Genomic DNA, 72089 nt, shown 5'->3' with positions numbered 1-72089 from the left:
GCACAAGGAAGTTGAAAGTGCATTACATATGGTATTATTAGTACTCTACGATGATGAAATCTACAAAAGTTGCAAACAACTAAGATTGGCATCTGGCGTAGGAAACTGGTTGTCTACCCAGTTTAAGATAAATGATCTAAGAGAAACTAATTACATTCTTAGCATCTAAGTCCTTTTAAGATGCTAGAAAAAATGTTGACATTCTCTTAGGAATCCTATATCTACACATTGCTTGGAACATTTAAGCATTAGAAATTCCATGAAAAGGCTTATACCTCTCAAGATGGAATTGTCTTGTCTCTAGTCAAGTGTCGTTTGACGCTTAGTGAGATCAAGAATTATGAGACTAGTTTCGGAGATAGTTATCTCATGTATGCTATAATGTGTACTAAGTTTGATATTAGTTGTGCTTATGCATAGCAAGTATATATCATATTAACCATGGCAAAGGATTTTGATTGAGGTAATGAATATACCCTAGTGCTTGAGAGAGACTAATAGTTATATTCTAGTTTACCAGTCATTCATGTAATGTCCTTGGGGTTACACTGTCTTAGTTTTATGACTAATCAGTGATCGAGTAAGTCATCCTCTGAATATGTGTTTACCTTAGGAATATCTTCCTAATAGCTTTAATCGTAAGTTTGAGTACGCCTACGAGTATTATTTTTGGATTACTCTAGTAAAGGCTAACTCAAGGGACACACGAGTTTATTAAGCTAAGCAATCACATATGGGGATGAAATTAATTAAAGATCAAGTACGCAGCAAAGACATTATGGTGAAAAAGATATTATCAGAGAACAACCAAGCAGATTTTTCTTTCACCTTGTGAAATGAATGGTAGTTCGATATATCTAGTATCAATACCTATAAGTGGGAGAGTTTTTGGCAGTGGGTATACTCGAAAGCATGTTTTGAGTATAAGTGGGAGATTGTTAGGTTTGGTATACTGAAAAGCATGTTTCGAGCAAGTTTCGCGCGAATAGAATCTTGCTTGTATACGTAAAACTCTACAATCCACTTTTAACCCGATTCAGTATTATTCGAGCAGTCTCGCACGAATAGAATCACTATTATTATTACATTGTGTTTGTTTGTGCATTTATAAGATGTTTTATAAACATTTAAATGTATAAGAAGCAAACAAAGTCTAAGTCTTTTGCTTAGTAGACCGGTTGTGGGCGTCGTCCACTTTAAGGTAACACAGTCAGATCTATGCAATGCTTTGCAAAAGAAAAAGAAGAATTTCACAATCTAGATAGGCTTTGGCTACCTATTGTGAAAGGTTGCAATGTCAGTCCGCATATTTCTAAGCCTTACTGAAATAAGATGACATTGGTGTGGTATAGCACTGAACGGATCTAACAGCAAGACGTGTCTTTATGCTATCTACTGAAAGACTAGGTCTTGATAAAATACTATTTCTTAATCTACATATGTTAGCATTGAGCATACGGTATTGATTATGCACTACTTTGACTTATCAAATGGTGCGGGTTTTTCGCAACCCAATAATCCTGATATATTGGGTAGTGGTGATTAATATCTAGCGGTGCTAGGATTGCTATTATGTTGAATCGTGCACGAGGTGAGTCTCGTTTGATAATGTCCTCAAGAGGAGCTCGAACAAGGTTTTATTATTCGGAAAACTGGCCAGTTGGAGTTTTATTACTCTATGAATAATAAATAAATGTTTCTTGCTAAGTCCACTCTTGGAATTAATAAGATATTAATTAATTAAGTCCATAGCAGACATTAATTAATTAATGGACATTTATATCTTAAGTGCGGGAAATAAATAATACACAAAGTGGAAACCCGGATTACTTGTAATTTCGGATTTGGATGGGGAGAGTTCAATATTACTTCTGTAGTGGCTGCTCGTAGTATTCCAATATAAGCTTGTATTAAATTGTGGGTTCAATTTAATTAGTAAAAAGCTAATTGGGGGAGCCCATATCCAAAACCTTCCATAGATCCCTGTCTGGGCCCAAAATGAACTTAATATAAATAGGAGAATAAAGGAGACAGAATTAACACAATTTTATTTCTTAAAATTTTCGAAAATTTCGAAAATCTCCAGCTGTGGAGAATTTCGAATTCTTCACCTATTCTCAAAAGGATTTCTTCTGTCTTCTTTATTCGAGTCCTAGTATTTTGATAAGATCAGCCCACCCTGATATCGAGATACAGTTCGGGAACCAGAGAGAAGATCCGTGGTCTAGTATTGAAGATCATCACGTGGAGAAGGCGCGAGCAATCGACGATTATTTGGAGAATCAAATCGGTAACTCTAAACCGTAGAAATCATGTTTAGGATTTATTTTTTTAAGCATGAATTATTTGCGTTTTAGCATGCAATTATCTATTTAACATGTAAATTGATTAATCGCATGATCGGTCAAATAGATCCTTATCTGATTTATTTGTTTTGTACAAGTCTTCCGCTGTGCAAGGGGCTCCAAACCCCATCAATTGGTATCAGAGCCAATTTTTGGCTCTGATTATGTGGATTAATTTCATGTTATGTGAATTGCTTGAATGTATGATTCTATTCGCTGCTTGGTTGTTATTTTGTCGGATGCCTATTCCGTAAGAACGAAATAACGCGTCGGTATTAGGACGCCGAATCATGTTTATTAGTTGTCATTTTATGTTGATTTATTATTTGAATAATCATTACATATAATGATGACAATTTGATTGGGATTGTTGTTTACGTATTTTATGTACGTGAATTTGTTTCAATTGTTTCCTAATGGAGAATCAAATCGTTCTCTTCATGATTTTGCGGAGATTTCCGCAAGGAATCTGACCAGCGCGTCGTGGCTGAGACTGGGTGAACTCCAGCAGCTATGGCGAGGGCAACTAACGACGCAGCTGCACAGATAGCAGCGGCGATCTGCCATCGAGACAACAGGTTTCCGGCGGCGACAGTTTTACGAGTGGGAGCCCTTCATGGGCAGTTTCCGGGCTTGGAGGAAGCTGTTGTCACAGCAGCTGCGAAGGCGACGTCGCAGCAGCGACGAGCAGAAACGCAGTAGCGCCGGAGAGGAAGCAGCAGCGGTGTGCAGCGGGTGCGACGACGCAGCGTCGGCATCGTGCAGTGCAGCACCGGCAGAGCGACGACGATGCATCAGCGTCGGAGGCGTCAGGCTCGTCGAGCTCGCGAGACGAGTGGGAGCCCAGCAGCGGCTGCGGTTCAGTGGGAGTACGACAACTCAAGATTAGGGTTTTCCTATGCGTAACGTCGTTTTGTCTCGTCTCGTGACATCACTTTCCAAAATTAAATTAGGGTTTCTTAACCCTTGGAATTAATTTTGGAAATAATTCAAGATTATTTTGGAAATTAGATTTGAATATATCTTGTGGATTTTATATATTATATATGATTTGATTTTGTATTAAATCATGGATTATTTATAGATTTTATCCTTATTTTATGGATTTGTAGGGATTTAATTCCTAGATGAATCCTAGTTAAATTTGGATAATGACAATTTAATTTTTATTTATATCCTATGGATTAATGTGGATATATCCTAGATAAATCCTAGTTGGATTTAGATAATGATAATATTATTTTATTCTTATTCTATGAGTTTATATGAATTTATTCATAGATAAATCTAGATGGATTTGGATAGTGATAATGTAATATCTTATTCTTATCTTATAGATTTATATGGATTTGTTCCTAGATAAATCTTGGATAGATTTGAATAATTATAATATAATATTATCTTATTCTATGGATTTACTCTAAGATAAATCCTAGATGAATTAGGATAAGCATTTATATTAATTTATTTTATCCTATGGATTTGAATAGATTTTATTCTATTAAGACAAATCTTAGATGGATTAAAATTAGTATTAATCCAATTTATCCTTATCTTTTGGATTTATATCCTAGATAGATTAGGATAAAGATGATATATAAGAAATCCTTAATTAATTGGATTTAGATAAATTTATTTATCTAAGAAATCCTAAATAATGTTTGATATATTCTAAATGTCTATTCTAAATAGAATTAAGATCTGTACAAATCTTTATTGATTGGATTTTATTTTTATCTTATGGATTATGATGGAAGTGTTTCTATCTTGAATTGTAGGATTTGATTTTATGAAAATAAATCTAGAATAATCCTAAGTGGATTTAGATAAGTTAACTCTATCTTGATAAATCCTAAATAAATTTGGATAATTATTATCCAATATAAAACTTAATTATTTAATTGATTCTCCTTTGACTAGATTAAATAATTGTCGATAATTATCATGTGTTTTTAAATGCCATGCATTAAATGGATTTATCTGTTTATTTGGTGTTTATCTATTTTAAGTGGATTATCTGCTTTATCTGCTTATGTGATAATTATGCAAAAACCATACAAAATATCTAAGTGATGATCACAACAAGTGCGTTGTATATGGTCTCCATCGGTTGGACTGCCAAATTTTGTGAAGCTGATTTTCTAATATTATCACCACCTACAGAGTAGGGACAATAATCCTACGAAAACAGCAAGTTCATAAGGGCGGACTTCTCACATAATAAATAGAATGAACTAGAAAGTGGTTCCCAATATTATTGCCACCTGCAGAGTGGGGACAATAATCCTAAGGAACTGCGAGTTTCGGGGTTCAATCAGAATTTATGAGATAGCTTGGTTTTGTTGTCAGCACATGAACATTGTTATGATAGTGTGTTTTAGAAATAAAATTCTATAATTCTAAATCTGATGGCCGTGCTTAGGCAGCATTAGGCGTATCAACCTCCAGAGGAGGAAGCAATTGATGCGTCGGTGTTGTGACCAGTAAAATTGTCAAAATTTTAATGCGTATTAACCTCCAGAGGAGGATACAATTTATTAATTTTGCAATTGTAAGATACATAATTGTTTTGTGGTTATTTGTGATTATGTATTGAGCATAAGTATGTGATAATAAGTTTCTTTGCCAAATCTTCATTATGTCATTTAATATTTGTCTGCGATCCTTAAAGAAAGAAAACTCGAATGCCTAAATTATGTAGACCGGAAACGAAAATGGAAAATTCTCATCGCTGAAAGCTTGGAGTTTATACTCAATGATTCATGTCCTCCATTTCCTCGGCATAATTACACGAAGAATGTTCGAGAATGCATTATGCATGTACTTGACAAGTTCTTTGAGGAATAAGGTCAAGCTATTTTCCTTTAAGTACCTTGACAAGTCTTGGTTAATGACGATGAAAGATGGATATCAATAGAATCTGTCAAGATGATTCGATTGGAATATCCTAGAGTGACAGAATGTTTTGAGGATCTTTTGATCACTCAAATAGTTTCTGACACAAGTCATCGCCTAAAGTAACAAGAAATGACTATAAGAAGGTTTAACTGAAAAGTAGAAAATCTTCAAAATAATAGTCGTTGTGTTACTATTAGAGGAAAGTAACATGATAGATGACGAATTCATAAAGGCTGCATTTTTTTTAAGTCCTAGTTCATTTGAACAAAAGACTAGATATGGAAATGTGAGAGCCTGGATTGTCATCGAAGTTTGTTTAAAGCGAGAAAAGATGCTTTGTGAGTTGGATTGACCTATTTTATAGAAGGACAATGACTTACATGACAATGCAACTTCTAAGTAAGAGATCTTGATCCAGTTAGGTTTTTGTTGCAGTGGGAGCTATTAATACTCAACTATTGTTTTATGGTTGATGCTTAAGGCATCATAGTATTAAAATAATATAAGTGCGACAAGGTTGAGTATTCAACAACACATCAACTTCTTAAATCATTGAATGATAAAGTATTTATGGCTCTTAGCCTTAAGGCCAAGAAAATACTTAGAAATTGTTCGAACTTATCTAGACTATCAAGATTTTAACATATCGTTAAATAGTTTGAGAGTTGAGAAAGTTTATTTGATGCACTATGAGTTAGAATCATTTGATTTTTCAAGAGATTCAGAATACTTATAGAAGTGCAACATAGAAAGACTAGCAAGTCTTAATGGTTTACACCATAAGGAGACGAGCAAAGGGTTATGGTCAGTAGTGGGAGTCTAATCTCCATTAACGAATCCAAGCATTCATCTAATGAATGAGATAGTTATGTAAGAAGGAATCGAAGTCTTTCTAAGACAAGTTTGATTATGTGATGAGTTGTACTCATTAAAATCTTATCATTGATGGGATAAACATTAAATAAACTACTAACATCAGTACCTTCTACAAAACACGAGTTGTGGACTAGAGCGTCTCTAGTCTAGCACATCTCAAGGTGTAATGTTGTTCCAACACGTGTTGGAAAAGTGTCCAAGAAATTGGAGTTGAGTACTGAGGCATGTTTTAAGGTTTGTCCCAAATGATGTATGGTTATAAGTTCTGTAATCTTCGAAGATATAATTCTTGTATGAAGATCAAGAGATGAACTACAAGCCTAACAGCGTGATAACTCTCAAAATAAAGAGATCAGATTTTCCACATTACCAAGAACTCATACCATTAGAAACTTTTGCACTAATAAAATCAACTTCAGTACCTAAGATTGTAAGAACCATATCGTAGTGGGAGCGTTCCACTGGAACACAACAAGTTCATGGGTCTAAGAGTGTCGTAAGACTCAGGCTTAGATTAACTTGAACATAATCCCTTTAACTACAATGTAGTATTGGTTAATTTGGATAATCATCTTTGAAAAGGTGATAGATTCCATATTACAATCTAAGATAGACAACATGTTTTACAAGACTTGCAATACTACCTACAAACTGTGTCAGTCAGTGGGATCAAGTATCTTTGCAAGTGTAAATGTGGCTCTCAAATGGCTAGACAATGACAATGGGTTATGCCCAAAGAGAATGATCTTCTCGCTATCGTTGTGCCAGGATTTATTCGATCATATTGTCTATTAGAACTTACATAAATTAGAATGTATGTATTATGATTGTCAAGACAGCCTTCTATAAATAGAAGTCTTGAGGAAATCATCTACTAGAACATTCTAATGGGATATGTAATTAAGGGCAAGAAACGCATGATTGGAAGCTTATATAGACCTTCGTGGTCTTAGGCAAGCATCTACATCAGAGTATATGTGTTTTATCAAAATTGTCAAATATTTGGAATTTGACTTGTGTCCTTAACAGTGCTGTAAGCACAAGGAAGTTGAAAGTGCATTACATATGGTATTATTAGTACTCTACGATGATGAAATCTACAAAAGTTGCAAACAACTAAGATTGGCATCTGGCGTAGGAAACTGGTTGTCTACCCAGTTTAAGATAAATGATCTAAGAGAAACTAATTACATTCTTAGCATCTAAGTCCTTTTAAGATGCTAGAAAAAATGTTGACATTCTCTTAGGAATCCTATATCTACACATTGCTTGGAACATTTAAGCATTAGAAATTCCATGAAAAGGCTTATACCTCTCAAGATGGAATTGTCTTGTCTCTAGTCAAGTGTCGTTTGACGCTTAGTGAGATCAAGAATTATGAGACTAGTTTCGGAGATAGTTATCTCATGTATGCTATAATGTGTACTAAGTTTGATATTAGTTGTGCTTATGCATAGCAAGTATATATCATATTAACCATGGCAAAGGATTTTGATTGAGGTAATGAATATACCCTAGTGCTTGAGAGAGACTAATAGTTATATTCTAGTTTACCAGTCATTCATGTAATGTCCTTGGGGTTACACTGTCTTAGTTTTATGACTAATCAGTGATCGAGTAAGTCATCCTCTGAATATGTGTTTACCTTAGGAATATCTTCCTAATAGCTTTAATCGTAAGTTTGAGTACGCCTACGAGTATTATTTTTGGATTACTCTAGTAAAGGCTAACTCAAGGGACACACGAGTTTATTAAGCTAAGCAATCACATATGGGGATGAAATTAATTAAAGATCAAGTACGCAGCAAAGACATTATGGTGAAAAAGATATTATCAGAGAACAACCAAGCAGATTTTTCTTTCACCTTGTGAAATGAATGGTAGTTCGATATATCTAGTATCAATACCTGCTTTGTGTATAAGTGGGAGAGTTTTTGGCAGTGGGTATACTCGAAAGCATGTTTTGAGTATAAGTGGGAGATTGTTAGGTTTGGTATACTGAAAAGCATGTTTCGAGCAAGTTTCGCGCGAATAGAATCTTGCTTGTATACGTAAAACTCTACAATCCACTTTTAACCCGATTCAGTATTATTCGAGCAGTCTCGCACGAATAGAATCACTATTATTATTACATTGTGTTTGTTTGTGCATTTATAAGATGTTTTATAAACATTTAAATGTATAAGAAGCAAACAAAGTCTAAGTCTTTTGCTTAGTAGACCGGTTGTGGGCGTCGTCCACTTTAAGGTAACACAGTCAGATCTATGCAATGCTTTGCAAAAGAAAAAGAAGAATTTCACAATCTAGATAGGCTTTGGCTACCTATTGTGAAAGGTTGCAATGTCAGTCCGCATATTTCTAAGCCTTACTGAAATAAGATGACATTGGTGTGGTATAGCACTGAACGGATCTAACAGCAAGACGTGTCTTTATGCTATCTACTGAAAGACTAGGTCTTGATAAAATACTATTTCTTAATCTACATATGTTAGCATTGAGCATACGGTATTGATTATGCACTACTTTGACTTATCAAATGGTGCGGGTTTTTCGCAACCCAATAATCCTGATATATTGGGTAGTGGTGATTAATATCTAGCGGTGCTAGGATTGCTATAATTTTGAATCGTGCACGAGGTGAGTCTCGTTTGATAATGTCCTCAAGAGGAGCTCGAACAAGGTTTTATTATTCGGAAAACTGGCCAGTTGGAGTTTTATTACTCTATGAATAATAAATAAATGTTTCTTGCTAAGTCCACTCTTGGAATTAATAAGATATTAATTAATTAAGTCCATAGCAGACATTAATTAATTAATGGACATTTAAATCTTAAGCGCGGGAAATAAATAATAAACAAAGTGGAAACCCGGATACTTGTAATTTCAGATTTGGATGGGGAGGGTTCAATATTACTTCTGTAGTGGCTGCTCGTAATATTCCAATATAAGCTTGTATTAAATTGTGGGTTCAATTTAATTAGTAAAAAGCTAATTGGGGGAGCCCATATCCAAAACCTTCCATAGATCCCTGTCTGGGCCCAAAAGGAACTTAATATAAATAGGAGAATAAAGGAGACAGAATTAACACAATTTTATTTCTTAAAATTTTTGAAAATTTTGAAAATCTCCAGCTGTGGAGAATTTCGAATTCTTCACCTATTCTCAAAAGGATTTATTCTGTCTTCTTTATTCGAGTCCTAGTATTTTGATAAGATCAGCCCACCCTGATATCGAGATACAGTTCGGGAACCAGAGAGAAGATCCGTGGTCTAGTATTGAAGATCATCACGTGGAGAAGGCGCGAGCAATCGACGATTCTTTGGAGAATCAAATCGGTAACTCTAAACCGTAGAAATCATGTTTAGGATTTATTTTTTTAAGCATGAATTATTTGCGTTCTAGCATGCAATTATCTATTTAACATGTGAATTGATTAATCGCATGATCGGTCAAATAGATCCTTATCTGATTTATTTGTTTTGTACAAGTCTTCCGCTGTGCAAGGGGCTCCAAACCCCATCAAGGAGTTCCTGTCCCCTATATCGTTTACTCGCCGCACACGCCCGGTTGGTCAAAAGAGGGTGCAACGGGCAGCTAGGGGAGTCGCCGTCGGGTCCCAGGAGGTCCAGTCAGCATCCCCCCTTCTGGCCAGTCTGCAGCCGAGCTCGCCCGCCTCGCGTGTCAACTCTTGAAGCCGTTGGTGCACTGGCGCCTTTCCTAAAATAAAGCTAAAAATAATTTTGCTATAATAGTAAATATTAGTAGAGTTATATTTTTTTAATTAAAATAAATACTCCATAATTTTTATCATTTACTTTTTCATTTTCTTTTCATTTCTTTATCTTTTCTATGTTCTACGTTATTATTACATAACTTGCTTAATATAATATTTTTAAATAAAGAAACATCTCCACTGTAGTAGAATGACAGAAGTATCAATTATTTTATATAACGAATAAATACATTAAATAATACTCCTAGCACTCATTTTAGCTAGTATGTACTGTATAGTAGTGCTTAATTCTCATATTTCACTTGTTTTGTGAAAAATAACAAGAATGCTACTATAATTAAATTTAAATTTATATAATAAGTTTTGATCATTTTTATGTTAAAATAGTGATAATTACGAAAAATAAAAAGCCAAAGGGATATAATCATTATTATGTGTGTGTAAATTGACTATTGCTCTTTCCACTAATGAATGGTTATAAAACGCATTGTCGTACATCGTAGAACATGAATTGAAAAATGCTTTTTTTTCGTTTTAGACATCACCGATTTATGTAAAAAAATACGTTTGTTAAGCAAGTTTATGTGATATTTGATTCATGCACCAGGACGATTGTGCATAAAGTTAAAAGTGAACTTTTAATAAAATTCTAACTCAAAGAGTTTTGAAGTAAAAATAGTGTTATTATAAATTTTTTAATAAAATTGAAAAAGTGAAAAAAGATTTCATCTATTTTAATAATAATTAGAGGAAATATATAGAAACGAAAATGTATTTTAATATTAAATTAAATAATGAAGTCGAAGGAAAGGTTGACAAAGCCCGACTTAGGATCTAGCATCAATCTCATGCCACTAAAGTACTATGAGAAGCTCGACATCGGGCCTCTCAAAACCTCAGATGTAACTCTAAGGTTGGCCGACAACACGGCCATCAAGACAGTGGGCATGATTGAGGATGTTTTGGTGAAGGTAGATGATTTCATTTTTCACTGCTGATTTTGTTGTTCTTGACATGAAGGTAGATAAAAACGTCCCTCTAATCTTAGGCAGAGATTTTCTAGCCACTTGCAAAGTTTTGATTGATGTAGGTCGATGTGAGATGACCATTAGTGACAATTACATTCGCTTCACCTACAAGATCAAGAGCGAGATGCTTAAGTTTAAGGAGACGAAGAGAGCCAAGATGGAACAACAGTGCAGGGCGGTCATGATGACTGATTTGACTAAACCTCATGATCCATTTGAAGTGGAGGATCCTTCTGCCTCTACTATCTTTATTGTCAACAAGGTAAGCAGTTTTCCTCAAAGAAACAAACCTAATTCCTCCAATCCTGATTTGCTGAAAAAGGAGAAGAACAAGAGGAAAAAGAAGAAGAATCCACCTAAGGAAGACCCCGAGATTTATATGGTCAAAACCGCAAAGGGAAGGTAAAAATGATGGAAGAAGATAGGGTCCAAGATGGTCTATATGCCGATATTCAGCACTAGGGTCGTTGATCACCCACGTAGGGGGCCACATCAAGTCGAGCCAACGACTTAAAACAAAGGCGCTTGTTGGGAAGCAACCCCAATTTTTATTTGTATTTTCTTCATTTTTCTTTCATTTTTATTCTTTTGTTTCGAAAAAAAATAAAAATTGATGAGTGACGGTCGCCGCACAATCCAAGGCGGTCGCCACATGTGTGTCTAGTGCACAAGAACAGGGTCGGGCTTAGGGCAGGCCTAGGGCGGGCCGGAGAAACCGCCGCACGGGCCGCAGCGACCCGCCAAACGGGTGTCGTTTTTGCATCGCGTGTGGCGGCCCGCCACACAACTTGCGGCGGTCGCCACGGAGAGACCAGAATGCGGGAATGGCTTTATAAGGTAAGTTTTTCATTCTTTTTTCCATTCCTTCTCTATTTCCTTCTTTGCACACAATCCCTACCATTATAAATCACCAAATTCTCACACCCACACTCTCATTCTCTCATTTCATTCAAAGATTAGAACAATCTTCCTTCAATTCTTTCCAACACAAGGTATGAATCATACACTCAATTTTTGAATTTTGCTTCAATTCTTTCATGGATTTTGGTCTTCTATTGATGAATTGTTCGGTAGAAAGCTTGTTCTAGTATGGGGGATGATTTTGTGATGCTTATTCTTGAATTTTCATGGCCTATTTTTTACAAAGGGTGGTGATTTGTTGGTTTTTGCATAGTGATTCCCTCTTGTTCTTGAATGCTTATATTTTGCAATCATGTTCATAGCATTGTGAGGCTATTGTTACTTCCATGAATTGCATTACTTGTGAAATTTTAGAGATTGTTGTTTGCTATTGATTTATTGTTGATACGTCTCTGCATGGGGAATAAATTCACGTTGGGAGGATGGATTGTTGTATCCTAATTTGTTGGTTTTGCTCTACATGTTCACATGCTACAATTTAGGATGCTCTTTTGTACAAACTTGCACTAATTTGTTGATATTGAATTATGATTAGTTGAGTGCAAGTTTGGGGGAACCCTTATATGCCTATTTGTTGGTGCTCTTTTAAGAGTTTGTATTTCTTTTGTAGGATAATGGCATCAAAAGGAAAGCCGGAAAATGCTAAGAACTATGGCATTAGCCTTGCCACGGAGGAGCAAAAGGCTATGTGGAAGAAGGTGTCGGCAAGAGAGACGGCACCCTCGAGATATCCCATTGATCTCTCTCTTCAAACTTTGGGGATCATGGAGGATTTTTGGGGGTTGTGCGACGTGGGCAACGGAAATGACCTAGTTTACATGTTCCAAAGGAAGTGGCCATCATATAGGAAGCTCACCCTTAAGTTTCTTAGTTTTCTAAAGGTCACCAAAGATCGCCGTTACCGTGTCCCTCAAAGCATCGACTTCCGCCAAGGAAATTATTGGCATTCTCTCACAATGGAAGAGCTTAGTGGGGTGTTCCACTGTTTCGACCCCAACCCCGAAGAGGACAATGAATATGATTACTCCGAGGTTTGGGGCCCGATGACCACGGAGGAGGAGCACGCCTCGGGTTATGCTAAGTCTTCATCCATTCGTAACCCCGTCTTGAGATACCTCCACCGAGCTATGACCCAACTTATGTTTACCAGGTCGATGGTGGAAGTGTCTCCCAAACGGAGATCAATGTTATATGGTGTCTCCTCAACAAGAACGGATTCGACTATGAAACCCTTTTCACTCTCTATGTGGATAGGATCACGAAGAAAGACAGAGGAGTCATTTGTTGTGGGGGATTGATCACGGCAATTGTCTAGCATGTGGGCGTTTCTACCGCCAGTTTGGTAGAAGATATGGGGGAGAAGTTCATCACTTATGAGGTGCTCTTCTCGGTGGGCCTATTGAAGACCGATTATTGGGGTCAAGGTTACTTTTTAAGTGGAGGAGGATCACTTTTCCGTTCCCATTCCTCATTTGACCAAGGTCGATGTTTGGGCGAACAAGACGAATTGGAAGCTCAACACTCTCGCCCACTGAATAGCCATTGAAGCCAACCCCGTCAATGGAGAGTTTAGGAAGGGGAACATTCTTGCTCGCATCTCCGTCTTTGAACCCGAAGATAACTCCACCTTCGATTCCATTCACAACTATGATGAAGAGGTCACATGCTCAAGAGAGTGGAGTGCCGCAACCGCCGCCACCCCAAGAAGAAGAAGAAGAAGAAGAAGTGGAGGACCATCGCCGCCGAGCTAGAGCAAACCGCCCCCGCGGGAGGCTAAATCCGAATGAGGAGTTCCAAGCCAACACCTCCGCCCAACTAGGCTATATGTTCTCCTATATGCAAAACATGTCCAACACTTGGAACAATCAATGGGCAGAGCAATAAGGGGAGTACGCCCACAACCGCCAAGGGTGGACGGCGCAAGGCGATTGGCGAACGGCGGAGCAACAATTTTGGGAGTAACAACAGTTAGAAGACGTTCATTGATAGTCGGCTTAGTTCGTTTGCGTTGTGTTAAATTAGAGGTGCGTCCAACTGATCAGGATAAAATCCCAACCTAGCTGAGTCGTTGGCACGACGACCAGAACCTAGTATATCAAACAAATTCCTCAACCCACTTCTACTGGCTAGTATAGTGGAGGTAAGGGTCGAATCCCACATAAATGGGCACGTTCGGATAATCGCGGTGATAATCTGGAAGGGTTTTGGTTAGCTACCACGCTTTTGGGTTGAGATTCTATGCTAGACGGGAATTAAAGATGGTACTTGATAAGTCGTATTCTAAGCCTTGGTTATTGGTCAGTATGTCATGATTTGCTTGTATTATCCGCAAAATAGTTGCTTAAGTGTGTAGGATAAATGGGTCCAAGTCAGTAGGAGACGGTTCGGACGACGCAGGTGAAAAGAGCGCTAGAAGGGTGCAATACTTACCAGGATGCATGGCAGAGAAAAGGCTCGAGATGGAGAAGAAGGATAGCTGGGATGATCATAAACAAGGGCAGATAAGTCAATTTGGGAAGGAATTCTACCCTAAAAGCAAGGGCAAGCCTCCCTATAAAAGAAGCCACTTGGAGAAAGAGTTCCGAGTTCCAAGTTCCGAGTTCCAAGTTCCAAGTTCCAAGTTCCATGTTCCGAGTTCCGAGTTCCGAGTTCAAAAGCCAAACCACCCCACTTAGTTAGAGTTCTCTGGAAGATCAGTTCCTTCAGCATTTTCCACAATCTTCTCGTTCCTCGCCACAGCTATGGTCACCTGAAGTCCAGTAGTCCACCGGAGAGTCATCATCCTATCGTTCCAGCCAGTTTGTCGTCGTAGTATAGCAGTTTCATCGCCCGGAGTGGCACAAACAATCTTCAATCGCTTTCCTAGTTTAAAGTTTACTTGCTTTCTTCGTTGGATCTGTTGCAAACATTAAATCTTGTTGCCTTTTGAAGTATTTCGTTGAGATATCCGAACGTTTAAATTATGAAGTTTTTATTTCGCATCTCTCTTTGGTTTGAAATTGCTTCATTCTGCCTAGGAAAGTTAGATCTAGTTGTCGCTTTTAATTTCTAAGTGTTTGCGCATGTTCTCGTTTAAGTAGGCTAATCTGGAGTTGTTGATCGAGAATTTAAGTCCATGTTTCAGTTTAAGTTTTCGTGCATGAGTTTCCTGTTTGCGTTGTCATCACCACCTTGTATGTTAGCTAGTAGGAGTAAAACTGCAGTTTAGCCGTTAATCTTTAAGTTTAAGCTTTTTAATCGATGGATCTTGTGTCTCAATTTGTTGATCTGAGTTCATCCATGGAGTTTGAGTTCATGTAGTTTCTGTTAATACTTGTTGAAGAAGAAAACATCACAATCTACTTTTGCTTTGGACCACTTTTGCTTTTTAGTTACTTTTTGCTTTTGCCTTTTACTTTTCAATTGTACCCTCAAGACCAATTAGAGTAGCCACCCAGCCACCAAATATACCATGTTGTTCTAAGTTTCCTCATTTAGTAACTGTTTACTTTCCACATGTCTCTGGGATACTTTGTCCCCTATTTCCACGAACACAACCACATGTCGGTCACTTTCACGCCCACTAGTCAGTAGAGTACCATTTTTAAATTCTGTCTAGGTAGAAACTCAACCCAAGCGTGGTAGCTAACCAAAACCCTTCCAGATTATCACTGCAATTATCCGAACGTGTCCATCTCTTTGGGATTCGACCCTTACCTCCACTATACTAGCCAGTAGAAGTGGGTTGAGGAAATTTGTTTGATATACCAGGTTCTGGTCTTCGTGCCAACGACTCAGCTGGGTTGGGACTTTCATCCTGATCAGTTGGACGCACCTCTCTTAAATTAACACAGACGGCATGAGCTAGGTCCTAACAAAATGGCACCGTTGCCGGGGATGGATGGCGTCATATCTGTTATTGTGTGTGATATTTTGGTGTATATATTGTTTATAATTTTTCCTTTACTTTTTATTACTCCCTCCGTCCACAAACAATAGATCTATTGTTGTTCGGCACGGGTTTTAATGTAGAATTAGTAAAGTAAGAGAGATGAGGAGAAAAAGTAGGTAAAGTAAGAGAGATAGGGAGAAAAAGTGAGTAAAGTATAGAGAGGGAAGAAAAACTGGGAAAAGTATGAGAGATAAACTTTCCATGTTTAGAAAGTGATCTATTTTTTGTGAACGTCCCAAAATGGCAAAAGTGATCTATTTTTTGTGAACGGAGGGAGTACAGTTTATGAGAAGTAGCTCGGCTCTTGGCCAGTGGAGACCAAGGATACTTCCCCGAGGAACGATACTCGTAACCAGTCATTCTGGCCTGTCGACAACACTGTCTGACCTAGGCACGAGTAGCGACGAGGAGAAAGAAGACGTAGATTACCAACTCCCGGAGCTTCCACTCCAACCAGTAAGAGCACCAGTGAGAATGGATGACCAAGTTGAGGACGACCCAGAGCTCGCAACGCTTACTGCCCATGCCGACGGAGATCCCCCACAAGCCATAGTGGTCACTCCAGGCCAAACAGCCTGTGATGTAAAACCCCACGTTATTGCAATTGTGCTAACATACTGTGGGAAGAGTTACGAGGGACCCTATGAGTTCCTCAATGAGTTCTGCAAAATCTGTAAGGCGCAGAGGAGACCAGCAGGAGCAAACGAGGATGACTACAGATTGAACGGCCTGCCGTTTGTCCTAAAGGGAGAGACCAACACCGGTTCATGCGCCTACCAGCCGACTCCATCAACATATAGGCCGATTTCAAGTCAGCTTTCCTAGCTGAGTTATTCCATTCTTCAAAGACCAGCGCATTGAAGAGGTAGATATCATGTATAAAGCAAGAGTACGATGAGACCCTGAGCGAGTATTGGGAGAAATACATGAGTCTTCCGGTGTCATGCCCGAACCACCGCATGAAAGAGATAGAGGTGCACCACACCTTTTATGAGGGGATGAACAAAGAAACGAAGGATCTGGCAAATTCATCATCCGGATGTGACTTCACACAGTTGAGGGTTAGTGAAGCGAAGAAGGTCTAACGCAAACTGCTGAATGCGAAAAAGACGTACGACCACGCAATGGACGGGTACAGCAGAGAAAGAGTAGCAAGTGCTTCGGCTACTGACCAGGAGGAAAGAATGGATCTGAAAATGAAGGAAATGAAGAAGGAATTGCTGAGCGCAATCAAACAGAACACTCCACCACCTTCTCTAACTGGTGGCAAGGAGGCTCCAGAGCTACCATATGATCAACCAAATGACCTGCCTGATGCGGAGCAAGCCAATGCCGCAGGGTACTACAATTCTAATGAGAATTGGATTCCGGGGAAGCAGAGGGACGCACCATGGAGGGATCACCAAAATTTCCGATGGAGAGATGGAAATCAAAATCAGAACCAAAATCAAGGTCAGAATCAACCCAACCCCCACCAGAACCAAAATTTCGACTGTGGCCCGAGGAATCCTGACTACCAGCCTAACTTGCCAGGAAGGAACCAGCAACCTCAGAACCAAAACCCTCAAAACCCGAACCCGAACCCTGTCTATGTGCCACCCCATCAGAGGAATTACCAAAACAATCAGAACCAAAACCAGTCCCATAACCAAAACCAAAATCAGTTTCAAGGCCAAAATCAATTCCAAACCCAGAACCAGAACCAACACAACCAAGACCAGTACAACCCTCCTACCCAGTTGATGCACTTTTTATTTGCACTATAAATACTTGCAAGTATACAGAGTAGGTATAGTATAGCAAAAGGTTAGTACCGGGTATCGAACACGGGGAAGATGTACACAAAGTGTCTATCTTCTACTAGAACTCAATTACTATCTGGAGAAACAAGAATTTTTGGAAACTTTTGAAAACAGTAAATATTAAAAACAGTAAACAACTAAATGCAAGCAAATCACGGAGAGAAAAGTATAGAGATAAGGGGAATTCCAGGGATGTGCTTTCACTTTTATGGTTATACAAATTCCAAACTACAATAACCTAGCACAGTTAATACTTTGAAAGGACGAGTCACCTAGCTTATGCTCATGCGATACAAACGTTGATTACTAACATTAGGGTTGTCAATCCTAACACGTAACTCCAAAAAGCTCCTAAGACCCTTGAAAAGTCCTCACTCTCAATTAACAGTGCCGTTTTAAAGGAAGCTAACTGTAGTGTCTACTAAGTGGATCTAACTCGCTAGAACTCTGCCACAGTTATGAAGCAAGTTGTATTGAATCATACATAATTGTGTCACTCAATTATGAAGCATCATGATTAACTTAGGGAAGAAACAAAGTAAAAACAAAACGGATATTAAATAGAAAATGGAATTGTATAACCAAAGTTGCTACTAACACATCCCTAGAATCCTATGAGTTTAGTTACACATGACTGAATAAACTAAAAACATAGATTGAAGGGAAAGCAATTTGAACATAAAACTAAAGCAAATAAAACCCGTAGGTTGAATCCTTGTCGTTCTTGATGTTCTTGAAATCCTTCTTCAACTCCTTGCACAATTGAAGTACTCTAGCTTTTGATCTCTATGAATGTGTTCTTGTTGTGTGTCCAAAAAAAAACTCCTCTTTTGATGAAGCTTGAGGTCCTATTTATAGGGGAAGATTATTCCTCATCATAGAAGGAAAAGATCTTCAAAATTTGGTAAATCTTGGAGCAAATCTAGGGCTGGTCGGATTCGCCGCCTTTCTCCGGCGGGCCGCCGCACCTTGGCCGGCGGTCGCCGCGTTGGAGTCCAGAGATTCTGACCCTTCGGTGGCGGACCGCCACATGTCCTCCGGCGGTCGCCGGGCGAGACTCTTCTCCTAGCGTAAATTTCCGAGGCGGGCCGCCACATAGCTCTGACCGCCGGGCGCCGGCGGTCGCCGTACAACTTCGCGGCGGTCGCTGGTCACCGTCTGACTCCAGATTTCCAGACTATGCGTTTTTACTCCCCTTTTCGGCTCAAATATGCACATTTCTCACAAAACACGTCAAAATACCAAAATGTATAGAATATGCAAATAATAGACATGTAGAGTGATTTTGATAACAAAAACGGACCAAATAATGGCCTTAAAACAGTGCAAAATCCGGGCCTATCAACTCCCCCAAACTTACATTTTTGTTTGTTCTCGAACAAAACACTAAAGACACAAGAATAGACGCACGGAATGCACAAGGACTAGACGTTATAATTGCCTCAAAAGATGAAAGAATAGATTAAGCATGGATTAACACAATCAAATCAAGCAAGGCTTAATAGTGCACTTTCATTACAAACTCGTGGAACACCTTGAATTCAAGCACTCACATGTGGCAAACTTCCAAAGATGGGAAGTGTTCTTTCTCTCACTCTCAAAGTGTATAAAGGTAAAGTGTAAATCACTCAAATCATGCATCATGCAAAGTTTACCATAGGCTTGCTCAAAGTCTAATCCCTCCTCTACTCAATGTGATTAAGCATCAAAAGTCCGAAAGGTCTTTCTTTTCGGTTGTAACGTAGGCTCTTTGGTAGGTGAGGAATATTTGGCTAAAAAGTGACTCAAATATAAAAATATCCCAAGTAGAGTTAAGATGACTCCACTTTTCTAAAACTTAAGGCACTTCTAACACTTTATTTTTCTCCTTCAATTTACTTTCAATCCTTTGATTTTATTTTCTTTTCACAACCTTTCACACTTTTTTTTTTTTTTTTTTTACACATCCTTTCTTTTTTTTTTTCTAAGATCAAGCACATATTTGGAATTTTTCTCAATATCACAACTTGTACTTTCTTAATATTAAGCACACTACTTTTTATACTTTCCTCCTTATCTCTCCAATTCCTTTACAAAAGAAGATAACAAAAACTATACTAACCCAAGGAATTGTCCCCTCATTTATTTTGGCTTCCAAAGAAAAGGCTTAAAGGCTCAAAATTGGCTCCAAAGGAAAAATTTGAGAGGGTCTAAAATTTTGGATATAAAAGTAGCTAAGAAAAGACGGCCTAACATCCTCCTAAATCAACTTAAACACTATGTAAACTTAGGCAGACTAGGAGCAAGTTCTAGAAACATATACATGCGTACAGATAAATCACACAAGAAAGAATTTAAGGCTCAAATCTCACAAGGTAGAAGCACGATTCAAGGCGAACAAGCAATTCACTAATTATGCACCTTTTCACCCAACCATCATATCAAAACGTTAAGCCACACTTAAACATGGATGGAATATAATATCATTGGCAACTCGGTCTAACGTGTCCCTAAGCATGCGTGTTTCTAAGTTCTTCATGTTATGTTCATGACATGGATTCAAGAAAACATTTTTAGAACACAAAAATCTCCTACAGGATTTTGGAAAATTAAAGCAAAAACAAACAAAAAGAAAACCCTAAACTCACGGTCCACCACTTCATCCCCCCAAACTTATTTACAACAAAGTGTAAAATAAGTTTGTAGAGTCGGTAGGGACGTGAGTATACTACTGAAAAAAAAAAACGTACCCTGAAAAATTTCGCGTAGAGGTTGAGCGGGGCGAAAATTCAAAGAATTTTGAAAAATCGCGCTGGAAAATTGTGCCCAGGTGGCGGTCCGCCGCAGCTGTTCGGCGGTCGCCGCACGTCAAAGATGCTTTCCAGCGTTCAGGTGGCGGACCGCCGCAGAGCTTGCGGCGGTCGCCACGGAGAGGTCAGAACCTGCGAAAATTTTTGCAAAGCACAAAATTAAACCAAAACCAAAAATACTTAAAATTAAAGCAAAAATTTTCAAAAATGGTTGGGTTGCCTCCCAAAAAGCGCTTATTTTTCGTCTTTAGCTTGACGTTCTTTGAAGCTCATGTGTTATCCCCCATCGTGAGGATTCCTTTGGGATGCCCTTGTACCAACAATCTTAGTCTCTGCCACCGCGAATGGAACCAACTTGTTGAGAACTTTCTGATGGAGCTGGCAGCGGAAGCGGGTGCATAAAACAAATCACATAATTATCAGATCTATTTAGCAGATTATTTAGACAAAAGCTATTCGCGCAAATTTCACATGTATCATGCTCATAACTTGAATCAATCATGCTTTAAGAATATTGAAAACCTAAAACATGCTTTTCTACGGAGCAGGAAAAATACCTTGTTTAATTCTCCAAAGAATTGAAGATGGCTAGCGACTTCTCCACGTGATGCTTTGAGTACTAGACCACAAATCTTCTCTCTGGTTCCCGAACTGTACTCTAATATCAGTGTGGGCTGATCTTACTAGAATACTAGGACTTAAATAAAGAAGACAGAAGAAATCCTTTTTGAAACAGGAGAGGAATTCGAAAATTCCTACAGCTTGTGAGAGCTGAAATTTTCGAAAATTTTAGCAAATAAAATTGTGTTATTTCTGTCTCCTTTATTCTCCTATTTATATTAAGTTCCTTTTGGGCCCAGACAGGGATCTATGGAAGGCTTTGGATATGGGCTCATCCAATTTACTTTTACTAATTAAATTGAACCCACAATTTAATATAAGTTATAATTGGAATATTACGAGCAGCCACTACAGAAGTAATATTGAACTCTCCCCATCCAAATCCGAAATTACAAGTAATCCGGGTTTCCGTTTATCTTTCATTTCCCGCGCTTAAGATTAAAATGTCCATTAATTAATTAATGTCTGCTATTGACTTAATTAATTAACTTCTTATTAATTCCAAGAGTGGACTCAGCATGAAACACTTATTTATTATTCATAGAGTAATCAAACTCCAACTAGCTAGGTTCCGAATAATAAAACCTTGTTTCGCGCTCCTCTTGAGGACATTATCAAACGAGACTCAGCTCGTGCACGATTCAATATAATAGCAATCCTAGCACCGCTAGATATCGATCACCACTGCCCAATATATCAGGATAATTGGGTTACGAAAAACCCGCACCATTTGATAAGTCAAAGCAATGCATAATCAATACCGTATGCTCAATGCTAACCTACATTGATTAAGAAATAAATATTTATCAAGACCTCGCCTTTCAGTAGATAGCCCAAGGCAAGTCTTGCTGTTAGATCCGTTCAGTGCTATACCACACCAATGTCATCTTATTTCAGTAAGGCTTAGAAATATACGGACTGACATTGCAACCTTTCTCGATGGGTAGTCTAATTCCATCTAGGTTGTGAAATTCATATTTTTCTTTGTTTAGAACTGACCGTATTACCTTAAAGTGGACGACGCCCACAACCGGTCTACTAAAACAAAGACTTAGACTTTGTTAAGTTAACTTATACATTTAAACATGCATTAACATCCATTAAATGTAAAACATAACAACATTATGACAAAAATAATCTGTTTTATTCATTGGAAAATAAAATAAGAGTTTTACAGTATTCAATCACTCGAAACGTGATTTCTAGTATACAAACTCTAACAATCTCCCACTTATACTCAAAACACTTTCGAGTATACAAAAAAAATGTGCTAACGTCTAAATCTCCCACTTATACTGAAAGCGGATTGAGGTCTTGAATTAGTCTAACTCCCATTCCTTCAACATGGCTTTCATACGGCTTTACCGCTAACGCCTTCGTGAAAGGATCTGCCAGGTTGTTTTCTGACTCAATCTTGACCACTTGTATGTCTCCTCTCTGCACTATATCTCGAATGATATGATACTTCCTCTCTATGTGCTTGCTCGCCTTATGAGCCCGTGGTTCCCTCGAATTTGCCACAGCACCAGAATTATCGCAATAAATGGTGATGCTCTTGGGCATATTCGCGACCACTCCTAAGTCCAGAAGGAAGTTCTTAAGCCATACAGCCTCCTTTGCAGCCTCCGAAGCGGCTACATACTCGGCTTCCATGGTAGAGTCTGCAATGCATTTCTGCTTTACACTCTTCCAAATTACGGCTCCACCTCCTAAGGTAAACACATATCCGGAAGTTGATTTTCTCGAATCTAGATCAGCCTGAAAGTCTGAATCTGTATATCCTAAAGAACAGAGCTCGGCTGCATTGTAAACTAGAACATAGTCCTTAGTCCGATTAAGGTACTTGAGTATGTTCTTTACGGCAGTCCAATGTCCTTGGCCGGGATTTGATTGATATCTTGCTACCATGCCAACAGCAAAGCAGATATCGGGTCTAGTACAAAGCATAGCATACATGAGACTACCAACTGCCGAGGCATATGGTATTCTTCTCATCTCTGCTATCTCAGATGCTGTCTTAGGACACATCTCTTGAGACAACTGGATGCCATGTCTAAAAGGTAGGAAACCTTTCTTGGCATCTTGCATGCTAAAGCGTCTAAGTACCGTTTCGATGTAAGATTCTTGGGATAAGCACAACATTTTCTTACCTCGGTTCCTAAGAACCTTGATACCGAGAATGTGTCCCGCATCACCCATATCTTTCATCTCGAACTGGCTGGACAACCAAGTTCGCACTGATGACAACATCTTTTTATTGTTTCCAATTAGAAGAATGTCATCTACATACAAAACTAAGAACACAACATTTCCTTTTTCAACCTTCTTATACACGCAGCTTTCATTAGGGCATTTTTCGAATCCAAACTTTTGAACAGTTTGATCGAAACACTGGTTCCATGATCTAGATGCTTGCTTGAGACCATAAATGGCCTTCTTAAGCTTCCAAACCATGTGTTCCTTGCCCTTCACTACATAGCCTTCGGGTTGTTCCATGTAGATGGTCTCCTCAAGACTCCCGTTTAGAAACGCAGTCTTAACGTCCATCTGCCATACTTCCCAATCCATGTAAGCTGCTATAGACAAAAGTATACGGATCGATTTGAGCATGGCCACTGGGGAGAAGGTCTCATCGTAATCGATACCTTCCTTTTGGGTATACCCCTTAGCCACTAGTCTTGCCTTGAAGACTTTAACTCGTCCATCGGGTCCACGTTTACGTTTGTATATCCACTTGCTCCCAATGGCAGTACAGCCTTCGGGTAGGACAGACAAATCGTAGACGTCTTTGTCTAACATAGATTGTAGTTCCGAATCCATTGCTTTCACCCATTCGCAATGATCGACATCAGCCTGCGCCTCTGCAAAATTCCAGGGATCCAGTACATTGCTGTCCGAGGAGTGATCCATACACTCACCCAAACCAATGTATCTATCGGGCTCATGAGAGACCCTCCCACTGCGGCGCGGCACTACAATATCTGGAGTATTAGTTGAAGTTTCTGGAATTGTTGTTACACTTGGTAATTGTTCTTGGTTAATGGAAGTTGAAACTTGAGTTAGCTCTTCTAGAGCAATCTCACTGCTGGACTTATGATTCATTACATAGTCTTCCTCTAAGAATGTGGCATGAGTGCTCACAATCACTTTCTGATCTCTGAGACTATAGAATTCATAAGCTTTCGTTCCTCTAGGGTATCCTATAAACACGCAAACCTCAGTCCTTGATTCCAGCTTAGTTGGATCCTTTTCCAATACATGAGCCGGACACCCCCATACTCTGAGATGTTCTAGATTGGGCTTACGCCCATTCCACAACTCATATGGGGTAGTAGGAACAGATTTAGAAGGTAAGACGTCTAAGAGATAGTTTGCAGAAAGCAAAGCATGACCCCAAAACGAAACAGGTAACCGTGCATAACTCATCATCGATCTGACCATATTTAATAAGGTCCTATTCCTTCTTTCAGCCACGCCATTCTGCTGGGGTGTGCCCGGCGCAGTCGTTTGGGATTCAATCCCAGCTACCGATAAATAGTCCAAAAACTCGGCACTTAGGTATTCGCCTCCGCGATCAGATCGCAGGCATTTGATACTCTTACCATGTTGCGTCTCTACTTTAGCCTTAAACTCCTTGAACTTGTCAAAAGTTTCAGACTTGTAGCGCATCAAATAGATGTATCCGATTTTCGAGTAGTCATCTGTAAAGGTGACGAAATATCGAAAACCGCCCTTTGCCTCGGTTGACATTGGTCCACACACATCAGTATGAATGAGCTCAAGTACTTCTTTGGCCCTATTCCCCTTTGATCTAAAAGATCTCTTAGTCATCTTGCCTTCGAGACAGGACTCACACTTCGAAAACGGTTCCTTCTCAAGACCTTTAATAAGATCTTGATCAACCATCGCATGAATCCTTCTTTCGTTGGCATGACCAAGTCTAAGGTGCCATAAGTACGTTTCATTCATTGAAGTTGAAGGTTCTTTTCTTTTCTTAGAAATTTTCGATGTAGCATTGAGTTCTGATTTACGTTGATTAAATTGTGTAGAAGTGATCGTGTACAGATTGTTTTCCATGATACCGCGACAGATATAAGAACCATCTTTCTTAATAACGCAATTGTCATTAAAAGAAATCGAATATCCATCATAAGACAATTTAGAAACTGAAATTAAATTTCTTCTAAAAGAGGGTATCAACAAAACATTCTTCAAAATCAAAAATCTATCACTAGAAAAACGTAAATAAACGTCTCCCACTGCAACGGCCGCCACTTTCGTAGCGTCGCCCAGCTGGACCTCTATCTCACGATCATGTAGCCGTCTTGTCACCTGCATCAAGTCAGGATCAAAACATATATGATCAGTTGCTCCAGTATCAATAACCCAAGTATGAGTAGATGTCAAAGCCAAACATGACTCGACTACTAGAGCATGGTGCATACCTGTAGCCTTGCCCTTTTTAGGACAATCTGGCTTCCAATGACCTTTCTCTCCACACTTGAAGCATTTTCCAGTTTGCTTCTTGTCACCCCGCTGTTTCTTCTTTCCCTTAGCATTGTTGACTGCTACTTGGTTCGGTGCCTTTTTCTTTCCTCTTCTAGCCTTAGAGCCAGAGGAATTAGGCGCGATACTCATCATAGCTACTTTAGCTTGAACCATAAGGTCCTCCGCCGACTGAAGTTCAGTCAGCAACTCTGCTAAAGTATAATTCCGTTTGTTCATCTCAAAGTTGAGCTTGAACTGCTGGAAGCTAGGGGGAAGACTCTGAAGGATTATAGTAACCTGGGACTCGGGATCGATCGTCCCTCCCAATACCTCAATCTGGTTGAGGTGACTCATCATCTCGAGGACGTGTTGCCTCACAGACGAGCCTTCCTTCATAGACTTCGTCATGATACTCCGAAAGGCTTGAGACTTAGCCGTTCGATTCTGAGTACCAAAAAGATTTGCGAGATTTGTCATGATCTCGGCGGCAGTTTCCATGGCAGAATGCTGATGCTTGAGTACTGATGACATAGAAGCCAACATGTAGCACTTAGCCATCTCATTCGCCTTATGCCACCGTCTATGCGCATCTCGCAATGCTTGGCTGGCACTAGCAGCCGGGACAGCTGGGCGTGGAGTAGTGAGTACGAACTTGTACTCTTCTGCTGTGAGAACGATATCCAAGTTTTGTTTCCATTCGATGTAATTTTGGCCTTCGAGTTTGTTTTCTTTGAGAATGGCAGAAAGAGGATTAAAAGACATCTTAACGGATTTTATTGCACTGCAAACAGAAGATTTTACTATTTGTCATAAACTTATGTAAGGAAATTGAGTAGATTGACCATAAAACTTTTCAAAATCTTACAACAGCCAAATTAATAAATTGTATCCTCCTCTGGAGGTTAATACGCATTAAAATTTTGACAATTTTACTGGTCACAGCACCGACGCATCAATATCTTCCTCCTCTGGAGGTCAACACGCCTAATGTTGCCTAAGCATGACCATCAGATTTAGCATTACAGAATTTTATTTCTACAACACACTCCCATAACAATGTTTATGTGCTGATAATAAAACCAAGCTATCTCATAAATTCTGATTGAACCCTGAAACTTGTAATTCCTTAGGATTATTGTCCCTACTCTGTAGGTGGCGATAATATTAGGAATCACTTTCTAGTTCATTCTATTTATTATTTGAGAAGTCCGCCCTTATGAACTTACTGTTTTCGTAGGATTATTGTCCCTACTCTGTAGGTGGCGATAATATTAGAAAATCAGCTTCACAAAATTTGGCAGTCCAACCGATGGAGACCATATATAAACATTTAGTTCATAATTATCGCTTAGATATTTTAGTTATGGTTTTTCATTAATTATCCTTTAGCCTTAAGGCAGATTAAGACTAATTAAATTCTGTTGGCATTTAATTGACTGGATAATTAAATCTTTCATTATCTTTAGTATCTTAGTTTAGGAATTATTATTCTAGAATTTAATTCTTATTCATGTCATACTATAAGATATATCTAAAATAAAGTACATTATTTATAATCTTAATTAGACATGAAAAATTAAATTCATATAATTTCCAAGTTCAAGATTAGGAAGATGATTAATTATATTATTTAATGTAATCTTACATATATCTTATCTTATTATAGATTCAAGATATATTATATATTTAGGAAACTATTAAATTATTCTTATCTATATCATCTAGGATATAAAATATTCATAGATATAGAAAATAATCCAAATATTCCTAAAATCTAGGGAAATCTTCCCAAAATATTTTATTTCATTAAATAATATTATTTTTAATGATATCTATTAATTAATAAATTAAATAATCATTAAAATAATCTTTCGTCGATATCTAGTGATTCGAGGTTCGCACGAATCAACACGACGAAGATTTGAAGACTCCCACCGGAGACGCTCGCCGGAGCGGCAAGTTCGCCGCCCGACCGCCGCCGGCAGGCCGCGCCCGAAGGCGCGCGCTTCCTCCTTCCCTCGCGGCGAGCGTATGCCGCGACTCCCTCCGTCTTGCCGAGCATCCCGCGGCCACTGACCGCCATGCTCCGGCGAGCTCCCACTCAACCGACGGCCTCGCGCGAACCAGCAGCTGCGGCGCTAGGCGCAGCTGCTCTCGGTCGTGCATCGCCGGTGACGGGCGACTAGGGTTAGGGATTCTAGGGTTAGGGTTTATCCGGTAGAGCTTCGGCACCTCGGTGGTTCTCGGACGAGCCACCGTGCCTCATCTCCTCTCCAGCGACGAAGTCGATTCCGGCCTGGGCATGCGGTCGAGACCGGCGGCGCGCACGAGCCCTTGCTCGTCAGCGCGTCGCCGCTTGATCGTATCCCTTCGGCTCCTTTTTCTGTCGCGTCGAGTTCAATCGGGGCCGGCTAGGGTTTGCACGGGTTTCGCCGGCGGCGCGCGCGAGCCCTTGCTCGCCGGCGCGTCGCCCGATGCCCGACTCCCTCGGCTCCCACTCAATTCGACAACCCTACTTCGATTGCACGTAGTGCGATTCGTCCCGGCGCAAGCGCCGACGAATCGCACATCTCGTACGTTCGAATAATTCAAGTTCTATGATTCGAATGTTCTTGAGTTCAACATGCATAAACATAAATAATAAAACAAGAACACGCTTCGTAATCAAATAAGACATGCATACATGAATTTCGCGAAATTTAAATCCAAATAATCAGAGCCAAAGACTGGCTCTGATACCAATTGATGGAGCTGGCAGCGGAAGCGGGTGCATAAAACAAATCACATAATTATCAGATCTATTTAGCAGATTATTTAGACAAAAGCTATTCGCGCAAATTTCACATGTATCATGCTCATAACTTGAATCAATCATGCTTTAAGAATATTGAAAACCTAAAACATGCTTTTCTACGGAGCAGGAAAAATACCTTGTTTAATTCTCCAAAGAATTGAAGATGGCTAGCGACTTCTCCACGTGATGCTTTGAGTACTAGACCACAAATCTTCTCTCTGGTTCCCGAACTGTACTCTAATATCAGTGTGGGCTGATCTTACTAGAATACTAGGACTTAAATAAAGAAGACAGAAGAAATCCTTTTTGAAACAGGAGAGGAATTCGAAAATTCCTACAGCTTGTGAGAGCTGAAATTTTCGAAAATTTTAGCAAATAAAATTGTGTTATTTCTGTCTCCTTTATTCTCCTATTTATATTAAGTTCCTTTTGGGCCCAGACAGGGATCTATGGAAGGCTTTGGATATGGGCTCATCCAATTTACTTTTACTAATTAAATTGAACCCACAATTTAATATAAGTTATAATTGGAATATTACGAGCAGCCACTACAGAAGTAATATTGAACTCTCCCCATCCAAATCCGAAATTACAAGTAATCCGGGTTTCCGTTTATCTTTCATTTCCCGCGCTTAAGATTAAAATGTCCATTAATTAATTAATGTCTGCTATTGACTTAATTAATTAACTTCTTATTAATTCCAAGAGTGGACTCAGCATGAAACACTTATTTATTATTCATAGAGTAATCAAACTCCAACTAGCTAGGTTCCGAATAATAAAACCTTGTTTCGCGCTCCTCTTGAGGACATTATCAAACGAGACTCAGCTCGTGCACGATTCAATATAATAGCAATCCTAGCACCGCTAGATATCGATCACCACTGCCCAATATATCAGGATAATTGGGTTACGAAAAACCCGCACCATTTGATAAGTCAAAGCAATGCATAATCAATACCGTATGCTCAATGCTAACCTACATTGATTAAGAAATAAATATTTATCAAGACCTCGCCTTTCAGTAGATAGCCCAAGGCAAGTCTTGCTGTTAGATCCGTTCAGTGCTATACCACACCAATGTCATCTTATTTCAGTAAGGCTTAGAAATATACGGACTGACATTGCAACCTTTCTCGATGGGTAGTCTAATTCCATCTAGGTTGTGAAATTCATATTTTTCTTTGTTTAGAACTGACCGTATTACCTTAAAGTGGACGACGCCCACAACCGGTCTACTAAAACAAAGACTTAGACTTTGTTAAGTTAACTTATACATTTAAACATGCATTAACATCCATTAAATGTAAAACATAACAACATTATGACAAAAATAATCTGTTTTATTCATTGGAAAATAAAATAAGAGTTTTACAGTATTCAATCACTCGAAACGTGATTTCTAGTATACAAACTCTAACACTTTCTTCCACCATTTAAATTTTCCATTCGAGGTTTTGATCACGTAGATTTCAGGGTCATCTTGAGGTGGAGTCTTCTTCCTCTTCTTTCTCTTAGGCTTTTCCTGCAAGATAGGCTTAGTAGGATTAGGCTCGCCCTTTTTAGGAGCTTGAGGTAAAGTGTTAACAATGAAAATAGTAGGGTTAGAAGGATCTTCCCCTCCAAATGGATCATAAGGCTTAGACAAATCGGTCACCATGACCTCCCTGCAATCATGCTCCATCTTAGCTTGTTTCGCCTCTTCATACTTAAGCATCGCGCTTTCGATGTTGTAGGTCGACTTTCCTCCATGGTCACTTATTGTGATTTCTCCTCTACCTACATCAATAAGAGCTTTGCATGTGGCTAGAAAATCTCTGCCTAAGATTAGAGGTACATTCTTGTCTACTTTCATATCAAGAATAATGAAGTCGGCAGGAAAGATGAAATCGTCTACCTTCACCAAGACATCCTCAATCATACCCACCGTTTTGATGGCCGTGTTATCGGCCAACCTTATGGTCACATCCGAGGTCTTGAGTGGCCCGATGTTGAGCTTTTCATAGTACTTCAGCGGCATGATGTTGATGCTTGCTCCCAAATCACAGAGGGCCTTATCAACTTTTCCTTCTCCAATTCGGCACCTAATGATGAACTGGCCCGGATCTCTTTGCTTCACTGCCCTTTCCTTTTGGATGATCTCGCTGCAATGATGCGGAAGCTTAAGGTCGGCTTTAGTCGGCTTTTTCTTCCTCATTACCGCCTCCCTTAGTAGCTTTGCATACTTTGGTATCTCCTGCAACGATTCAACAAGTGGAATGTTAGTATGGACCTTGCAAAACATGTTAAGGAATTGCTTGAACTGCTCTTCAAGCTTGATCTTCCTCTTTGGCTGAAAAGGGAGTACAATCCCGTTGTGCCGCACGAGCTCCTGCTTAGTGGACGATTCTGCCGTCTCAGTGGCGGGCCGCTGCGGGGTGTGCGGCGGTCCGCCGGCGACTGGGCAGTCTTGCGTGGTTGACTCTGCCGTCTCAGTGGCGGGCCGCTGCGGGGTCTGCGGCGGTCCGCCGGCGACTGGGCAGTCCCCAGATTTCTGCTTTGCCACCCACTTCTTGTTAATATCATCCACTCTTGCTGCTGCCTTTGCTCTATCCTCATCTAACTTCTTCTGAATTTGCTCCATTTGAGTGGTAATATTGGTTACAGCTGCCGAGATTGTGTTCATTCCTTGCTCGAGGTTGTTTATCCTTGCTTCGACCACTCCGATCTTGGTGTCATTAATCTTCCTATCTTGCGTAACTACCTCCAAAATCTTCGTGATTCCTTGTTCATACTTGTCTTCCTTCTTCATCGGCTCAACCACTCATCCTTTGCTAACATTAAATCCTGCAGGGGGTTGCAAGTAATTATTGTTAGAATAAGAAATATTTGGGTGCGGACGGTTCCCATTATAATTATTGAAATTACCGCCCCCCCTGATTAGGGCGATAATTGTTATTGTAGTTTCTGGGACCGCCTCCTTGCACGTAGTTGATTTCTTCCACAGTTGATATGGCAGTTTCGGGTGCATTGACCGCCACTATGGAAGTTGCCGGAATTGGATCTTCCTTCCTCGAGATGTCCATTTGATCAATCCTGACTCTAAGTTCTGCTAACTCCTTAGCAAAAGAACTTTCTTCCGCCTCTTCTATGGCTGCTACTCTTCTCGTGGCATGCCTTTCCTTAGACCACCCCCGACTGTTGGTGGCGAACTCCTCGATCACCGCCATGGCATCCTCTCCTGTCTTTCTTAGAAATCCTCCATTTGCCCCTGAATCAAGCATAGCACATATTTTTTCATTAAATCCATTATAGAGGATTCCTACCTGATGGTCTATGGAAAAACCATGGTTTGGGCATTTTCGAAGAAGAGCTTTGAAACGAGCAAATGCCTCATAGAGGGGCTCGTCATGGCCTTGTGTGAACTGAAAGATCTCACTTTTGAGCTTCAAAATAGTGCCTGGCGGGTAGTATTTGTCGAGGAAGGTAGCTACGATGTCCTTCCATGTGGAGACCTTTTCTGGTGGCATACACTCAAACCACTCCTTAGCAGAATCAATCAATGAGAATGGAAAAAGTCTTACCCGTATGGCATCATCGTCGACACCATTTAATTTCAGAGTGTTTGCGATTTCCACGAATTTGGAGAGATGGCGGTTAGCATCTTCAGTCGCCCTACCTGCAAAAGGAGTTTGCTCGACCCTTTGGATAAGGGGCATGCGTAACTCAAAATTGTTAGCATCAATACGAGGGCCGTTAGGAAAAGTGATCATATTCCCATGATTGAACATGTTCATCACAGGTAATGTTTCTCTGTTCTTCTTTTCCATGGCTTCTCGGGCTGCTCTCTCCGCATCTCTCTCATCCATCAGCAACTTCACCATCTCCTGCAGCTTCTCAATATCTGTTCGGTCACCCATTGTTTCTGATCCTTTTTCACTTCTTATTATTCTACGAGTTCTTTCAAGTTCTAAATCAAGCGGCTCTAAGATGTACTTCCCAGAACGCGTTCGCATACAAAACCTGCAAGACTCGAAAACAAAAAAAAAAACAAAAATTAAAACAAAAATCAATAAAAATCCAAAGTAGTAAAATTATCGTTTGAAGATATCACTCCAAAGTGAATTGTCTTCCCCGGCAACGGCGCCAAAAACTTGATGCACTTTTTATTTGCACTATAAATACCTGCAAGTATACAGAGTAGGTATAGTATAGCAAAAGGTTAGTACCGGGTATCGAACACGGGGAAGATGTACACAAAGTGTCTATCTTCTACTAGAACTCAATTACTATCTGGAGAAACAAGAATTTTTGGAAACTTTTGAAAACAGTAAATATTAAAAACAGTAAACAACTAAATGCAAGCAAATCACGGAGAGAAAAGTATAGAGATAAGGGGAATTCCAGGGATGTGCTTTCACTTTTATGGTTATACAAATTCCAAACTACAATACCCTAGCACAGTTAATACTTTGAAAGGACGAGTCACCTAGCTTATGCTCATGCGATACAAACGTTGATTACTAACATTAGGGTTGTCAATCCTAACACGTAACTCCAAAAAGCTCCTAAGACCCTTGAATAGTCCTCACTCTCAATTAACAGTGCCGTTTTAAAGGAAGCTAACTGTAGTGTCTACTAAGTGGATCTAACTCGCTAGAACTCTGCCACAGTTATGAAGCAAGTTGTATTGAATCATACATAATTGTGTCACTCAATTATGAAGCATCATGATTAACTTAGGGAAGAAACAAAGTAAAAACAAAACGGATATTAAATAGAAAACGGAATTGTATAACCAAAGTTGCTACTAACACATCCCTAGAATCCTATGAGTTTAGTTACACATGACTGTATAGACTAAAAACATAGATTGAAGGGAAAGCAATTTGAACATAAAACTAAAGCAAATAAAACCCGTAGGTTGAATCCTTGTCGTTCTTGATGTTCTTGAAATCCTTCTTCAACTCCTTGCACAATTGAAGTACTCTAGCTTTTGATCTCTATGAATGTGTTCTTGTTGTGTGTCCAAAAAAAAACTCCTCTTTTGATGAAGCTTGAGGTCCTATTTATAGGGGAAGATTATTCCTCATCATAGAAGGAAAAGATCTTCAAAATTTGGTAAATCTTGGAGCAAATCTAGGGCTGGTCGGATTCGCCGCCTTTCTCCGGCGGGCCGCCGCACCTTGGCCGGCGGTCGCCGCGTTGGAGTCCAGAGATTCTGACCCTTCGGTGGCGGACCGCCACATGTCCTCCGGCGGTCGCCGGACGAGACTCTTCTCCTAGCGTAAATTTCCGAGGCGGGCCGCCACATAGCTCTGACCGCCGGGCGCCGGCGGTCGCCGTACAACTTCGCGGCGGTCGCTGGTCGCCGTTTGACTCCAGATTTCCAGACTATGCGTTTTTACTCCCCTTTTCGGCTCAAATATGCACATTTCTCACAAAACACGTCAAAATACCAAAATGTATAGAATATGCAAATAATGGACATGTAGAGTGATTTTGATAACAAAAACGGACCAAATAATGGCCTTAAAACAGTGCAAAATCCGGGCGTATCACCAGTATAACCAGTACCCACCGAACCAAAACCAACAAAATTTCCAGAATCCATTACAACCAGCACCAAGGTTCAAATCAATTCCATCACCCAAACAGGTCGAGGAGGTCTATGAAAGACATGATGGGAGAGATGCTCGCCTCGCAGAAGAGTATCAAAAGTGACTTGCAAGGGTGCTGAGCGACACCGTCTCAGTGGAAGAATTCAAGAGGCCTCTGCTTCAGATGGAGGATCCGTTTTTTCTAGACGAAGAGCCTACTGGGAAAGGAAATACGGAGAAGGCACCGCCTGGGGACGAGCAATATGAAGAAACACTAGCCACGTTGGAGCCTCGAACCCAGGAGGCACCCAAGGAAAATCCAAAAAAGCTTGTAGAAGAAGCTAAAGGAGAGAAACCATTTCCTTATCAGATTGTTACGAAGAGAAAGAAGGAAAACCCTGTGGATTTCATGTCAATCTTTGGGAAGCTGGATGTTACCATAACATTCCTCCAAGCCGTGAGACTACCCCCGTTGGAGAAGTTTATCAAGGAGTTCATAGCAGGGAAAGCCCAGGAGGATGGAAAAATCATGGTGGAAGGGATAGCATCGGCTATTGTGCAGGAAAAGCTACCACCCAAGAGAGCCGACTCAGGTATGTTTACTTTAGCCATAACAATTGGAGATGTCAAAATCGAGCATGCAATGTGCGATCTGGGAGCATCTATCAATGTTATGCCTTTATCCATTTATAATCGGTTGAAGGGGGTAAAGTTGTCAAACACTAGGGTGTTGATCCAACTGGCTGATAGGTCATGTATAAATCCTGAGGGTGTGTTAGAAAACGTGTTGGTCAGAATACAAGATTTTACTTATCCTGCTGATTTTTATGTGATTAAGATGAGTGAACCAGAAGCTAGGGAGTCTAGCGGGATATTGTTAGGGAGACCGTTTTTAAGAACAGCTAAGACAATCGTGGATATGGCTGAAGGGACAATATGCATTGACTTTAATGGGGAAAAATTTGTTTTTGACATCAATGAAGACATGAAAAAACCGATAGATTCTGAAAATCTATTCTATGTTGATGTTATTGACCCCCTAGTCTAAGATTTTCTTGAGACCGAGTTATTGCAGGAGAAACTCCAAGCTTTAGATGTGTATGCACAAGCTAATGTGGAAGCAGCTGCATGGTGTGATCTGATCAGTAACCGAGGATTGACTGACGAGGAGATCGAATGAGTGATCAGGGAATTCAGTCAGAAGTCAGAAGTCGCGGGAGCCGTAGGGGCTTTACTACCAGCCAGTATGGAAGAAATCTGATATGGTGAAGTAGAGCAAGAGGGGGATTCTACGAAAAACCCTCTACCTACAGACACACTACCCCCACAAGTGGAATTAAAGAAGTTGCCAGCAAACCTTAAGTATGCCTACCTCGGGGAAGAAGACTCGTTCCTTGTGATCATCATAGTGGGCTAACTGAAGAGCAAGAGGCAATGCTACTGACCGTGCTGAGTAAAAACAAGAAGGCTATTGGATGGAGCCTTACGAATTTGGTGGGGATAAGTCCAGATGTCTGCATGCACCACATTAGGTTGGAGGAATGAGCCAAGGCAAATAGAGATTCGCAGAGGAAGGTGAACCCCAATATGCGCGAGAAGATACTGAAGGAGATCTTGAAGTTGCTCTCGCTAGGCATTATATATTCGGTACCCGATAGTGAATGGGTCAGTCCGATCCATATGGTCCCCAAGAAATCTGGGATCCAGGTGGTTAAGAATGAGAGGAATGAGCTAGTGCCCACCAGACTGGTCACTGGATGGCGAATGTGTATAGACTACCGCAAGCTGAACACTGCAACCAGGAAGGACCATTTCCCCCTGCCATTCATCGATCAAATGCCGGAGTGACTGGCTGGGAGGAAATACTTCTGTTTTTTGGACGGGTACAGTGGCTATTTCCAAATTTACGTGAACCCCGAGGACCAGGATAAGACCACTTTCACCTGCCCGTTTGGAACCTATGCGTACAGACGTATGCCCTTCGGCTTATGCAATGCTCCAGGTACTTTCCAACGATGTATGATGAGAATATTCTCGGATTTGATAGAAGATTGCATAGAGATCTTCATGGATGATTTCACTGTCTATGGAGACTCTTTCGACTCGTGCTTACAACATTTGGATGTCATAAGTGAGAGGTGCCAAGCAAAGAGTCTGGTTTTGAATTTCAAAAAATGTCATTTTAAGGTTACAGAAGGAATCGTCTTAGGGCACGTGGTGTCAGAAAGAGGGATCCAGGTGGATCAAGCCAACGTGGACGTCATATCCAACCTACCGTTTCCTACTGACCATAAGGGGATAAGAGGTTTTCTGGGGCACGCTGGGTTTTATCGAAGATTTATTAAGGATTTCGCCACGATCGCCCAACCTCTTACCAGACTCCTCCAGAATGAGGTGGAGTTCATTTTCGACGAGCATTGCAAGGCTGCCTTTAACCTTCTCAAGGAAAAGTTGATATCTGCACCAATCATCCAAACTCCTAACTGGGATCACCCCTTTGAGGTGATGTGCGATGCTAGTGACTATGCCGTGGGAGCCGTACTGGGTCAGAAGATCGATGGGAAGAGGTACGTGATATTCTATGCATCTAAGACCATGAACCAAGCCCAACGGAACTATGACACCACCGAGAAGGAGATGTTGGTTGTTGTCTATTCGTTCGAAAAGTTCAGGCAGTACCTATTAGGATCCAGAGTCATCGTCTATACTGATCATGCGGCCATTAAGTATCTCATTGCAAAGGAGTCAAAACCCCGACTGATCAGATGGGTGCTACTTTTACAAGAATTTGATTGGGAAGTAGAAGACAAGAAGGGGGTTGAGAACAAAGTAGCGGACCACTTGAGCAGAATAGTGCAAGAAGGTGATACGCTCGGATTTTACATTGTTTTAAGGCCATTATTTGGTCCGTTTTTTATGTCAAAGTCACTCTACACGTCCATTATTTGCATATTTTGTCTATTTTGGTATTTTGACGTGTTTTGTGAGAAATGTGCATAAATGAGTCGAAAAAGGGAGCCATGACGCCAAGTTTGGGAATCTGGAGTCAGACGGCGACCGGCGACCGACGACCGCCGCGGATCTGTGGACTTGGCCAAGAGCCATGGTTTGCGGACTTGGCCAACTACTTAGTAACAGGAGAACTTCCAGGAGTGCCAAACATTACGAAGGCTCAAAGGATGAAGATCAAGAGTGAAGCCAAGTATTATTTCTGGGACGATCCATATTTGTGGAAGGCACCAAGTTATAAGGAAGTGTGTTCCTGACTGGGAGCAACAAGATGTACTGATACACTGCCACTCTTGACATGTGGAGGACATTTTGGACCTAGGAAGACCGCAAGGAAGATACTGGACAGCGGATTCTACTGGCCAACAGAGATGCGTACGAGTTTTACAAGGGCTGTGACCGTTGCCAACTGACCTGTGGGATCTCCGTGAGAGATGAAATGCCACAAGTTCCTGTGATTGTTTGTGAAGTGTTCGATGTTTGGGGCATGGATTTCATGGGTCCTTTCCCTTCATCTTATGGGAATTCCTACATCCTGGTGGCAGTCGACTATGTATCAAAGTGGATCGAAGCCAAGGCCACGAGCACTTGTGAATCCATGGAGGTTGCTAAGTTCTTCAAGAGCCATATATTTAGTCGGTTCGGAATACCAAGGGCGATCATATCCGACCAAGGAACTCATTTTTTCAACCGTACAATTGAAGCCTTGATGAAAAAGTACGGGGTCCATCACCGACTATCTAGTCCCTACCACCCGCAAACCAATGGGAAAGCGGAGATCTCAAATAAGGAGATAAAAGGCATCCTGGAGAAGACAGTCAATCCTTCCAGGAATGATTGAAGTACAAGGTTGGAAGATGCTCTGTGGGCGTATCGAACAGCCTACAATACGCTTATAGGGATGTCCCCGTACCGCATTGTTTTTGGACAGATGTGTCACTTACCAGTGGTAATTGAACACCGAGCGTACTTGGGAAGTTCAGCAAGTTAACATGGATGCTAGAGCCTGTGAGGAGGAAAGGAAGCTACAGCTACAGGAGCTGGAGGAACTCAGATTGGAGTCATTCGACTCAGCCATGTGGTACAAGGAAAAAACTAAGATGTGGCACGACAAGAATCTTAGGACCAAGAATCTCCAAGTTGGCCAGAAAGTACTACTCTTCCAGTCGAGACTGAAGCTAATGCCTGGGAAACTCAAGTCGAAATGGACAGGACCTTACATCATCACCACACTTCATTCTAATGGAGCGGTCGATATTTCAGGGAGTATCCCCAACTCTGAACTTTTGTCGTAAATGGACATAGGCTGAAAATATATAGAGAAAATGCAGAGATGTGTGTAGTGGAAGAAATTCCACAACACTTTAATTGCGTCTAATGATCAGTAGGATAGGGGTTTGAAATTCCACCTGGCCAACTTTATATGATTTGTGCTTATCGACCAGGTAGAATTTCAAACGGCCTTATTAATGATGTAAATATTGTAAATATTTAGCGATTTAATTATAAGCAAGTAGGAAAATATTAAAACTACCAAAAGATTTTCGGACCTTAAATATTAATTTGGAGTACATACTAACCACAAGGATACCAATTTGGTGAAACTCGGAATTGTATTTAAGAGTCCCTCTTTTTTTTTACTTTATTTCTATTTTAGTTAAGTTAGAGGGAAATATTAAATAGGGGTTTGAATTTTGGCATGTGGTGCAGCTTTGCAGGGCAAGTACAGTCACTGGGAGGGCGCGTGGAGCAGAGATGTGACAGGAGATGTCCAATCAGCAGCGAGAAAGCCCAACCGCCTCCCTCCCAAATCGTCGCGACCTGGAACCACCTACAACCGGTCAAAACCCCAACTGCCCACACCTCTATAAAAACCCCAACCGTCTATTCCCCTTCACTTTAAAAACCCTTAACTGCATTCTCTCACCCAAAACAACTGCTCTCGACAACCACCCCACCTCCAATTAACCACCGTGAACCACTACCGGAAACAGAGAACCACCACTGATACAAACCATGGGAAAGAAGAAGACAACCAACAACCCAGCCTCTACCACCGACGAAAACCACCCAGAAGTTTGAACAACAGCGGATACGCGGCCGCCAAGTCCGCAACGATCTCAGCCAACGCCGACGCCACAAATTCCAGCGATGGTTCCTTTAGACGCACTGGCGGCGTATCTCAGGCAGAAAGACCCGAACAAGGATTTGACGGCGATCCTGGTTGGATTTAGCTTAGCCGGAGGAATGCCAGCGATACTGACCCCTACCCCAGAAATCCTGACCACCGTCAACCCGCCTACCACCACCCCAACTTCCTCAAATCCCACATCCGAAAAAGCCTCTCCAACGGAAACTGCACCGTCGGAACCCTCTAACCCTTCTCCCAAATACCAACAAACAGAGCCACTCGACGTTAGCCCCCTTTCCGCTTATCAAGACCCTAATTGGGGAGAAACAGAGGAGAAAGGCAGCGAAGGGAAGGTGAGCGAAGGAGGGGAGGATGAATCAGAGGAAACAGCGGTCGCAAGGCCCATGACCGAAGAAGCGGAAAGGGAAGAGATAGATCTGAACGAAATGGCCAAGAAGCAAAGGCTAATGACTGATGATGAGTTCCAGTCGGTTTTAGGTGGGGGAAACAGGATAGTGATAAATACTGATGGGGTGGCTGAGGTTCTGGACCTCGCATCCCAGGCAGTAGGGGAAGGTGAAGCATCCATAGTAGCAGAGGAGTCAGAGGGTGTTGTCCACCAACCAGTGGAGGAGATGAGGGAAAAACAAACCGAAGAAGTGAAGCAGCCTGAAGAGGAGAAGCAGAAATCAGAAACCCCCCAGTCAGTAGCAAGGGAGGATGAAAAAGAAGCAGAAAAAGAGGCTGAAGTACAACCTGAGAAGCCGGAAACTATAGCCCCAACCGTGTCAAGACCAAACCTATTCAAGAGGAAACTAGTGTTGAAAAGCGACCCCAAGGAAGAAAGGCAGAAGCCCAAGAGAGTGTCACAGAGATGCTTAGAAAAGTGGACGTCCAACAAGACAGGAGAAAACACGGCAGCAGATGCAGTGGATATCTCTAGTGAAGATGAGAGGACTACTCCTACAAAACCTGGGGAGGAGCCCTCGACAACTAGCCAGGAGGACGCCCCAGTGGCAACAGGGACGGTTCCACCAACGCAAAATGACCAAAAGGAAGAAGCTAACAAGGTGGCTGAGGGTCTGGACCTCGCATCGAAGTCAGTAGGTCAAGAGGAGGCAAAAGATGATAACACCAGTGCCTGCGTGGTGACCAAGTCTACTGCCCAAGTGGAACCTTCAACACCAGCCGTCGAGAAACTGAAAGAAGACGAGGATGAAGACAAATACCTCCAGGAAAGGAAGTAGAAAGGGAAGAACCCTGCAAAGAAGAAATAGATCGTAAAGAAACAACGCACAGCCAACACCAGCATAGTGATCCGAGAGCCTAAAGAGAGAAAGGGGTTAAGTGACAGTGATTACACTTCCAGTGAAGAGTCGGAGTCAGAGAGTGACATCTCTTTAGACGGTGAGGAGTACCATGAGCAGCAGCTCCCCGACAACCACCAAGAGCTTGTCCAGCCTCTGATGGAGAGGATTGTGTACCGACGGTGGCGGGTGGAGCTCACTGATGAGCTATTGGAGGACATGAAGCACTACAACACCAAGAAGCTCTAAGATTCCTTTGAGGACAAGGAGGATAGCAGCAAGCAAGTTAAATGCGGCAAGGTACTCCACATACCCTCTCTGACTGAGTTGCTGTGCGTGACTCCTTCCTGGCCAGTATGGGAGCATTTGGTTTTGAATGGCTGTTAGAGAATAGGGACCCGGAGATATCGGTGAGGTTAGCCAAGGAGTTTTTCACTACGTTTAGGTTCCAAGTCACAACAGACCTAGACGAAGTGTCAATTTCCTTCAGAATGTTTGGTGGGGAGTTGTCCATGAGTCTGATCGAGTGGACTGTGGGATTGGGGATGTGTAGCCTGGAGGAGGCTATAGGACCGGAATGGAGAAGCCGAGAGAGGAGAATACCAAGGAGACACGTAGACTTTGACCCCCAAGAAGCCCGGGAGGAGCTGACACATCCCGCTGCTGGCCAGTTCACCTCCACCATATCCAGATCAACCCACTTCAGCAACCCCATGCTCCGACTGGTGCAACTTTACTTAGGCTACAACCTACTGGGCCAAACTAATTCAGCCGCCAGGACATCTATGACCGAGTTGTACCTAGTGTGGTGCGCTAATCGCGGAAGGAGGATACACTTGGGATTCTGGACAGCCTACCAATGCCACCTGAGAGCTACTCACCCAGCCAGGAACTTGTCCCTCTGCAACATACCAGGAGCCTTCGTGCGCAACAACATTATTGTAACCGAAGCAGATGACCTATCCCCATAGTACATGGTCGACTCTCCTGGCCTGTTCGATATCCCCTTCTTCGTATGCACCAACATCATGTACTACCGAGAAGGAGTCCTTCAGTTCTACCCAATGGGAGAAACCCCTGGTGGGAGGGCACAACAAGGCCAAGAGGGGCGAGTTGGGCAGAACGAACAAGCACAAGGGCAGAGGCAAGCAAATCTAGAGAGGGTAGTAGCCGAGCTAGCAGAGGAGAACAGGCAATCGCGGGCAGAGATGGCGAGACTGACAAGTCTGATGGAAATTGTACTCAAGGAGTTAGCAAGAGGAAGAGATAGTATCGAAACTGGACCGAGTGGCCATGGAGGCTAGGATGATGAACCAACTGAACACGAGAAGGAAGAAAGCGATGGACCAGAGGAGTCAGAAGGGAACCAGACAGAACCTGCTGAGGATGAACCCGAGGAATCACCTGCACAGAGCCCTGCCCCAAGAAGGAGCAGGAGGAACGTTCGACAAGGCACCCCGCCGACCAGTTAGTTTTCTTTTTTTTTTTAATTTTTAGTTTTCCTTTTATTTCTGTTTTTCTTTTATTATCATTGTTGTGTAGGTAGGATTATATGTGTAGTTTATGTGTGCAAAACCCATTCACAACACTTAGCCTATCCAATAGTCTAAGTGTGAGAAGTAAAGGGTTTGCTACTTTGGCGCATGTCTTTATGTTTATATGTTTTTGTCATATGCATGCTAACTCACACTTAGCCTACTGCGTAGTCTAAGTGTGAGGATTTATATGTTTATGTGTCATGTTTTGTCATATTTTGTTTTGTTTTGTTAAGTCTATGTATATATCTAAAACTCTCCCACTTAGCCTATTGCACAGTCTAAGTGTGAGAAGTTTTTAGATATAGTATGTGTTTGTTATAAATGTGTGTTTGTCATACTAGCCATTCCCATTTTTCACTTCACAGCCCGTATCTGGGGCAGACACTTGTGAAGAGAGAGGGGGGAGCAAATGACCGGTATGACATGTATATATGTGTTAATTGAGTCAGCTGCATGCTAGTGTCTTTAGGATTTGTTTAGGTTTAGGATTTATGTGTGTTTTTACGAATGGGCTTAAAACTCAACTGCCTCAAACTGATGGTGAGGGGAATTGAAGGAGATAAGACATGCTGGAAAATAGAAACCCCCCCCCCCCCAGTAGCTCCTAGTCAGTATAGATGATGCAAGTATGAAGGAAAAAACCCACCCTTTAGTCCAGACATGAAAGCCCTCTTAAATGGTGAGTTAGAAGCCTAAAGTGGAACTACTTTCCACTAAAAACATATAAAAAATAAGAGTGGCTGCCACATGATGTCTAGGGCAAGGTGACCGCGTGTAACCCTGAAGGCAGTAGGAAACCACCCTAAAAGAGAAGCCAATATCAGAAATTGTCCGGCCAAAGAGAAGCTCTAGCCAGAAGCCTAAATGCACACAGCCCCCTTCCCCCCCCCCCCCCCCATCAAATAAAATAGTTAGTTTTTGAACCTTAGAGCCTTAGGAACATCCACCCCAAACACTACAAACCAATAGCCCCGTTACAAGCCTTAAAGACCTTCAGGAGCATCTATGGTTCAGCATTGAGAGAAAACAGTCCTAACATCCCCTGTGAGGAATGAGTGACTGAGTGAATCCAGTGTTTGGCCTAAAGTTGGGTTATCCTGACAAGCAGATATACTGACTAGGAAGGAAAAGGGGGGCGGCGGAAGTTCAAGGCTGCCTAAGGCCGGATTGCACCTGATCCCAAGGGGAGGGATGGTTGAAAATATAGTGTGTTCTATGTGTTTAATTTGTTTTTATATGTGTCTATGTGTGTGTTGTTATTGTTTTTTTCCTTTGCGTCAAAGTCTAGAGTCTTGTGTCTAGTTTAGGTAGAGTCGGTCGGGGGAAGTAACCAGGCTCGAATTCGATTTATTTCTTTTTGTTTGTCTTCACGCTTGAGTACAAGCATGTGGTAAGTGTGATCAGTTTGATAAGTCGTATTATAAGCTTTGGTTACTGGTCAGTATGTCGTGATTTGCATATATTATCGGCAAAATAGTTGCTTAAGTGTGCAGGATAAAGGGGTCCAAGTCAGTAGGAGACGGTTCGGACGACGCAGGTGAAAAGAGCGCTAGAAGGGTGCAATACTGACCAAGATGCATGCCAGAGAAAAGGCTCGAGATGGAGAAGAAGGATAGCTAGGATGATCATAAACAAGGGCAGAAAAGTCAATTTGCGAAGGAAGTCTACCCTAAAAGCAAAGGCAAGCCTCCCTATAAAAGAAGCCACTTGGAAAAAGAGAGAGGAGTTCCGAGTTCTGAGTTCCAAGTTCCAAGTTCCAAGTTCCGAGTTCCAAGTTCGAAAGCCCAACTACCACACTTAGTTAGAGTTCTCTTGAAGATCAGTTCCTTCAGCATTGTCCACAATCTTCTCGTTCCTCGCCACAGCTATGGTCACCTGAAGTCCAGCAGTCCACCGGAGAGTCATCATCCCACCGTTCCAGCCAGTTTGTTATCGTAGCAGTAGCAGTTTCATTGCCCGGAGTGGCATAAACAATCTTTAATCGCTTACCTAGTTTAAAATTTACTCGCTTTCTTCGTTGGATTTATTACAAACATTTAATCTTGTTGCCTTTTGAAGTATTTCGTTAAGATCCGAACGTTTTAATCATGAAGTTTTTATTTCGTATCTCTCTTTGGTTTGAATCTGCTTCATTCTGCCTACGAAAGTTAGATCTAGTTATCGCTTTTATTTTCTAAGTGTTTACGCATGTTTTCGTTTAAGTAGGCTAAATCTGGAGTTGTTGGTCGAAAATTCAAGTTCATGTTTCAGTTTAAGTTTTCGTGCATGAGTTCCCTGTTTTGCGTTGTCATCACCACCTTGCATGTTAGCCAATAGGAGTAATCTGCAGTTTAGCGTTAATCATTAAGTTTAAGCTTTTTAATCGATAGATCTTGTGTCTCAATTTGTTGATCTGAGTTCATCCATGGAGTTTGAGTTCATGTAGTTTCTGTTAATACTTGTTGAAGAAGAAAACATCACAATCTACTTTTGCTTTGGACCACTTTTGCTTTTTAGTTACTTTTTGCTTTTGCCTTTTACTTTTGAGTTGCACCCTCCAAACCTGTCAGAGTAGCCACCCTGCCACCAAATATACCCTGCTGTTCTAAGTTTCCTCATTTAGTAACTGTTTACTTTCCACATGTCTCTGAGATACTTTGTCCCATATTTCCACGAACACAACCACATGTCGGTCATTTTCACGCCCACTAGTCAGTAGAGTACCATTTTTAAATTCCGTCTAGGTAGAAACTCAACCCAAGCGTGGTAGCTAACCAAAACCCTTCCAGATTATCACTGCAATTATCCGAATGTGTCCATCTCTGTGGGATTCGACCCTTACCTCCACTATACTAGCCAGTAGAAGTGGGTTGAGGAAATTTGTTTGATATACCAGGTTCTGGTCGTCGTGCCAACGACTCAACTGGGTTGGGACTTTCATCCTGATCAGTTGGACGCATCTCTCTTAAATTAAAACAGACGGCATGAGCTAGGTCCTATCAGTACTCTACTACTGACTAGTAGAGTACTGACATGTGGCTGTGTATGTGAACTGACATGTGACTTTCATCCTGATCAGTTGGACGCACCTCTCTTAAAGTGACTGACATGTGGCTGTGTATGTGAACATAGGGGACAAAGTATCTCAGAGGCATGTGAAAAGTAGACGGTTACTAAATGAGGAAATTAAAGCAGCAGTGTATATTTGGTGTCTGGGTGGCAACTCTGACAGGTCTGGAGGGTACAAACTTAAAGTACAAAAGTAAAAAGTAATGACACAGCAAACGAAGTATCAACAGATTCAAAGTAAAAGTAATGACATAGCAAACTTAAAGTAAGGTACAAAAGTAAAAAGTAACTAAAAAACAAAAGTGGTTAAAGTAAAAGTGGATTGTGATGTTTTCTTCCTCAACAAGTATCAACATAAACTACATGAACTCAAACTCTATAGATGAACACAGATTCTGAAATTCAAACACAAGATTCATTAATTAAAAAGCTTAAACTTGAAGATTAACAGCTAATGACTGCAGATTACTCCTACTGGCTAACATGCAAGGTGGTAATGACACAGCAAACGAAGAAATTCATGCACGGAAACTTAAAGCGAAACATAACTTAGAAATTCAACCAACAACTCCAGATTTAGCCTACTCAAACGAAAACATGCGTAAACACTTAGAAAATAAAAGCGAGAACAAGATCTAACTTTCCTAAGCAGAATGAAGCAGATTCAAACCAAAGAGAGATGCGAAATAAAAACTTCATAATTAAAACGTTCGGATCTCAACGAAATACTTCAAAAGGCAACAAGATTTAATGTTTGCAACAGATCCAACGAAGAAAGCAAGTAAACATTAAACTAGGAAAGCGATTAAAGATTGTTTATGCCATTCTGAGCGATGAAACTGCTATACTACGACGACAAACTGACTGGAACGGTGGGATGATGACTCTCCGGTAGACGGCTAGACTTCAGGTGACCATAGCTCTGGCGAGGAACGAGAAGATTGTGGACAATGTTGAAGGAACTGATCTTCGAGAGAACTCTAACTAAGTGTGGTGGTTGGACTTTCGAACTCGAAACTCTTTCTCTCTCTCCAAGTGGCTTCTTTTATAGGGAGGCTTGCCCTTGCTTTTAGGGTAGACTTCCTTCACGAATTGACTTTTCTGCCCTTGTTTATGACCATCCCATCTATCCTTCTTTTCCATCTCGAGCTTTTTCTCTGGCATGCATCCTGGTCAGTATAGCGTCCTTCTAGCGCTCTTTTCACCTACGTTGTCCGAACCGTCTCCTACTAACTTGGACCCCTTTATCCTGCACACTTCAGCAACTATTTTGCGGATATTACATGCAAATCACGACATACTGACCAGTAACCAAGGATTAGAATACGACTTATCATTCATCAACGTCAACAAATTGGAGAGCTCCAAAGGATGGTCGCCAAGGCTCGACAAGAGCGCCAAACCATGAGTGGCGACATCGCCTATCTTATTGGCGCATTCGACGACCTCAATGCCCGTTTTCCTCCTCCTCCTCAAGATTGAAGAAGTCAAGGTCAATGATTTTAAATGAGCATTTGTATCATATTTTTACTTGCTTTTGAGACAATTATTTTTATGTTTTAACAATTTTTATTTAAGTTTTTAAGTACTTTTTGGTTTTTGTTTGATTTTCTTGCCTTGAAATTTTTTCGCAGGTTCTGACCCTTCTGTGGCGACCGCCGCATCAAATGCGGCAGTCCGCCACCTGCTCCCTGCTCCCTGGAAGATGACTGATTGCGTGCGGCGACCGCCAGATTGCTGCGGCAGACCGCCACCTGAATGCTGTTTCCAGCGTGAATTTTCAAAATTTTCAAATTTTCACCCCGTCCAACCTCTATGCGAAATTTTTCAAGGTATGTTTTCTTTTTAGTAGTTTACTCACGTCTCTACCGACACTACAAACTTATTTTACACTTTGTTGTAAATAAGTTTGGGAGGATGACGTGGTGGACCGTGAGTTTAGGTTTTTGTCTTAGGTTTTAGTAAGTTTTTGTTTTTGTTTTTGCTTTCAAAAAATCCCATAGGTGAATTTTCTTGAATCCATATCATGAACTAAACATGAAGAACTTTGAACATGCATGCTTAGGGACACATTAGACTGAGTTGCCGATGATATTACATTTCATCCATGTTTAAGAATGGCTTGACGTCTTGATTTGATGGTTTGGTGAAAATGTGCATAATTAGTGAATTGCTTGTTCGCCTTTAATCATGCTTATACCTTGTGAGATTTGAGCCATAATTTCTTTCTTGTGTGATTTATCTGTATTCATGTATATGTTTCTAGTACTTGCTCTTGGTCTGCCTAAATTTACATAGTGTTTAAGTTTATAAGGGAAGTGTTAGGCAATCTTTTCATAGCTACTTTTATACCCAAAATTTTCGACCCTCTCAATTTTTTCCCTTTAGAGCCAATTTTGAGCCTTTAAGCCTTTTTTTGGAAGCCAAATAAATGGGGACAATTCCTTGGGTTAGTTAGAATTTTATATCTTTTGTAAAGGAATTGGAGAGATAAGGAGGAAAGTATAAAAAGTAGTGTGCTTAAATGTAAAGAAAGTACAAGTTGTGAAATAGTGAAAAATTCAAAATATGTGCTTGATCTTAGAAATGATGCTTATAAAAAAGAAAGAAAAGAAAAAGTGTAAAAGGTTGCGAAAAGAAAAGAAAAAAAAAATCAAAGGCTTGGAAAGTGAGTTGAAGGAGAAAAAAATAAAGTGTTAGACGTGTCTTGGGGTTTAGAAAAGTGGAGTCAATTTAACTCTACTTGGGATATTTTATTTTTGAAGTCTCTTTTTAGCCAAAAATTCCTCACCTACCAAAGAGCCTACATTACAACAAAAAATAAAGACCTTTCGGACTTTTGATGCTTAATCGCAACGAGTATAGGAGGGATTAGACTTTGATCAAGACTATGGTAAACTTTGCATGATGCATGATTTGAGAGTTATACACTTTGAAAGTGAGAGAAAAAACACTTCCCATCTTTGGAAGTTTCCCACATGTGAGTGCATGAATTCAAGGTGTTCCACGAGTTAGTAATGAAAGTGCACTAATAAGTCTTGTTTGATTTGATTGCATTAATACATGCTTAATCTATTCTTTCATCTTTGGAGGCAATTACGACGTCTAGTCCTTGTGCATTCCGTGCGTCTATATTTTGTGTCTTTATTGTTTTGTTCGAGAACAAACAAAAATGTAAGTTTGGGGGAGTTCATACGCTCGGATTTTGCACTGTTTTAAGGCCATTATTTGGTCCGTTTTTGGTGTCAAACTCGCATTAAATGTCCATTATTTGCATATTTTATCTATTTTGGTCTTTTGACGTGTTTTGTGAGAAATGTGCATATTTGAGCCGAAAAAGTGAGTCGAAACGCAAAGTCTGGAAATCTGGAGTTCAGATGGCGACTGCCGACCGCCGCAAGGTGTACGGCGACCGCCGATGCCCGGCGGCCAGTAATGTGTAGCGACCCGCCTCGGAAAATCTGTGCTAGAAACGGAGTCTCGCCTGGCGACCGCCGTAGGACATGTGGCGGCCCGCCACCAAGGAGGCAGAGACTTTGGACTGAAGTGTGGCGACTGCCGGAGGATGTGCGGCGGCCCGCCACGAAAAGCGGCAAATCAGATTTGACCTAGATTTCTCTCCAAGATTTACCATATTTCGCAGATCTTTTCCTTCTAGGATGAAGAGTGACTTTCCCCTATAAATAGGACCTCAAGCTTCATCAAATTAGATCCTCTTTTTGCAACATAATTTGCAGATATTAAAAGCTAGAGTACTTCATTGTGCAAGGAGTTGAAGAAGGATTCAAAAACATCTAGAACGACAAGGATTCAACCTACAGGTTTTATTTTCTTTAGTTTAATGCTCCAATTGTTTTCCATTCAATCTATGTGTTTAGATTATTACGTTATGTGTAATGATAAGGCTAATTTCGTGCATTGGTTATGGGGTAAAATTCTGTGATTTCATGGGTCTAACAAGGTTTTATAAGCCAGGTGTGTAGAGAAACCGCTAGCCCCAGGAAGAAAATGAAGATTGCCGGGGAGAAGAAGCTAGCGGGAAAATTAAGCAGAAAAAGGAAGAGCCAATAGACTGAGGAGCATCAAATCAGAGGGCAAAATGGAGATTGCAGGAACAGTCTAGAAGCTATGTCCGCTATAAATAAGAGCATGCGCTTGACATGAGGATCATCACTTTCAGCTCTTAGCTTAGTTTTCACTTCTCTACACACACTCACAGGGAATTTAGTGTGGGGGTTCACATTTCAGTTCGATAGTGTCGCAACACCGTCTCTACGGAGGCGAAGAAACAATTACCTTTTGCTTTTCTATTTACCTTTCGTACTCGCCGAGTCCTCGTTGTTCGAGGCTCGGCTCTGTTTCGTTATCATCGTTGAATACTTCATATTTTGCAATGGATGTCGCTACTTTTGTTTCGTTTGTTTTATTGTGGTGTTGTTGGTTTGATTTGCCGATTATTGTTGGTTGATTTGAGTTTGGAGTTGGTTTGTAAGAAATTTGTTATTGATCGGTTGAATCTACGTAAACTTGTGAGGATCGGAGATGGAAATGATGTTTGGTTGTTTTGGATGGCTTGGATCCGAAGTGGATTAAGCGTCCCGTGGATGGATCTGCTTGTTTTCGCTTGATTTAGTTGTTTAAGTTCTGCATTCTTGCTTTGCTTCGTCTAGTAGTAGTAGATCTGCTTAGTTTTACCTGTTCTTCATTTCTATCGGTTTAATTTCGTTTACTTTGCTTCGATCTTCGTTTTGCTCTGTTTTAACTGGTTGTTTCGTGATAAATATTGGAGAAGATAATGTCGCTGTTAGTTAGTCCTTTAGTTAGTTATTTTACAGGTTTTCAGTCGTACTATGCTGTTTTGGTGAATGGTCCCCACGTTTAGCTTTTCTCAAGTCTAGGTTAGCTTAGGAAGCTGTCTGCTTAGTCCATTAATTGTCTCGCTCTATTTCGGTTAATATGCATGCTTTTATGTCTCTGCCTAGATCTAGCTGTTAGAGTAGAATATTTCATTTACCAAGTCTAGGAATTAAAGCTCAATCCCAAAAATTGCGTGGCAGCAGCCAAAAATAGTTCCCAAGTCTTTGAACATGTTTACTTGTGCATTCATCTCTGTGGATTCGATCCCTACTTCCCTGTACTAGTTTTTTTTAGCTAAAGTGGGTTGAGGGTTTTTTTTTTAAGGGGGAGTTAAGGTAGCGATTGTGTGCCCAACGACAGGTAGCTCAAGGTTCTCTGAGTTCCTAGACCCAGTGTCTAGCGGATTTCCTGGACCGAGGGTTTTCATTATTAATTTTTGAACACTCTTTCGCTGAACATTAAACTTTCAGGCACTTCATGTAACTAAACTCGTAGGATTATAGGGATGTGTTAGTAACAACTTTGGTTATACAATTCATATTTTCTATTTAATATCCGTTTTGTTTTTATTTTGTTTCTTCCCTAAGTTATTATTGACGCTTCACGTTTGAGTGACACATTCTATGTTGATCCAATATAACTTGCTTCATAACTGTGAGAGAGTTCTAGCGAGTTAGGTCCGCTTAGTAGACACTACAATTACCTTTCTTTAAAATGACACTGTCAATTGAGAGTGGGGACTTTTCAAGGGTCTTAGGAGCTTTTCGGAGTTACATGTTAGGATTGACAACCCTAATATAAGTAATCAACGTTTGCATCGCATGAGCATAAGCTAGATGACTCGTCCTATCAAAGTAATAACTATGTTAGGGTATTGTAGTTTGGAATTTGTATAACCATAACTATGAACGCACATCCCTGGAATTCCCTTATCTCTATATTTTATCTTTGTGATTTAACTGCAATTAGTGTTATTTGCTTTACAATTGTTTTCATTTTTCAAAGTTTTCACAAATCTTTCGGTTTTCCAAATAGTAATTGAATTTTAGTAGAAGATGGGCATTCTGTGTTTGTTTTCCCCATGTTCGATATCCGGTACTGACCTTTTAGCTATATTGTTGCTACTCTATATACTTGCAGGTATTAATAGTGCTAAAAAATAGTGCATCACACCTCTCCCTCTCCAGATCTACCTTTCTCTCTTTCGAGTTTGCCGCTGCCGCCACTGTCCATACACAGGCAGTGGCTTCGGCCTCCTCCACACCCCGTTGTTCCGACGCCACCACCACTGGATGCTGACTCCAGCCCGGTGAGGTTAGTCCTATTTTCACCCCTTTTTATTGTATTTTCCTAAAATTTAAATCCTTATTTTACAAAAAAATCATAACCCAAATAGCCCGCACCTGAATGGTCCGACAACCTGAATCCGAACGGTTGGCCCGATTGTCATCCCTAGCTATAATTATGATATGCAACTATAATTATGACATTCATCCTTAATTATACTTTACTTAGAAACAATAACACGGTAAATAATAAATTTGGAAAATTGAATCTTTTCGTACATGCAATTATATCCCCGCTCCCCGCTCCACATCTTGTATGCATAAAAGGAAAAATACGCAAATAATTATAGCTGCTCTGAATCTGCTTGTCAAAATGGAGACTTTTATTAGGGGAAATACTTTGTGGCCACATTATGGCCAGCCATAACCTGGTTTAATAGCAAAAAAACCCAGTTAACTTAAAATTTTCGGTTTAAGTAGTAATTAATTTTACTTTTATATCCTTCTCAAAGTGATTTGAGAAAATATTTTATGGTCAAAACACAAAAAAAAAAAAGAGATTTTTCAATATCAAAACACAAAATATGAGATTTTTCAAAGTGTATCTTTTGAAGAAAGGACTTTGAGACTGAAAAGGAAATGTGCAGCAATTCTTAGTCACCCGTTTACATTTTTTGGGACAAGATTTGAATAGGTTTAGTAGCAAAAAACCCCAGATTTACATTTTTTAGACAAAATTTAAATCAGTGGATAAATTGTCGAGAAAGACTGTATATAATTTTAATGTTTTGACTGAAATTAACAATTGATGCAGCGGGGACGGGAAAGACTCCAGTTTTGATATTTTTGATTTTATAAAATTTGGATGGATTTCTTAAATTTTCTATAAAGGTATTTTTATTTTCTGTAAATTTTGTTATTGTATTTGATTAGATTCATGTAAGATACAGGTGCTCGTCGGCCCATGTTCGCACCATAACTTTGAAGACAGTAAAATCCCACTAGTTTCTGCTTTTTAACCGACCGTCAAGGTGGAGAAGAGAACAACACAATGGTTGGTGGCTATATGTGTATGTGTGACGATAAATCAATAGAGAAAAACAGTTTGATTGTTTTTGAAGAAGCGTTGTTGTAGAATGGGTATGGCGTAGAGCATTGGAACAAGAGAGATGGAGGAAGAAGATGTGTTGGGAGTTGTTCCGTACTTACTATTCTCTCTTGTTGCACCGATGCCAACCGGGTTTGGATCCCCTGCTGCGGCTGATAGCACAGCAGGGGTTGTTGTTCCACCCATGGTATTATTTTATTTGTAAATTATAATATTAAAATATTAATATCTTTTATTATAAAAAATTTTGATGTGTGTGTGCATAATAGCACAGCCCCTGGTGACAGCAGGGGATCCTTGCCCGATGCGAACCACCTAGAAAAGAAAATGTTTTAATTATTTCACTAGTAGAGTTTACATAGTTTCAAATTCTAATTTTCAATTTTTAAAAAATTATCCATCTTGTCACTCATTATCAATATCTAAGACTTTTTATTGATGGAATTTATGATTTTATTTTAAAATTTCAAATTGAAATATATTGTTTGAGAAAAGTTTCAATTTTCAAGCCACGTATTTTGACACCAATTTTGAGCTTAAAAAAAGTTTCCAACTGACGAATATATTCTTGATGGCACATTTTGATTATTTTAGTATGGATAATGCAATGACGATAATAATTAAAATTTTATTAATAAAATAAAAATAATTATTATTATATAATTAAACAAACACATGGATTTAAAAAAAATAAAGAATCAGATTACTCGATCAAATATAAATTAATTTGATACTCCTATTTAATTGAACAAAATTCAATAGTGTTTAGTTCACTTAGATATAAGATGCAATCAACTGAACTTAGAAATAATTGAACAATTCAATAATAATGCTTAGATTCACATAACATACAAGATGTAACTACATAATTCAATTAAGCTAGAATTAATTGAACATAGAATTAGTTGAGAAATTCAGTAGTGCTTAGTCACATAAATACAAGATATGTAATTAAATAATTCAATTAAATTAAACTTATAATTTATCGGACATAGAATTAGTTGAGAAATTCAATAGTTCTTACACTCACCGATTATAAGATGCAACTATATAATTCTATTGAATTTTAGTTAATCGAATTTAAAATCATTTGAACAGTTCAATAATCCTTAGATTTACTCAATTGAACGATGTAACTAAACAATTCAATTGAACTTAGAGTTAACTAAACATATAATCAATTGTGCATTTCAATGTAACAAAACATGAACATAGATTTACTAGATTAGAAGATGTAATAAAACATTCAATTAACATTATAATCAATTGAATAATTCAATATTAGTACTTAGATTCACTTGAATGTGTGTATGAATCTAAATTTACATCTAAAAATAAAATATAAAAGGTACATAGATTAATTTGACTCACTTAAGATTTGTTTTATTGATACTGCTTAATTCAATTGAATCTTATATCAAATCGAACAATTCTATTGTGTTTGGTTTGAATTCAATATTAGATGTAAATTTTAGATTAAAGTTATACAGAGTACATGACACTATTGAATTTTTCATTTGAATCTAAAATTCACCTTAATTGTTCAATTATCATTTCCATGAGGGTGGTGTTCTTTAATACAATTATTTATTTTTTCTTTTTAAAAATTATAATTAAGATTCATGCATAATTATATATTTTAAATTTACAAAAGAATTTTGTTAATCTATTTAATTTTATAATACTCCTAAGCAAGAAAAATCTTACTAACATGGCATTTATCGTACCATCACTACTAACATGTTCAAGAGATGATATAGTTAGAAAAGAACAACTTAGAAGAGAGGCATATAGGTCTGTGACTGTGACGCAAAATATTCTCTTTAATCTTCAATTTGTTGTTAAGTACAGTAGTAATTAAATCTGTTATTAAATTGAGTAGTAATTAATGCATCTTTAATTCAAATTTTAAAAGAGGTTGAATTCTCGGTCACCTATGGAGGGAAACAAAAATTGAAAATGAGTGAAAGATATTTTAAGTAATTTTAATTTTCTAATACTAATAAATCGACTAAATTAATTCTTTGTGGCTGATATAATATGTCCCTTTAGCATCATTCATTAAATGTGAATGTGTCAGCAAATGATACATTATTAATGTATGTACACTGTTATATATGACAGCAAATGATACGAATTCTATTTGCACAAAATGAAATGATTGTAGGGAAATTGAAAACATGATCTTTAAAAAAATTTTGAAAAAGTAAAAAAATTGTAGGAAATAAGAGTCAAGATAAGTCTTTATAATAGATTATTGGGAAATTGAAAACATGATCTTTCCTATAAAAAACAAAAAAAGTTAAAAAATTATACTCCTTCCGTTCCATAATAGATGACATATTTAGAGAATGACACGAGATTTTAGGAGGTGTTATTTTTTGTGCTAATTGAAAAGAGAACAGTATATTTATATTAATGAGAGAGAGAACTTTTTTCAAAAAATAAATGTAATACCTTTTGTGGGACAAACTTAAAAGAAAAGTGTGACCTCTATTATAGGGGCGGAGGGATGAAAAAATAGTAGTAAGAGACAAGATTATGTTCATACTTACACCCTCCTCTCTGTCTCTCTATTGTACCCTTTCAACGAATTGTATCTCCATCTTCACCAATCAACTTTTCTTTCCCACATTTTGTGTGTTTGAGAGAGAGGTTGTGAAGATGATGATGATGCGTAGACACGCATTCTTCTGCGCCGCCGCCGCCTCCAAATCCAAATCCACACTCTCTCACACCAGCGAACCTCCTCTCCCAAAAATTCCCGCCTTCGACTACGTCCCACCACCATACACCGGCCCCTCCGCCGACGAGATCCTCGCCAAGCGCCGCCAGTTCCTCAACCCCTCCATCTTTCATTCCTTTAAAAAGCCTGTAACATTCGCAACCTGAATATTTTATTATTAGTATTCTCTTTGAATGTTAATGTGATTTGTTTTTTGTTTTTTTTTTTGGTGTTGCGAAGTTGTGTTTGGTTGATGGGAAGAAGCAGTATCTGTTCGATGACAAGGGGCGGAGATATCTTGACGCGTTCGGTGGGATTGCCACCGTAGGATGTGGCCACAGCCACCCCGAGGTGGTGGATGCCATCATTAATCAGATGAAGCGCCTCCAGCATCCCACCGTTCTCTATCTCAATCCTGCCATCGCTGATTTTGCTGAGGCGCTCGCTTCCAAGTTTCCTGGCGATCTCAAGGTTTATACTCCCTATTTCCCATTAGAAATGAAATGTTTTCTTTTTTAGTTTGTCTCATTAAAAATGAAACGTTGAAACATCTCTATCTCTATTCATTAACTCACAAAACAACAATTCATAAAAACCCCTCTCGAATCCCAAATGTTGCATATTTAATGGGACGGAAGGAGTACTATATAACATTGCGAAAATAACTACTTGTATTTTTTGGCCTTTCACTAAAAAAAAAAACGGCGAAGGACTCTTTTTAATACTATTAAGGACGCTAATTTGTGTGTCTATTATATCAACAACACTATAAATCATAATTATTGCTGGTGTCCCAAGACACAAATAGAATCGTCCTTAAAAAGCAAAAGACAAGAATTATGGTTATTTTTAAAAAAAATTCAGCGTCTCAATTTTTTGTGTTATTAAAAGCTAAGTTTTTTTTAGTGTTTCGCTGTGTGTGTAATAATTGTTGTTCTGATTTAGGTTGTTTTCTTCACGAATTCGGGGACGGAGGCAAATGAGCTGGCCTTGATGATGGCGCGATTGTACAGTGGCTGCCACGATGTGGTTTCGATTAGGAACGGCTATCATGGTAATGCTGCCGGCACAATGGCTGCCACTGCTCAAGGAAGCTACAAATTTAATGTTGTGCAGGTATTTTGATATTGAACAAAATCTCTTAATTTTTCAAATCATTGAAAGCTTGTTCCATTTATGCTTCTATTTTTGACAGACTGGAGTGCATCATGCACTGAATCCAGACCAGTATAGAGGCGTCTTTGGGTCGGACGGATTGAAGTATGCAAGAGATGTGGATGATATAGTTACTTACGGAACGTCTGGCCGTGTTGGTGCCTTCATTGCTGAAGCCATCCAGGTACACATCTTGCTTTTTTTTTTTGTCTTGTGGTGTACAAGTATTAATGGATTGCAATCTCTACAGGGAGTTGGTGGGGTTATGGAGTTGGCTTCGGGATATCTTCCTGCTGTCTACGACACCATAAGAAAGGCGGGTGGCCTTTGCATAGCTGATGAGGTCCAATCGGGCTTTGCTCGTACGGGGAGCCATTTTTGGGGCTTTGAGGCCCATGGGGTTGTGCCTGATATAGTAACCTTGGCCAAGGTACTTTCTCATTTTCTCCAAGTTATGTCTTCATTTCACAACAACATTTTATATTGCGTGTGTATCTATCATCTCAGGGCATTGGGAATGGAATGCCACTCGGTGCAGTGGTCACCACGCCCGAGATTGCAAAGGTCTTGACTCATCGGAACTATTTCAACACGTTTGGTGGTAATCCCGTGTGCAGCGCTGCCGGTCTTGCAGTGCTTAAAGTGATAGAGAAGGAACAGCTTCAGCAGAATGCTCTCACTGTCGGATCGTACCTCAAGGATCGCCTCATTTCCTTGAAGGACAAATACGAGATCATCGGTGATGTCAGGGGAAGAGGGTTGATGCTTGGAATAGAGCTTGTAACGGACCGGCAGCTGAAAACCCCTGCCAAGGATGAGACTGTTTATATACTGGAACTAATGAAAGGTGATTTTCTTTTCTACTTGAATTCTATTTTAATGATCATGCTTGTACTCAAAAATCCTAATGTGTAAATGCTGTGTTGACAGATTTGGGAGTGGTGATCGGGAAAGGGGGGTTCTTCGGCAATGTGTTCAGGATCACACCGCCCCTCTGCTTCACCGAGGAGGATGCTGGTTCGTGTCCATATCGCGTTGATTAATTTCGTTGCAACCTTATTATGTGTTGATGCTGATTTATTATGTTGATGCAGATTTCCTTGTGAATGCGATGGACTATTCATTGTCGAAGGTGTAGAGTTGGATCAGTGAAGTATCTTCCCAGAATGAATGGAAGGGTCTACAAAAATGGAATATCGTTTACCGTGCCAACTTAATTTAGTAGAGTACTAGTAATTTTTGATAACTTAATTTAGTAGAGTACTAAGTAATTTTTATTTGTTTACATTTCGGTCTCTTTTATTTCTCTTGCGATTGTTTCTAAACTTTGAGAAAATACTCAGTGTCAGTAGTCAAGTGAATTCTTACCTTATTCCATAAGTACTACTCCCTCCGTCCCAAGGTATTAGACCAACTTTCCTTTTTGGGATGTCCCAACATATTAGACTCATTTCCTTTTTTAGCAAAAAGCATATATCCTATTTTATTCTCCACCTACTTTTTTCTCTCTTCTCTCCCCTACTTTTACCCTCTCTCATACTTTACTCTCTTCATTTTAACTATTTAAATATCAATTCATTAAATCATGTGCCCAAAAGAAGTGAGTCTAATACTCCGGGACGGAGGGAGTACTTATTTATATCAATTATACGACATATTGTATTTTTTAAGAACATTTATAATTCTAAATTATTATGCATTAAATATACAAAAATTCAAGATTTTTTAAAAATTTTGACATCGGAATATATGAAAGTGAGATTTCGTTGGAATCTTTATAAAATTACTTTTAATATATGTTATGTAAAATAATAATCTAAATTGTGATGGTTATAATTATTTTTAAAGTTATAGCATATTTTTTAAAAGTTAATTATAACTAACTTTTGGTCAATTAACACTAATATCCTTAATTGATGAATGATGCTATACATTGATTTAATAATCAAGGCTATTATTTAATTTTAATTAGTAATTTAAAGGTGAGTCGACAATATAACGTAGACCTGCCCAAGGTTTATCGAACCGGCAGTTAAAACCGAAATCGTAACCGCCATTTACAGTTCCGAACCGAAACCGTAAAAATTTATCTGAACCGAAACCGTCGATTTTTGAACCGTGGTTCAGTTCAGGTTCAAAAATTTTTGAACCGAAATCATGCCGGGACCGCCGGTCCCGGGCGGTTTCAAACCGGAACTACAAAAAACCGCCGAAAAACCGTGAAATCAAGCCGAAACCGCAAAAAAAAAACGGCGGTTCGGAACCGTGAAAACCCATAAAAAACCACCGGAAAACTGTCGGTTCGGAACCGAAACCGACAGTTTTGGAACTGGATCCGTAACCGCAAAACACCCTCGCTGTTCGGTTTCGGTTCAACAATTTCCAAAATCGAAACCGGCGGTTCCGAACCGTAACGACCGGTTCCTGAACCGTTGGCACCTCTAATATAACGCACTCACCCCTCAACTACATATACTTAAGACCATATGCACATCAATTGTGAAATACCCTTATTAAGAAATAAAAACACCTCCCTCCCATAATAGATGTTGCACATTTTGTTTTTAGTTTGTCCCACAAAAGATGTCACATTTCCTTTTTTGAAAAATGTTTTTCCTCACATTAATGTAAATATATACTCCCTCCGTCCCAGATTTATAGTCACATTTTGCCATAAAAGTTCGTCCCACATTTAGAGTCACATTTAGAACTTTCCATATTTGGACATAAAATTTTACCCCATTATTCACTAAAATTACACTCAAATGTCATTATCTACATTAAAATCAATCAAAACCAAAATAAAAAACCAAAAAGTCAAAAAGGGACTCGACCCACCTTCAACCAACTCACTTAATTTATTACACACTCCATCATCTCACTTCATTTATTACACACTCTATCATCTCACTCCATCATCTCATTTCATTTATTACACACTTCACCTCTCACTTTATTAATTACACACTCCACCAATTCATTAAAACTCGTACCATAACTAAATGTGACTATAAATGTGGGACAGAGGGAGTATTATTTTCTTTCTCTACCTAACACATAAAACATCTCTGAAAATCTCGTGTCACTTTCCAACTATACCGTCTAATATGAGACGAAAGGAATAGTACCTATAATCATTTACCTTTTTTTTATAATTATTATTAAAATATTGAATCGACAGTCTAAAATATTGAAGTCGTTGGCGCCTGTCTTCTTAACTAAAATAAAGCTAAAAATAATTTTGCGATTATAGTACATTTCATAGTAGTAGAGTTATTTTTCTTTTCTAATAGAAGTTAATACTTCACATTTTTATCACTTATTTTACTCTCTCTTACTTTATTCTATTTTTATCTCTCTATCTTTTTTATTTTCTACTTTATTGCTTATTACTTTACTACAATTTTTTTTAAATCTTATGGCAAAAAGAAACACCTTCACTATAGCAGAATGGAGGGAGTATCATTTAGCCTACTTAATTATTTTATATAACGAATAAATACATTAAATGATTAAATAATAGCACTCATTTTAGCTAGTATTTACTGTAGTAGTGCTTAATTCTCACATGTTAGTTGTTTTGTGAAAATTAACAAGAATTAATTAAATTTAAATTTATATAATAACTTTTGATTATTATTATGTTAAAATAGTGATAATTACGAAATATAGAAAGCCAAAGGGCTATAATCAAACATGAGACGCATGCATTATATGTGTGTAAATTGACTATTGGCCTTTTTATAAAACGCATTGTCGTACAATATGAACAATATTACTATCTCTATATTAGAAAAATGCTTCTTTTTTTTTTCGTTTTAGACGTAACCGATTTATGTTAAAAAATACGTTTGGTATGCAAGTTTATGTGATATTTGGTTCATACATCATCAGGACGATTGTGTATAAAGTTAAAAGGTGAATTTTTAATAAAATTCTAATTCAAAGAGTTTTGAAGTGACAATAGTGTTATTATGAATTTTTTTAATAAAATTGAAAAAGTGAAAAGATTTTATCTATTTTAATAATAATCAGAGGAAATATATTGAAATGAAAATGTTTTTTAATAATAAAATTAAATAAGAAAGTGGAAGTGAAGAGTTTTTTCAAAATAAATTGAATATGCAGATCTTTGCACCACCGGCGGCCACCGTCGCCATGCGCTGCCCCAGCCGCCGCCACCTCTCCCTCTCCAGATCTACCTTTCTCTCTTTTGGGTATGTCGCTGTCGCCACTATGCATGCACAGGCGGATGCTGCCTCCAGCCCGGTGAGGTTAGTCCTATTTTCTTCCCTTTTTATTATATTTTCCTAAGATTTAAAATCCTTATTTTTTAGAGTTTTGGTGTTCCACTATGCAGATTCGTAAAGATTTTGATTTTAGTGATGGATTGGGGGTGTGGGGCTGTCACCTTTGGCGACGGGGTGTCGAAGCTCGCTGCCGGAAGTCTAGAAGATTCATCCTCTTAGATAAGTTTCATTAACTACCTTATACTATTAGTTGTTGTAGGATTTAAGTTCTTTCTACTTCATTAGTATTGGGAGTACAGTATTTGTTATGCTATTGGTGATGAAACATGGGATATCAATTGGGTCGGTCCTAATTGGGTTGCGGATCAATCGGGTGCGGGCTAATCGGGTTGTGGTTTCTTTCGAGTTATAAAAGTTCAACCCCAACCTTAAAAGCTTGGGTTTCGGGTTAGTCCGTCGGGTTAATCGGGTGACTACCGATAAGATTAACGTTTGATCAATCCAATAAATAATGATGAAAATTAGCTATATTCATAAAATGTAAAATATCTATTTATGATAAAATTTGAGATATATGTTCAAACTCAATCATAAATATGAAAAAATACTAATATTTGAGATATTTCGTGAAATTTTAATTTAAATATTTTTTTAGTGAATTTGAAGTTTTTATTTTAATTATCAATTATTATATTAATAAAAATTAAATATATAATTTGTATATTTAATATAAAATTGAAAGTTATTTTTTAAGTTATCTATATTATAAAATTAATCAATGAAGTGTCGAATTAGGAGTAAAAAAATAGAATAATAGAAATTTTATCGGGTTTTCAGACCAACCCATCGGGTTTCCGGGTCTGGTCCTGACGGGTTGCGGGTTAATTGGGTGCAGGCTAATCGGGTTATAATTTTATCGGGATGGAAATTTCCAGCCCTAACCCTGCAAATTTAGCGGGCTATTCAGACCAACCTATGGGTTGCGGCCCTGACATCCCTACATGTGACCTTGGTGTTGCCTAGTGTATTTACAGCAGCTCTATGTTTCAAGTGTGAATGCATGTATGTGATGAAGAATATGAAAAGAGACTTGGAGGTAGGGGTGCTTAAACGGTTCCCCGGTTCTTGGTTAACTGGAATCGGTCGGTTAATTGAGGAACTGAGAATCGGAAAATCAGTTTCAGTTCTGGTACCGGTTCCAACTTTTTATATAAAACCGGTTCCGATTCTAACCGGAAACCGAATTACAATTCAATTTTATTTTTATAATTTAATATACTAATAAATCTAACTTAATTAACTTAATATTGAACTGAAATAAAATAATTTGAAACATTGTTTGATTTTAAGATTTAAATAGTGTTAACGAACTCTATTTTCTGAAGTATTTAAAATATTTAAACCGTGATGATTTGAATCTACAATTATTTTTCCAATTCATTTTTTAGAACTAACTACTATGAGTATAACATCATAAAGTTGTTTTTAATTTTCAAAAGAATTATACAAATACAATATCATTTCATATGATAGAAATTTAACTTTATACTAAATTTATGTAACAATTCATTTAATATACAATTTTAACCTGTTTATGTAGATTTATTAATTGTTCCGTATTAAACCAAAAAGTCATAACAAGATCAATTAGTATTGAAAATTCCATTGAATATTTATTTAGAAAAAAAAGAAGATGGAATAAACTCCTTTTTAAAAAATGCTAAATTTTAGAAGTCATTTTTTTATAAAAAAATTGCCAACATAAACTACTACACTTGGCATAACTCTTATCCATATATGAATATTATTGTATTATTGGTTTGTATTTTTTGTGTATCTATTTAAATTTTTAGGTATTATTTGTTATATATCCAAATATTGGATTATTATTTTATTAGTATTGAATTATTTAATATTATAAATATATTCAGATTAAAATTAAACATCGGTTCCGGTTCGGACACTACAAAAAAACTCACGATTTAGTGACGAAATTTTTCCGTCACTAATCAACAATATTTAGGCAATTAACAGATTTAGTGACAGATTAAGTACTGACAGCTCCATCAATAATAAGCTTGTCAGTAAAAAACAATTAGTGACGGATTTCCGCACTAAAGTTATAGTGACGGAAATCAAAGGCGGCAACCATGGTAGATTCTGACGGAATATTCTGTCACGAGTTAGTGACTGACATTTTTCAACCGCTTATCCGTCACTAATCCCTGAAATTCCACTGCGTCACTAATTTCCGTCACTAATCTGTATTTTTTTTGTAGTGGGAACCGACTGGTTCTTAATCGGCCGGTTCCAGTTCTAGGATTTATGAAAAATTGAATCCGATTAACCGGTTCGGTTAGAACTGGAACGGCCGAATAAGCAGGACTACTTGGAGGTTACCTTTGTGTGAGGGAGAAACGATTGGGTTGTGGGGCCTTGGTCTTGTAAAACTACACTCTTTCTCGATTTTAAGAAAGATTTTACTTCGGTTGTGTGTGCGGGTGAATTTTTTTAAAAGTGATGGGAGATGAAAGTGAAAGGTCAAGGTATATATATACATCTTTGATTTGGCAAGTGGGTTGTGGAATTTAATACCCCATATCTTTATCAATCTATACATAATCTGTAACACCCATTTCCCGATCGTCGACCGTTCGGGTAGGAGACGTCACAATTCCGGTACCGTAAAACCCGGTAAATTTAAAAATTCATTTTTCCAAGCATTTCATAAAAATAGGGGTGACGATAACCCATATAGGGTGCCAACAACCCACACAAGGGTGACTAATTGCTATATTCAAGTTTACCAGTCATTCATGTAATGTCTTTGGAGTTACACTGACTTAGTTTTATGACTAACCAGTGATCGAGTAAGTCATCCTCTGAATATGTGTTTATCTTAGGAGTATCTTCCTAATAGCTTTAATCGTAAGTTTGAATATGCCTATGAGTATTACATTTGGTTATGATTACTCTAGTGAAGGCTAACTCAAGAGACACACGAGCTAATAAAGTTAAACAATCACATAGAGAAATGAAATTAATTAAAGATCAAGTACGCAACAAGAAATTATGGTGGAAAATATATGATAAGAGAACAACCAAACAAAATTTTCACAGAAAATGCATTTGTGGCAACATGTTTCAAACATGATGTGAAATGAATGGTGGTTCGATATATCTAGCTCCAAGACCTGCTTTGTGTATAATTGGGAGAGTTTTTGGCAAAGGTATACACGAAAGCATGTTTTGAGTATAAGTGGGAGAATGTTAGGTTTGGTATACTGAAAAGCATGTTTTGAGAAAGTTTCGTGCGAATAGAATCTTGCTTGTATACGAAAAACTCTACAGTCTACTTTTAACCAGATTCAATATTATTCGAGCAATATCGTACGAATAAGATCAGTATATTATTCGATTTGAAAGCTAATTAAGTGTAACCTAATTTAACTAAAAATTTATCAAATTATTTTGTAATCCTATCCAATTAAATTTTGCTAAGTTAGTTAAGTGTAACTCAAATATTGGCAACGATAAAAGAAGCCTAGAAGAAATAAGTCGGGTGGCGCGACCATGGAAAATAAGGGCAATATTGTCATTCAGATTAGGTATAAAATTGGTCAGTCCTCAATCGAAAATCCCTTCGTCTCCATCCTTCCATCAAACCCAAAACCCCAAGCAGCTTATTTCTCAGTTCAAATTGAACTTACACAGTATTTAAATTAGCTCAGTGCTTTTGATCTGATTCAATTCGAGTTGCAGAAAATGGGAAAAGCCAAGGGAGATGCTGCAAGAACCAAATCTCGCCCCTCCAGCAGCAGGTTCCTCCCCCAAATTTATAGAATAAATAATTTATGATTTTTTTGAGAGGTATTTCGATGGGAATCCCCTCAAAAAAGGATAATTAACTGGTTCGGAGATTAAAAATTCAAAATTTTTGCAGCATGGCTGCTTCACTGTTGCCGTCGGGCGCCACCGTGGTAGGGTTCGGAGGCTACGTTGGGAGTTCACGTGTGGACTCATCACTCGCATCGACGCCAGATGCTGTTCCGGTAACGGTCAGTTTTTATTCTGTTTCTATTTTCGATGACAACTTTGAGCTTAATTATTAAGTATTACGTTGTTTGTGGATTGAGCAGGATATTGACGGTGACCTGGCGCTGCATTTGAAGCGGCTTTCGCGGAAAGATCCCATCACCAAGGTAAATTGTAACGCCTCTTGCGACTTGAGCTTGTTATTTTTTTGGATTTTGTGTGCCTTGATGCTTTGTTGATTGTTGTTTGTTGCGTTGATGATGGAATCTTGATAGTTTGTTAAGATAAATTCATAGCTAGTGATAAAGAGAAATTACTTTGTTGGATGAAATATAGTTACTGCTATATAGGTCTTAGTTTGTGTATATTAAGTTAATGTTGGATAGGTAACCTTGTTGTGAATCATTGAATATTCTGATCTGAATATTGAATTGTTAATGTTTTTTCAATTGTGTAGAACATATGATATTGTTCTGGATTGCTTACTTTTGATTGTTACACAGCTTAAAGCTTTGACATCGCTTTCTCAACTTATGGAAGAGAAATCTGCAAAGGAATTAGTAGTGATCATTCCTCAGTGGGTAAAGCTCATGTCGATAAATTTACTCGTTGATTTGTAAACCTGGACTTTCAAAGACTATGCTGCTAAAATTCTCACGCATTAATGCTCGTTTTCTCTTCCACAGGCATTTGAGTACAAGAAGCTGTTACTCGACTACAACAGAGAAGTTCGACGAGCAACACATGATACCATGGCTAATCTTGTTACTGTTGTGGGGTTTGTGCTTGATTCATTTTATTTGACTGATATAATTTGATGATGTATAGATGTTTGTAATTTAAGAATTTAACAAAATTTGAAGTTGCTATATATTTTTATGCATATGCCTATATAGAGATGCTGCTTTGTAGATCTAGTCAGTTACAATCTAGAAATGTTGCAATTCCTATCAGCCAAGTCATTGATAATCCAACCAGATCATGTAACTTCATACGAAAACTCATTCAGAATAATTATTTTGAATTCAATGCTATACTTTTATTGTAAATTAGAAGATTATAAATAAAAAAAATGTTCAGACTCACCTCACTTCCTCCTTATCATACTTCAAACTGGTATATTTATTCAGCAGCTAAGAAGCATGGTTTCGGTACACGATTTGTTTTTCTATTTAACTGGACATTTTATTATGTTTTAAGACTACAAAAACATTTTAGAGTGAGAAAAATATGATGAAAATATACACTTCCAATTTGGGCAAAAACTTGGATTTGATCAGACCATGGATGACAGAATAAGAGTAACTCCGGTTATCAATTTGCATGCAGTTTAATATTTATTTTTTAACTTTATTTGTGGTGCATCTACTATGTTCATCTTTTCCTTTTTCCATTTCCAGAAGAGACTTGGCTCCACACCTAAAGCCTTTGATAGGACCATGGTGGTTTTCGCAGTTTGATTCAATATATGAAGTTTCCCAAGCCGCAAAGCGGTCATTTCAGGTGTATATATGGTTGGAGCATGTTGTTGACCTATATACTCTTGTTTTTGTCTTCTTTTTAAAGTTGATAAGCATTGGAAGTGTGATCTAGTTAACCACATAAATGAATTAGAAATGTTTTCTGCAGGTTCATATGTCATAAATTTTAAATCTATTCTCCAAAATTTGGTGGTAGTTTAATAGAGTATGGTTATATTCAATTCCCCAAAATTTTGTGATCGAAACAACTAGAAGCTTATACATGGAACCAGAGCTATCTAAACCAACTAATGTTTTTATTTAAAACTAAATTTTAAATCATCTTCATAATTCAGGATACTGATAATTGAAGTTGTATTAACAGTAAGTGCTTAAATTTCCATTTAAATTCGCATTTCCAAAGAATAACTTTAGTACCGTTGATTTTTATTGCAAAACCCAGTCCCTCCCTTTGTCAGCATCTTGCAAAGTCCTATCTCACCTGGTCCTATGATATATTGATATTACCTATAGAATTTTCAGTGTTTTAACTTCCATATGCTGTTCTCCATTGGATGTAGTTCTAAACTTTGCTTTATCTCAATTGAATGAAGTTTTTGTTAACTTTCTGATTTTGAATTACCAGACTGCATTTCCGGCTCAGGAGAAACGAATTGATGCCTTGATGTTCTATTCAACTGAAATATTTACATACATAGAAGAAAATCTGAAGCTCACTCCACAGAGTTTGTCTGATAAAGCCACTGCATCTGATGAACTTGAAGAAATGCATCAACAGGTAATGATGGGTATGAACGTATGGTGCTCATAAAAATGAATGACTAAAATCACTAAATTGTACTACCTCCGATCCTTAAAAATAGAAACTTTAAAAACTTTCTATTTTAGGAAATGGACCCCACAATCCACTAACACTACTTTCACTACCTTTTCTCTTCATCTCTCTTACTTTACCCATTTTTATTACCCTCTCTCTTACTTTATCAATTCTTCTCTCTTACTTTACCAATTGAACATTAAAACCCGTTCTGTTTCAAAAGTTTCTATTTTTCAAGGACGGAGGTAGTATGTTGTTGCTCTACTATATATAAACTTGGTTTTCACACCTGGTGAACGTTGTATTACTTTCCAAACATTAGCCAGATGAAATGCCTTCGATTTGTTTTTTGAATGTTATGATTCATATATACTTTTTTGAGTGAAAATTCATAAATTTTATATGATGCAATCTGTTTGAGGAGACTATTTCCGCTTATTCCTTTCCACTCTATCCACATCAAGGAACTTCTGCATTACTCTAGATATCTGTGAATTTATGCCCTAACAAGGAAAAAGAAGTAACATTTTTACTTTTTTGACAAAAGAATGCTATAGGAAATAAACTGTCTGACATTCACATGAAAACAGAAGCTGCTGTTTCTCTTTGTGTTGTCTGCATTTGAGTCTGTGTTATGCAATTCAGGAATTTAAGCACTCCAAGTAGCAATTATCTCAGCTTTTCATTTATCATCTTTTGACTTGAACTCTGCATCCATTGTAACTGTCATCTGAAACTGGCACATGATCTGGAGGCAGAATATGCAAAGATAAACTCGATATATACTATCAATTGTGATAATCTATCATGTCCTCCTCTCGTTCCTCCTGCGAATTCAGCTGAGTGGTTAACTGGTGCTAAGTAGGTTCACAAGTGCATATATTTGCCTGACCATAAAATCAATCTACCACCAGATAGGGGAACCAAATCACCGCTGTTTGTTTTCTTTACATGTAACAATCATTTCATAATGGTCTTAAAGAACTCTTTTGAGAAAAAAATCTATGTTTCTTATATTCTTGATGCTTCAACACTGAATTTGATAGTCTTCTGTGAATTTGGTGTTCTTGTCATATTGTTGACTCTTGTTATGTTTTTGTCTTCCAAGGTCTCTTATATTATATTGAATCGCAGGTGCTTTCTTCATCATTACTCGCAGTAGCAGCTCTTTACGATATTTTCTTCGCTCGGTCTGGTTCAGAATATGTAACTGGTGAATCGAAGTATGGAGTGAAAGCCCGGAGTGTAGCTCTTACTTCTGCAGAAAAGTTGTTCTCAAATCATAATTATTTTCTAGATTTTCTAAAGTCTCAAAGCCCAGTTATTAGGTCAGCTGCATATTCAGTTATTAGAAGTTGTTTGAAAAACATTCCTCATGCAATCGGTGAAGGAGATATGAAAGTTCTTGCGGGAACCATACTTGGTTGTTTCCAGGAAAAGAACCCAGCTTGCCATTCATCAATGTGGGAAACTTTGTTTCTTTTCACAAAAAGCTTTCCAAACAGTTGGGCCTCTGTGAATGTTCAAAAAACCATAGTAAACCGATTATTAAATTTTCTTAAGAATGGCTGTTTTGGATCTCAGCAAGTATCATATCCATCTCTGGTTCTGTTTTTGGAAATAGTACCTTCAGAAGCAATCAATGGGGAGAAATTTCTTATTGAGTTTTTTAGAAGCCTCTGGGAAGGAAGAAGCCTGTCTTATTCATCACAAGCAGATCAGCTTGCATTTTTTCTTGCAGCAGAAGAATGTTTTATTTGGAGCTTGCCAAATGCTTCCAGGTATGGAATATACAGCAGTTATCTACTCTACATAACTATCCATAAAATTCATTGTGGTTTTGGTAGTTTCTTTTCCTTTTTATCTTTTTAAGAGGTAACAGCTAATTCTTCCTATGTGGTATCAGATATGTTGATGGGGAAGATGGCATTTACCATCTACAGTGTAAGCTTGTAGATGAGATTCTGCTAGGCCTATTCTGGCATGACTATTTATCGTCAGCCAGCTCAAAAGACCAGGATGTACCCTTTTCATCATACTCTCTGGGCCATTCAAATAGTAGCATCCAGCCTATTTATAAGGAGTCAAGAGAAGTAGTGAAAAGTAAGTATTCGAGGGATCGTGAGGAAAGTCTTGGGAAATGCATCATTAAGATCATTTCTGGGATTCACAGCATAAAACACGATCTGCTCTTGATTTTTTCTTCAAAATTTCAAGCGGGTTGTTTGGATATGTTTCAGAAAACAGAGTATTCTTCTCAAAAAATGCAGAAGATAGTCAAATTTATTTTACTACTTGATGGGGTGCAGAAAGGAGAGACATGGCCTTTGCTGGACTTAGTCGGACCCACTTTGGCAAAGTCTTTCCCATTAATTGGGACACTCGTAAGTTAAAGAAGGATACATTACTCTCTATGTTTAGTTATATGGCATGGATTTTCATATTTTACAGTAGTTTATCCTGACAGGCTCCGAATCCAACTTAAATTTGACCTTTGGGAAAGAATAGGCAGACTGTAGGTTTTTTTAATAATCCATATGATAAGTTCTTGAGTGATGAAAGTCATGCCAGGGTGTCAAAAATGTGGCGAGTGCTAAATGGCCAAGAAAGGGAAGCTTCAGATAGAATCATAGAAACCACCTTCTACGAGATTTGATAAAAGTTCAATTAAATGGAAAGGCTTCCTTACTGGTAGAGGCATGAGTGGCTCTGGATTGCTGAATAGTTTATAACTTGAAATAAGATAAGAAACTAAAAACATTGAGACCCGTGCTTGTGGGATAGCGCTAGGCCACTGATTGTACCCCTAAATTCTTAACTGTATCTGTCAGGTGATGTTGCACTGTATTACTTGGCCTATACATTTTCCACAAAATGAGGACTAGCTTTATGTTCGTTATTTTGAGCAGCTATATTTGGTTTCTGGCTCATTGGCTTGACAATTAGAGATTTGTGCTGTCTTTTATGGAAATGATGTGCTAGTTCATACCGATATTTTGTTACAGTTAATTTAATATATCATGTTATGTACCCATTCAAAAACAAAGCTCTGTTTATGTCTCCTAACGAATTTTCTAGTCATTCATAACATCATTGTATATATTTGCTTTAAATCAGGACTCACTGGACGCAGTTCAGATAATTTTGGTTTCTGTATCTGTATTTGGACCTCGCAAGATAACTCAAGAGCTTACATGTAGTGAATTGGGAGAGGAACAGTTTCTGAAATCATTCAATGAGATAATTGTTCCTTGGTGCTTAAAAATATTTAGTCCATCTACTGCTGCTAGATTGGATCTCTTGCTTGCCTTAGTTGATGATGAGTGCTTCTCAGAGCAGTGGGATGCAATTATTTCATATATAGTGGACAGAGAAAAGGTTGGTTTTGATCCTGCGGCTGTGGATAGAAACTGCATATCTGTCTTGGCTATTTTAATGGAGAAGATAAGGGAGAGAACTAGGATGACTGTTCGACACTCTGCATTGTGTCAAGAAAACTGGCATCATGAACTTCTGGATTTGGTTGCTGTTCATGTTGCACAAGCCTATCCCCCGTTTGGAAATTCTGATGCTCAATTTTTGTGGTAGGCTGATCTCTCTCAAAAAATATTTCATCCTTTACATTGCTTGGAATTGCATTAAGAAATGGTGTTTGGTCTCTTGCTCCACTACCTGCATTTTAAGATGTTGATAATTCTTTTACTTGAGTAGACTGAGATGTGGATACATTCTTCATTTACTATTTCTATTGACAACTGCAAAATGGCGATTCATATATCAGCTATAGTGCATTGGCTGAAAGCTGTTTATAGGTTGAAAGCAGGTTCATGCATATAGAACCTTTAATTTAAATGATTAAACAATTACTGATCATACAAATTTGGAAAGCTTTAAGAATTTAAAGCTTCAGCATCTTTTGGGTGTGAGAATATCAACCAATTATTTTCACATTCTAGTTGCTTAAGAATATCAATGATCCTCTAATGATTCTTTTGTAGGTAAATTTAGCATTGCTTGGTGGGTTTGCTTTTAAATCATAAAGAATTCAAGGCACTTCTTTATTTCAGATGTAGCTGCAGACAGAGTTGGATTTCTTGTTATGGTGTTTTCTATTATATTGGGATAATTTATACCTCGTAAAAATTAATCTAAAATATTTACTCATGTCCTATCCCAGAAAAAAATTACTCTAGTAAACTCTAGTAAAATATTTACAATCTATTACTGTGAGGATCTTGTAAATTTGTGACTCTTTTCCTGTGACTGTTGCACTATCGTTAGTAGCATATTAGTTTTGTGGAAACCATATTCTTCCTTATAATTGCAGTGACTGCTGACCAGTAACTTTCTTTCTACAGAACAATATAATGAATTGTTCAATTAATTTGTTTTTTCTTATTGTGTTTTGAAAATTTTAGAAGTTGCCATTGTTTATGTACTTCGTAGAATTGTTGACTCTGAACAGGCCTGTTCGTTGGTGGGATGTGAGATAGCGGGTCTATCTTTTTCCTTATCTTTGAGTAGTAGAACATTGATTTGTTAATCCATACATTCCAATTTTTCTATACAGCGCTGTCCTCGGTGGAGGATCAAAGGATGATAATATTTCCTTTGTCTCATGGAACACATCAGTTCTGATATTCATGGAAGTCAGAAAGTGGCTAATGACTTTTGTGATGGATTCTACATTTTCTTGGGTTAAAGATCTAGGTTCCTTTTTGTTTAACGGGAGAAGTCTTTCACACCGGAGTATGGGATCTTCTGATACTGTTTTGGAGAAAACTCATTTTGCCCTGGATATTCTCCGTGGTAGTTCTTTTTCTCTCAGTACAGTTGAGGCTGAAAGCGAGCTTCTTCAAGACATATTGGCTGCTGTTTTCATAATAGACTGGGAATTTAACTGGGTTAATGTTTCTGAGCACAAGTTTGATGAAGAGCATTCAGGAAAGACTGGGACCAGGTTGTCATTTTATGAGGCCGTCCATGACTTCCGGTGCAAAGCATGCGGACAGTTATTGAAAGTGTTTGCTGTAAATAGCCGGAAGGTTTTGGCAACTGCTTTGGCACAGGCAATAAAATGCACTATGTTTATGGATAGTATATATTCTTCAGAGAATTTTATTTCTTCCTGCTGCCATTGGGCACTTGATATTTTTGAACTTTTCTGTCAAGACCAAGTTGAGGAACAACAGTTGTTGGACCAGTTATTGAGTAAGAATGAGTTGTGGCCATTATGGGTCGTACCAGATAAGACTGGAGCCAGATTGAGAACTGACAATGTTCCTACTCAAGTGAGTTGTTTTGTGCTCTGTTATTCTTGTTCGTTTTATCAAATTGCACTTACTGATGTCCCTTATCTAGTTAGGCCAGACTAAACATTTTATTTTAACTTACTATCTCTGTATTACAAGATATAAGAGACCTTGCAAACTATTGGAGCTTCTAATTAATATTACTATAGTGCTCTAGCCTGAATGTCCTTGGTTGATATTTCTGAAGAAATGTTTCATTCAGCAAATTTTATATCCATGTACAAG

General features: G+C 38.8%; 2 protein-coding genes, 1 non-coding gene and 1 pseudogene across 4 annotated transcripts in view; all 4 read left to right on the top strand.

Moving 5' to 3' along the window:
• The first annotated feature begins 16916 nt into the window (after positions 1-16916).
• On the top strand, positions 16917-37805 carry LOC148933371 (uncharacterized; annotated as a pseudogene).
• On the top strand, positions 31548-31654 carry LOC148933372 (small nucleolar RNA R71). The gene has a single exon (XR_016134788.1). It is a non-coding gene; the product is annotated as a small nucleolar RNA R71 (small nucleolar RNA).
• A 16847-nt stretch (positions 37806-54652) lies between the features above and the next one.
• LOC148933370 (alanine--glyoxylate aminotransferase 2 homolog 2, mitochondrial-like) lies at positions 54653-57254 on the top strand. Its single transcript, XM_089058761.1, has 8 exons — positions 54653-54963; positions 55055-55285; positions 55760-55930; positions 56010-56153; positions 56220-56399; positions 56477-56816; positions 56900-56986; positions 57064-57254. The coding sequence occupies exons 1-8, from the start codon at positions 54754-54756 to the stop codon at positions 57105-57107; spliced, it is 1407 nt and encodes a 468-aa protein (XP_088914887.1). The 5' UTR covers positions 54653-54753; the 3' UTR covers positions 57108-57254.
• Positions 57255-63858: 6604 nt separating this feature from the next.
• LOC125219363 (HEAT/U-box domain-containing protein) overlaps positions 63859-72089 on the top strand; it is a 12734-nt gene continuing 4503 nt past the window's right edge. Inside the window, exons 1-11 of one of the 2 annotated variants that reach the window (XM_048121327.2) lie at positions 63859-64040; positions 64163-64271; positions 64359-64421; positions 64758-64835; positions 64941-65032; positions 65655-65757; positions 66361-66513; positions 67687-68333; positions 68459-68936; positions 69670-70136; positions 71123-71843. In XM_048121327.2, the coding sequence (XP_047977284.1) occupies positions 63985-64040; positions 64163-64271; positions 64359-64421; positions 64758-64835; positions 64941-65032; positions 65655-65757; positions 66361-66513; positions 67687-68333; positions 68459-68936; positions 69670-70136; positions 71123-71843 (2967 nt within the window). In that variant the 5' untranslated portion in view covers positions 63859-63984. Of the gene's footprint in view, positions 64041-64162; positions 64278-64358; positions 64422-64757; positions 64836-64940; positions 65033-65654; positions 65758-66360; positions 66514-67686; positions 68334-68458; positions 68937-69669; positions 70137-71122; positions 71844-72089 lie in introns of both variants that reach the window. The other variant, XM_048121326.2, reaches the window with a different exon arrangement.

Source organism: Salvia hispanica, chromosome 1 (genome assembly GCF_029641045.1).
Source record: "Salvia hispanica isolate PSC_SH4W2 chromosome 1, Shi_PSC_v1, whole genome shotgun sequence".
Classification (NCBI taxonomy): domain Eukaryota; kingdom Viridiplantae; phylum Streptophyta; class Magnoliopsida; order Lamiales; family Lamiaceae; genus Salvia; species Salvia hispanica.
Note: the sequence above shows the minus strand (reverse complement) of the source record. Positions and strands in the feature narration are given on the sequence as shown.

Excerpts from the sequence above, each read along its gene's own strand:
- LOC148933370 (XM_089058761.1), top strand. The coding sequence starts at position 54,754 with ATGATGATGATGCGTAGACACGCATTCTTCTGCGCCGCCGCCGCCTCC. Across the intron at positions 54,964-55,054 it reads TTCATTCCTTTAAAAAGCCT|TTGTGTTTGGTTGATGGGAA; the intron begins GTAACATTCGCA and ends GGTGTTGCGAAG. Across the intron at positions 56,400-56,476 it reads ATATAGTAACCTTGGCCAAG|GGCATTGGGAATGGAATGCC; the intron begins GTACTTTCTCAT and ends CTATCATCTCAG.